The sequence below is a fragment of the Tubulanus polymorphus genome, chromosome 5, assembly GCF_964204645.1.
Source record: "Tubulanus polymorphus chromosome 5, tnTubPoly1.2, whole genome shotgun sequence".
NCBI classification, from domain to species: domain Eukaryota; kingdom Metazoa; phylum Nemertea; class Palaeonemertea; order Tubulaniformes; family Tubulanidae; genus Tubulanus; species Tubulanus polymorphus.
The window spans coordinates 15896484-15968572 of record NC_134029.1 but is presented as its reverse complement, the minus strand read 5'-3'; the positions used below and the strand labels follow the sequence as shown (position 1 = coordinate 15968572).

Genomic DNA, 72089 nt, shown 5'->3' with positions numbered 1-72089 from the left:
ATAAAAAAGCATCTATTATAGAAAGATTTAATAAAACATTGAAAACTAGAATGTGGAAATATTTTACTGCTAATGAAACACATAAATATATCGATGTGTTAGATGATTTAGTGAAAGGTTATAATAATTCTAAACATAGTTCTATAAACATGAAACCAATACAAGCTAGAAAAGAAGATAATTCAGAAATAGTTTGGAATAATTTATATGGAGCATTTGTTACACATGATTTCGGAGAACCTAAATTTAAAATTGGACAACACGTTAGAATATCTAAATATCGAAAAACATTTTATAAAGGTTATACCCCTAATTTTACAGAAGAAATATTCAAGATTAAAAAGATAATATTAACTAAACCATTTGTTTATAAATTAGAAGATCTAAAAGACGAAGAAATATTAGGTTATTTCTATGAACAAGAATTATCACTTGTACCAAATCCAAATGAAATAGAATACAAAATAGAAAAAGTATTGAAAACAAAAACTCTTAAAGGAAAAAAGTATTCTTTGGTGAAATATAAAGGATACGATGATAAATTTAATGAATGGATTTTATCTAGTAAAATTAAAAGACTAAATGAATAAAGATTTATTTATATTTGAACCGCATAATATGTTAGTTACTGGTGTAACCAATTGTGGTAAAACACATTTCATATTAGATTTGTTAGAAACTATTTATAAGAATCATTTTGATAATATAATATTATTTTGTCCTACTTATGAAATGAATAAAACATATAATAGGGATATAGTTGAAATAAAAAAGTTTATTATATTAAATCCTAAAACAGTAAAAGAAAATTTAGATAATTGTATGAAATAGCAATTGATACTTATAAAGGATCAAATACATTATTCATTATAGATGATTGCGAAAATTTACATGATTCAAAAGTGAGAGAAAGTGAGTTATGTTACCTAGCTTTCTCTGGGAGACATTTTGGGATAACAACATGGGTTTTAAATCAAAAATATAATTCAATTGTTAAAGACTTTAGGGAGAATATAAGATTTCTAGTTTTATTCTTTAATAAAGATAGAAAATCTATGCAACAATCATTGGAAGAAAATCAAATTATACCTACTGAATTACATGATGAATATATGAATAAATTAAAGAATAATAAAGGTTCAAAATTATTACTGAGATTACAATTTCCATATGAATATAAATTTATAAAATAACTATTTGTATACCTATGTATTAGATACCCTATTAGATACCCTAATACCTAATACCTGATACCCTATTAGATACCCTAATACCTGATACCCTATAAGATACCCTAATACCTGATACCCTATTAGATACCTTAAATACTTAAAACCCCCTTTTTTTTAAATAAATATTATCTATACAATTTTCAACCAATTTATTTTTATTTTTTCAACTAATATATGAATAAGTTTGAAAATAATAAAGGTTATTTATTATTACTGAGGTTTCAATATAAATTTAAAAAAGAAATATAATTTAAGGTATTTTCAAATAATATGTATTAGATATGTATTAGATACCTTAAATACCTTAAATACTTAAAACCCCCTTTTTTATTTACTATTATTTTATACAATTTTCAACTAATATTATCATTTGAGTTAAGTATAATTAATATCTTAATCACTTTCATCATCACTCTCCAATTCACTATCAGGCCCTAACAATTTATTCAAATGCTCTACCGAATCTACATGAATAGTTGTTTTATTTTCATACTTATTCTTCACTCTTTTTACCGCATCATCAATAGTTGTTTCATTGTTATGCTTATTCATCCAATCAAATTTATCATTATTTTCTACTTTATGTTTCATAGAATCTTTATTATCAATATCTGTAACTATATTTTCATTATTATCTTAATTAGTTTTTGCTCCTAATATTTCATTTACAATGTTTGATCCTAATATTTTATTAGCATCAGTTAAATCTAATTCATCTTTATTAGGTGTTGCTAATAATAAATCTTCATATAATTCTTTACCATTTACTTTTTTATTTGAAACAAATTTTGTAACATATTAAAATGGGTGTTCTATAAATTCTCTTAAACCAACACGTTCTATTACATTAGTGATATGTGTCTTTGTATTCATATGTTTATTCCAATTTGATGGAGCGTTTGAAAATTCACCTTTACAATAATCACAATAATTTCTATTTTCACTAATATTTAATATTATTTCATTATTAGATGTAGAAGGTATTGCATTATTAGATGTAGAAGGTATTGCATTATTAGATGTAGAAGGTATTGCATTATTAGATGTAGAAGGTATTGCATTATTATATGTAGAAGGTATACATTATTAGATGTAGAAGGTATTACATTATTATCAATTACATTACTTCAATTATCAACAACACCACTTTTATTATTATCGATTTCTGTTAGTTTAGTTTTATAAATTTTGAAAATAGGATCAAATATCAAAGCTATATTACAAGGTATTACATAATATAAACCATCATTATTTTCATGTGAATCGATGTATGGAATATGTTTATATACTTTACCTCCTTCCATTTATTATATAAATTTTTATTAAAGTTAAAATTTTAATACATAACACTATTTAATTGAGAATTTACAATATTTAATTGCGCGTCAGATATAATATAAATGTGCATTTTAAAATTTTTGTCTCCTCTTTTCTTTTTCATGAATAATTGTATTCCATCTTTAGTGTTCTGTAATTCTTTTCCAGAACCATGTAATGAATTATCCTCTGTTGTTCTAAAATCTAACCATAATGCATATTTATTACCGGTATAATAATCAATTTGATTAATATTACAATTTTCAGATGATTTTACTTTTTAATTCATAAAATGTTTTCTAATTTCTGGCCATTGATCTATCATTCTCATACCTTGACAAAATATTTTATTTGCTATTCCTTCGATAGTTATTTCTACTTTTGTTATTTCAGGATTATAATAATTATCAACATTTATTGCGCCATTAGTATATGTTGCAATGGTAAAAAATATTAATAAAATATAATATACCTTTAATAGATCTTCTTGGGAAGTTAATATTCTCATTAATAATTTCATCATTTGCATTAATAGTTACAGTTTTAAATTTATCAATATAATCATATAATAATGAAAATCCTTGATTGTTTTTAGTTTGAATTATACTTGAAATATTTTCATCAGTTACTGTATCATATTCTAAACATATATTCGATAATTTATAACCCATATCTTTATTAACGCTAGATATTACAATTTCATTAACAGGAGCAAATGTTATTTCGAATATAACGTCTTCTTGAATTGCGTATTTATATAAAGGCGCATTATTATTTATCAATTCAAAGTCTAATGGAATTTTATATTTGCTTCCATATATACTTTTTATCAATTTATCTATAGCATTAGTTAATATTGCATTATGCGCTTCTGATCTTAATTTATTTTGGTTTTCTGATTGGATTCCTTGAAATATCCTATTATTTCTATTTTCTTTAGTTAACCATAAATCTTTATAATGCATAAATAAATTATAATCATCTAATGAGAAAACTGTTTCTGGACCGATCTTTATTGTTAATTTTTTAATCAAATATTTTCCAACATTATCGACAACATAATTATTATTATTACCGGTTACTTTTATATCGGCTGATAAATAAATACTATTTGGAACATAAAAAGTATTTTGTGTTAATCGAGGGATTCTAAAATAAAAAGTTTCATCGGGATTAATATTAGAAGGGTTATGAGTAATTATATGATGTGATCTTTCTGCTTTAATAGCATTTGATATTCTATGATTCTTAGAAGGATTGATATAACTCCCACTCATTTATTTAACAAAAAAATTAATTATTTATTTTTTATCATGTTTACTTGATATTTTTTGATATCATATTCACTAACCCAAAAATAATTGCACTTACAACTGTAATTAAAAATAAAATAATATGTTCAGCAGCAAAGTTAATAATGTTTCCTGCAGATTTCAATATAAAACCAACAATTGATGCAATAACTCCTGGCAATGCTGCAGCAGATTTTTTAGATAGTTCCCATAAATATTTTGCTAATTTCTTTAAACCATCTTTAACTTTATCTTGTATAGAATTATTATCATTCGGGGGTTTATCCGGTTTATTGGGAGTAGGAGTATATTTCAATGAATTTGATATAACTAAACCAATTGTTGTGAATACCATAGTTACAGCTGTTAGAATTGAAAGAATTGTTATTTCTTCTAACTTAAATAATAATCTTATTCTATCTTTCAATGATATTTTAGAATCTGGTTTTATCAACAAATCTTTAAAAATAACTTTTAATCTTTTAATATTATAATCATATGATTTTAATAATAATTTAATTTCTTCTTTCTGTAATTCTATGTTATATTCTAAATCATCTTTTTCTTTTTCTAAATATGCATTTCTTTTTTTAAATTCAATTTCTTCAATAACTTTATTATCTCTATCTAATTTTAATTGTTCTATTTCTTTAATTTTATCAGTTCTATCTTTTTCTAAAGTTCTAATTTTAAAATCTCTTATACTTTTATCATTCGCAATTTTATCAGATGCAAGTCTTATACTTTTAATTTCTCTAATTGCTTCAACAGAAAATATATTATTTAAATCTTCTAATTCTTGATCTGTTGCATCAATTAATCCATTCGGTAAAAGTTTTTCAGTTTGAACTCCTCTTGAATTAGGTTTACTAGTTTTGGAAGTTATATTCTGTTCAGTTCAGTTGTTTCTGTTTCTGATTTCTTTTTGATTATTTCAAATAATTCATTAATTCTTTGTTTAAATACTCTTCTATTTTTATCAGTTAATTCTTGTTTTGTAACATCAGTTATTACATTACTATTACTTATTCTTTTAATTCTATCTGGTTCTAATTTTCCCAAAGTTTTTTCCGCTAATATTTTGTCTTGATTTCTATAAGAGATATTAATATAATAATCATCTTTCAATTTATAATAATATTCACCATCTAAAAGTTTTAAATTTTCTACTAAACGGCCAGCATCTTTATCATTTATATTATATCCGGATATTTCAAATACAGGTTGGAATTTAAACATAGATTCATGATATTCTAAATTTTTCTTTAATAAACCTGGATTTTCATTTTCAGTATATATTCTCGATTTAGCTCCTCTAAGATATTCATCTGTTGATGGGGCTTTAGAACCACTATCTGCTAAATTAGAATTACGCGCTGATGAATTATCATCATCAATATTAGTTTCATTAAGATTAGCACCTGCATCATTATAATCATCATCAATATATCCTTCATTATTATTCCCCATGCCTTCCAATGGAATATCTTCTCCACCTTCTGCCATTTACATAATAAAAAATTAAAATTTAAAATATAATATTCCTCCGATTACAATTCCTATACAAGTTCTTCAAATTGGAATCTTCAAATAATACTTTGAATTGTTTCTGCGCATCGAATGAAGTGTTATCATTTCCAACTATTGGCGATCTTGTTTCAACTTGCGCACCTAAAATACATATCAAATAAGTTCTAATAGATTGATTTATTCTTTGTATTCCAGCTTTAGTAAAACCTTCACTATTTTCTAAAATGAAATAAACCCAACCATTATTATTATCAATTTTATAATTATGATAAGCTCCAATTCTATGCATATAATCAATTCTTTTTATTTCATACTCTTCACCAACACCTTGCAATTTACCATGCGCTCTAAAATCGGAATTAATGTTTATATTAAATTCATTACATATTGTATAAAACTTAGATAGATTAATATTATTGTCCAATTCTTTAAAATATTTAGACCCGGGTAAAGGACATTCAAATTCATTTAATATTATTCTGATTTGAAAATATGTGTGAAATCTAAATATTGTGTGAATTAATTTTAAATCAGAATACTTCAAATTTTCATCTAAGTTATTTAAATGATCTTTCCAACTTATTCCGCAGTTGTTGCACAATAAACAGCAAAATCTAATTGGTTCTGCCAATATTTCATATTAGATTTTACTTTATATATATGATATTCATATCGAGTAAAAGTAACTTCATATGTATTAAATATATTTTCCATTTTAAAACTACATTTTTATATGTAATATTTTTTTTAAAATCTATTGCAGGAATATTATATTTAATTTATTTATTATATTGGAAAGCTTTTGGAAACCCCATTTATATAATTAAAAAATTAATAATAAACTAATTCTTTTAATAATTTATCTTGTTCTTCAACTGTTATATGACCATTTAAACTTATTATATAATCTAGTGTATTCTTTAATTTATTAATTTCTTTTATATTAGTTTTAATTCTTTCTTTATTACTTTTTATATTTAATTTTGAACTTATACCAGTTAAAACACTTGAACTTAATCCTAATACGCCAATTGATATAGCTAAAGGTGTTAATGGGCTGAATATTGCTAGAAATGTTATTACAGAACTAATTGTAACCGATACACTTATAATCAAATAATATATAATTTTACTTTTTAAATATTTTTTCTTTTTAACTTTTAAATCACTTTCAAATTCTAATATTTGTTTTTCTAAATATATTTTTAATTTAGTTTTATTTATATCATGAGGAATAATATCAATATTATCATCCATTTATTTAGCAAAAAAATTACTAATTAGTAAACTTATAAGCAACAAATATAACATTAACTGTTCCGCCTAAAATCCATATTATTTCATATTTCTGTTGTTCTTTACTTGGGGTATAATAATCTGATATTGTAGGTTTATGTAGATGTAATTTTTCTTTATTGGTTACTGCGTTATATAAACTCATTGCATCATCAACTGATTGAAAATGTGAAATCTTCTCATCATATAATTCTTTATTGATGTAATCCATATAGTTTTGTCTTTTTTCTCTATATTCTTCTGCTGCTTTATTATATTTCTCTAATGCTAAGTTATGTCTTTTTTGTTCTGTTAATGATCCATTTTTATCAATATGTTTAAATAAATAACCGCCACCAGTAAATGCTAAAGCGTTAACAATTGCCGATCCTATAATAGTTATAACTGCAGACGCCATTTATTTAGTAAAATAATTATGTATTTATATGGGAGGAATATATTTTTGTTTTTCCAAATAATCAATAGTTAAATTAGATAAAGTAACTGCTAATGTTAATTTTAGAATATCATTTATATCAAATCTATCAACATTAACACTTCCCATTTTGAATACTTTTTTTAATACCATTGAATAACCAACAGTTCCAACTGATAGTAATGATCCATCATATAATCCAGTTATTATCCACTTATTATCACACATTTATTTATCAAAAAAATTACTATCATCAAAATATTTAGTTAACTTATTTATGATTAATTCAATATTTATTTCATTACTAGTTTCATTTGTATATATTTCAATTATTATTTTTTTAATATCATCGATGATAAAATCTTCATCTAATTCATAAAATCTTAAAGATTCTCTAATTAAATTAGTAATCTTTTCTACATTTAAAGTTTCTTTATCTATTGTTGTTTCATACTCAAATTTTGTTTCATTAGAAAATGCAGTATTTTTAATATGTATAATTACATCAGTAATGTTAAATTTCATTTCTTTCTCACATTTAAAATCAAATCCAAAACATATGCTCGGCCCAACAGTTATATTCATTTATATAGTGAAAAAATTACTCTCTACATCTTATAACTAATTCATAAATTACAGGAAAGTTATTCAAATCAATTAAGTATCCATTATGATTTCTAATTTCTAATCTAAAATTATTAAAATGTGGAATGCATGGTTTGAAATCACATTCTGTTAAATTATGATTTATTTGAGTTCCAAATTGTTTGACATTTTTTAATGGTAAAATATTTAGTATACTAGAACTACAAATTGTTTCTTTAGTTGCTTCGAAAGTTTTTGTAGGCTCGATTAAATTGCAATAAATATAAAAGTGTGTAAAAGGTATTATATTTGAGCTGCCTTCTGCGTTTCCAGTAACTGTAAGCGGTTTAATTCCTAACATTTTAGCCAGTGGTTTGTTTACCATAAATTTATGTTGTTCATTAGATATCTTTATTCTAATTTTATTAGTACTATCAATTTTATTAAATTTAATTTCAAATACAGAAGTGCCCCCGATTTTCAACCGAGCTCTTCTATTAATTTCCTGCGCTAATGATTCTAAATTATATAATCCTGGTTTTAAAAATATATGAAACCATTTATCTTTATTTCTCATATAAATCATAAACCCTCTATGTTCAAAAGTTGTATCCGATATATTATAAAAAGAATTACATAAACTTATATTAACTAATTTTAAATCAACACAATTCTTGAATTCTCTATCTAATTGTACTAGTAAACTATGTGATTTATAATTTGTAAGTCTTCTAGAATCAACAAATATTCTGTATTCTTTTAATTCTACCATTTATTTTACATATTTTCTTATTCGAAATCTATTTCATGGTGTCCGTTTTCATTCTTACCTTTGTATACGAAATAGAAATCTCCAGAACATAATTCTTCTAGGTCTTCACTTGATAATCTATGAAATCTATCGGGTAAATATGTTGTGAATTTATATTTATTTCCTTTTAATCCTTCATATTCTAAGTGTATAACTAATTTATCTCCATATTTGTTAGTAACTGTATCAATATTTGTAATTAGATATTTCTTATGGATTATTAATTCTTTTAACTTCTTAAATTTATAATCTACTGATTTGACGTTTTGAAGTATCTTTTATTCTATCTAAAATAATTTGTTGTTCTCACTGTTTGCTTGTTTACTCTCCATTTATAATACATATTTTTATTAAAATTTGATTAACACGTTAGACTTCTTTTCATTATCTCGTTCTCTTTTGTTTCTTCTCTTTTAAATTTTAAGTATTCATCAAAATTGCAACCATAAGCAACTGTATGAATTCCATCATCTAAAATATATCTTTTTTCATCAAATGGGTTTAGACTTATCTTTTCAATTTCTTCAATAAACATTTCATGATCTTCAGATCTTAAACATCTCATTTTATGTTTTCTAACTTCTTCATTGAAAATACAATTGATGTAATCTTTGAAATGAATATTCTTTTCTACTACACTTTTGGTTATTCCTTTTAACTTTTTAGCTTCATGTTCTTTAGTTTTATATGAATACATTTTAGATCTAATACCGATGAATTCAATCATTTCTTCACCACCTAATTCATCTTTTAATTTACCAGGAACTTTTTTATTATCATTGCTAAACAATTCATGATTTTTAGGATAATTACTGAAATCAAAATGATGTTTTAATGTTTTTAAATCATCTGTTATGTTATTAGTTTTTATCTTTAATATGTAACTGTCAGTATCAAAATATAAGATTTCTATATGTTTTTCTCCAAAATGTGGTTGTAAACCATTATAATAGAATTCATACATTAGTAATTTTGATAATTCTAAAACTGATGCTCCAACATAGATTGGTTTATTAAATTTCATTGATGTTCTTCTCATTTTAACTGCGGCTAAATTTTCATCAAATATTCTGTTACCTAAAAACTTAGGATATGATTGTAAATGCCTTATCCTTTTGCCATTACTTACTAACTCAATATCATTTCTATTTCTAATATTTTCACAAGTCTTACCATAGAATGCATTATTCATTAACTTGAAGAAATCTTTCTCGAAATCAGTTTTAGCTTCAGTTCTCTGTTTGGTGTTAAAATATATATATTTTTCTAACCACTTAGATTGACTAAATGAAATATAACTATGTACTTTTTTTAGGATCATTCCTTGTTTTAGATAAAACTTTAACATTCTATAATGTACTACATAATTATATTTATCTTCTTGAGTTACCATTAACTTTTCTGTATGAATATGATTTTCGGGTTTAATTCTTTTTTGATAACTTGATAATTCTTCATGAGTTACAGTTTTATGTTCTGGACAGTATGCTAGATTTCTAAGTTTAAATTTAATATGTTCAGGATATTCTAAATCTACAATAAAGAAGTAACCAGTAACTGAATCATCTGCAATATCTAGGATTCTTTTCTTCCAATCAAATTTATCATTATTTTCATGTTGTGAAACTTCACTTATTTCAAATACTCCATAAGGTTGTGGTTCCATCATTGCCCAACCATACAAATTATTTGCATCTATATATAATAACTTATATCCAGGGTTATCATTTACATTGAAATATCTATCCCCTAATACACCTGAAACTCATCCTCTTATAGATTTTTCAAATAATAATAATTGATCTATATTTGTTAACAAATCCATTTTTATATCTGTAAATTTTAATCCACAATCCCATGTTAATCCTGGACTTGAATAACAATGACAAGGATCAATGTTAAAATATTTTAGGTTTACATCTCTAAAACCTTTCAAATATATCGGTTAATAATAATACATCTGATTTTAAATATAAATCTACTAATTGCCCATGATTTTTCATTCCAAAATGATTCCAAATATTCAATGTTCTATTATAGACTTCATCTTTAACATATTCATTTTTTAATTCATCATAGAATTGTTCTTTTAATAATTCAGTTATATTGAAATCATTATGTGATTTATAAAATGAATATGGAATCGCGCCTTTATATCTCATTAATTGAAAATCATCATTATTTGGGTAGTGTTGTTTTAATATTTTTAATTCATCATCAACTAATGATTTTGATAAGTTATCTAATGAACTATTTAAAAATCTATATGAATCTATAAATCTTAAACACCCAAATTGGAATGATATACAATTCTCAGATGTTCTAGCTAACATTTTAAATTTATAAGTTGGTATTTTATCTTTTGATCTATTTGAATTTAATCTTTCTATTTCATTATTGATTTCTTCTATTTTATGGCATAGCTGTTTGATAGATAAATGTGCATCCTGATAGATTATGAAATATAACTGGTACAAAGTTAATTTTCTTAGCTTGTAAGTTACAATTCTCATGCGCAGCGCCTCTAAACTTTCCGTTCAAATCATCATGGTCTCTTACTTTTTTATCTTTATAATTAAATATCTTTTCACAATAATAACATTTAACTGCAAACGCAAATGCTTCTTTATCTTCTTCTGTCATTATAATTTCTATATTTTTATTTAACTTTTCATTAAATTTTATTTCATATTCAATTAATAAGTCACAAAAATGATTAATAACATTTTCATTTCTATAATGATAATATTCACTTTTGATTAGTTCTGGATAATCAGATTTAATATATAACCCGAAAGCAGCAGCTGATTGATGAATCTTTTTAATAGTATTTGTTATTGGTGGTTCATCTGAAAAATCATTTTCATTAGAATTTAATTTCTTTCTTTTATGATATATTTCTTTTCTATCTTGATCGGTTAGTTCTTTATTTAATGATTTAAAATCTCCATATATGACAAATGGAACATTATTTTTGTAATCATATTTTTGAATTCTAATATTTTATCATTTTCATTTGGTAAAACTAATTTACAATAATCATGATTTTCACATAATTGTTTATGATTTAATAATGCACTTTCAGTTCTGAATTTATGTAAACATTTTCTACATAGGTATATTTTATTATCAAAATCATTTTCTGATTTAAAAAATAAATCGATTTGTTTAATCCACATATAATGATTTTCATAATATAGTATATCTATAACACCATTTTAATCATAATCTTTTGATAGATATAAAGGTTCTAATGTATAATGTTTTATATTGTTACCTTTTGTATTTGGTAATTTGATTAAATCAAATACATTTATTAGGGTTTCTGACTTTCGTCGAAAACCCTTTTGTAATTCTGTTGATTGTTATTATTATTATTTACATATTTTCCACTTTTTTTCGCACATAAAATTCATCTTCTATCAGATTCGACAACTAACTGCGTCTAATTGAAATGTAGAATTCTGATAGTAATATAATACGCATTCGCTCCGCGTAGATTATACCTATGCACTCTCCGTCCTATTTTAAACTTAAAATTACTTACTGAAAGATAACACCGGATGAGAGTAGCAATCGCGACTCGCCCTGTGGGGTACTCCCACTAACGATAAAAACAGCATCCTGTCCTGTGGCATGGTGGATAAGGTGTTTGACTCCCAACTGAGAGGTCGAGGGTTCGAATCCTAGTGAAACCATGCGTAATCACAGTACAGCGCCGGCGCAACAATTGTTTTATTAATGAAACAACATGGTGGATGGTTGAAATCATTTTCGGCTTAAATTTATCGCGAGTTTTAGGACTTTAATGAATTTCACGAAACCATGATTTCTAAAATGAGTCAATTGATTAATTCTATTCGTAAATCAATTTACGTTGGCTACATTTCCTGAAGATTTCGGGGTCAAATCAACGTGATATGGACAGAAATTGTAGGAATTTCCACACGGAATTTTACTTCCGCGTTCAGTTGACGACTCGTATCGATGACAACGACAGCGGAGTTTATGTATTCATAGAACTATAACGGATATTCCGTTATAGTTCTATGATGTATTTTAAGGTGAGAATCCGTTAACCAGGGAATGTATTAAATGATTTCTTTAATAATATGAGTATGGTGGCAAATGAGTAGGCCTACTCGGTGAAGCAATGATCATTGTTGGCGACTTACTTAATGCCTAGCTTTTTTGGGGTATGCGACTAGAATAGATTTAGGCCCTAAATATAATGGGTAGAGCCAGTCAGTGGAATGCCTTAATAGCAGCTAGTTATGGCCTGGTTTACACTGAATGTGCATGACAATTTATTTTGATTACTTTCTTTCCAGCTATTATTCGTGGAATGAACTGGGCACTACGATCTTCAATTCCTTTGCGGATTCTTGCAGGAATATTAAACCACAGTGCGCAAATGTATGTTTAAAATTAGGCTTTTTCAACATTGACAGCCAAACACGTAACTTAACAGGCTAACTTAAGCGCAACTGTCTCAGATGCTGTAAGTACTTGACGTTTTGCGTAATTGTTTTTTTGTAATGCAATATTTGGATTAGTAATCAGTCGTGCTAACGTATATGCAGAATTGGATTCATTGTAATTATGGGATGATAATTCATGGGCGTCACGAGTCCTGCAACATACCCTTGATATGAAGCTTTTTTAATGTTAATCATTGACTTGTTTTGGAGTAAACTGAATAGCCCTTAAAATACCAATGCCACGTGGCTTGGTGTCTATGCTCTACGAGACTGTAGTAATAGATTTTCACAACAAACTCATGATTTCAAATGGTCTCCTAAGATATCTATATATTATTTCGCTCCTTACCTAAGTAAGGTAACGTGGGGTGACTTGGCCATTGGGGTGATTTGGCCACCATAATCAATAAAAAATTAAGAAGGCACGACCCAAAAAATCAAACTGTGCTTATTATTTTCTTTGTGATATAGTTTTATTGTCATGATCGTACTGTATTATAAATTGATAATTGTCAAGAAGTCACATGACCAGTCATGTGACTTGAAGATATTCAAAATGGCGGACTGCAAACTCACGCTGTGAAGTCAAGGAATTAAGGTAGGAAAAACTTGTAATCATGAGCACTGGAACTGAATTGTTATGTGTCATTATAATTAGTTAGTTAGTGACGTATAATTTAGAAATTGAATCTTCTGCAAGGTATTTTATACTTTAATGTAATCAAGAAATTACTTGTTTTGGGGTGACTTGGTCACGGTGGCCATGTCACCCCACGCTTGTACCTATATAACAAGTGGTCTATGTATAAACTCTTGGATAATAACTGATGTGCTAAACCTTATAAGCTGATAAGGTGCAATCATCGGTAGGTCTACTGGGATCTAGCCTACTGTATACTATCACAAATTTGTTTTTGTAGTACAATACCTGGTAACAGGTAAACAGGTAACCCCCCCCCCAAATTTGATTTCACAGCAAAATTCAATAAAAATACTTCTATATTCTTATGTTGAAAAACTTGAATAGTTTTCAAAAATTTCACATTTTCCATGGCGTTTTTCACAATATTCACCTTGGATAATCTGTGACTTTTACCAAGCTACGTGCATAGAAATGACATTATTCTGTGACTTTTAGCTACCAACATGCATAAAAATCACATTATCGTAGTTTTGATAATTTCTATAAAGAAATCTAGTTTGTAATGGTGAAATATCTACGTACCCTAAGTAGTATTGTAAAAACTATTATCTGTTTTAATTTAGGTTTTATACTTAAGTTTGATAGAAAACTGATCTGGGGGGGGGGGGGGATTTTTCCCATGTCGGATTTTTACCGGGGGGATATTTACCGGTGGGATTATTACCTACATTCAAAATACCTTATTATCTAAGTATTTTTCGTCTTTATTTTCAGGGATGCCACGAGATTATGTTAAAAAAGTTGGTGGGCGCCCATACAATTGCTATGATGCTGGTGATATGCAGGCGGCCATTCAAGCCTGCGAAGATGGTCTCTCAAAAAAGAAAGCAGCAGAATTATTCCATGTTAGTCGTACTTCTTTACGTAGACATCTGGAGGCATACAGACGTGGCGAAGAAATAAAAAAACCAGGAGGACAGACAGTTCTCACAGCGGAAGAAGAGGAGTTGGTTGTTCATTCGTTGCAAATCCTCAGCGATTGGGGCTTTGGTTTAGATCGCAATGATATAAGATTGATCGTGAGAGATTTTATAAGAGGCCTAGGAAGAAAAAACCAATTTAAAGGCGATCTACCAGGGTTGGATTGGATGAGACTATTTGAAGAGCGCCATAAGTCTAAAATATCGCGTCGGATTGCACAGAATTTCCCTCTCAATCGTGCCGAAGCATGTTCTCAGAAAATAGTGGATGATTTCTTTATGAAATTAGAAAAACTGTTAGATGAAAACCAGCTGCTGCATAGTCCAGGTCATATCTTCAATATGGATGAAACAGGCTTTCAAACTGACATTGGCTCGAAAAAAGTCCTATGTCGACGAGGTGATAAAAACCCACACGTAACGGTTGGTTCTAGTACCAAAACTATGTACACAGTTGTTGAATGTTGTTCTGCTGATGGTAATTTTCTAGCACCTTATGTTGTCTACAAAGCAAAGAACTTGTATGAGTCTTGGTGCACTGGTGGGCCTGAGCGAGCGAGATATAACGTATCAGACTCTGGATGGATGGAAACTCCTCAATTTTCTGAATGGTTTAAGAAAGTTTTTCTAGAAGAGACCAAAACCATACCTGGAAAAAAGTTACTGTTATATGATGGACACAATTCTCACATCAATTTGGATGTGCTGAACCTGGCTATGCAGAATGATGTGATCATCTTTTGCATACCAGCGCACACTAGTAGTATTCTTCAACCACTTGATGTAGGGGTATATAAGGCGCTAAAACAAAGTTGGCGGAAGGTTCTAAATGAACACTACGTATCAACTAGGTTTAAATCTGTAGATAAAGCTACATTCCCTTCCCTCCTGAATAAAGTCCACCAATCTAGTTGTATGTCGCGAATGAATGCAATCAACGCATTTGAGAAATGTGGAATATACCCGCTTGATAAAACCAAGATAGGCGATGAACTACTCAAGACATCTTGCGCTTTGCCTGAAACTCCCACTGAAACTGTAACTAACGACAACGAGATAACCAGAACTGATGCCTCAAGATCCCGTGAGAATATATCCGTTCAACCGAGAGACCTTCTACGCTCGAGTACACAATTCAGAGAAGGCCCAAGTACAATCACTGTAACTGCTGAAGTCCATAGTAAGCCACCTGGTAGCAACGTCATCACCCCTCGTCCGGAAAGATCGCAAAACTCTGATGTCCTCAGTCCAAAATCTAGTCTTGAGAAGGCATTGCTTGATCATTTCAAGTATTCTGCTCCTGAGCCTCCGAAGAAGAGAAAAAGACTAGACAGGAAATTTGCTGAATGTCTCACAGTAAATGACGTTGTTGAGCGGCTCGAACAGGAAGAACAAAAGAAAGAACAGAAGAGAGCTAAAAAAAAGAAACCAAACTCAAAAATAAGAAAAAAAGTGAACGGAAACAAGGAAAATGTGTCTGATTCTGAAGATGGTAATGAAGAAGAACCGGAAATTGATGATGATAGTGATGACGACATCGGTCAACTGGAAAATGATAGCGATATGATTGGCCAAATGGAGAACATGATAGCTAGAGAGTATGAAATTGGAAAATTTGTTATTGCAGTCTATAATCAAAAGTGGTATGTCACGACAGTGTTGAAATCAAGTCCAGCAATTTCTCCAACTGTATTCTTAAAGTATAAACGATGGCATGGGGTGAATAGGTTCTCGTCACCACCTAAGGATGATATTCTGGAAACCTGTAAGGAAGATATTCTCTGTTCCATCTCTGAGTCAGATATCATCAATGTTGGTTCACGATTTGTAGGTGTGACATCAGAAAAGCTGGCCCTCATAGAGAAATGTTTTTCGAAATGGTGTGATGAGTATGGTGAATAATATTGTTCTACGTACTTGTGTTTTATCGTTATATAGCAATTAGTTGCCGTTATTCATGTTTTGTTGATCGTTAGAATTTTACTAAAATTTGATTGTTTAGTGTTCTTGAATAAGATTGTCTATGAATAGATTTGAATAAATTCTGGCATAACACACAACTGTACTTATGTGAAAAGTTGATAATGCATGTATATAGCATAGATTTATGAGGTATTCTGTCAGATATAAAAAAATATAGCAAGGTTCTGTTTGAAAGATTACATTCCATCAGCCTTCATTACTTTTATTCAAGAGAGAGTCATTTTCAGTTCAGACTATGGTTTTTATAGAGCATGGGATTTAACCCTGTAACGTCAGAGTTATCAAGGTTTCCTGAAGTTATTATGCTAGAATGAAAACACCACAAACATTACACCCTATTTGTAGCGTTTTTATTCTAGCATACCGTTGTATTATATCGGAAAACAGGATTTTCTGCATGTGACTGTCTAATCAAGGGATCCAGAAACAGACCCATTTACTACCCAAGCCTACTAGTCATTAACAACAATGAATTTAGTCGCAGCATGATCTTGTTCAGTATAATGGTCAGTGGTCCACAAGTAACCTATGATTGCAGAAGTAATTGCGGAACACTTCTACTAAGCTTATAGGAGATCTCTGCAATCGCAAAACCATCCTTTTTATCTTTTGACCAAGGTACCGGTGGGTAAAAACATTTTACACCGGTCAGAATAAAACTTCTCCTGAGGGTAGGGCCATGGGTTGTCATATACATGTATTATAGCTAATATGACCAATTCACCCCATGCACTGACCAAGTCACCCATGTTGTATGGGGTGACTTGGTCACACAATAATTCCCGTTTACTCCTGATTATACAAATCATCCATAGCACTTTGGCTAACTAATGACAGGTACAAGATAACCTATGGTCCATACTATCAAACATAATAATTGGGGGAATGATTATGCAATCAAGTGATTAAGAATATCTGATTTTAAAGACATATGGCCAAGTCACCCCACGTTACCTTAATTCTTACATTTGATTGCTTAATTACAGATGGAAAGAGGTCAGATGGCATGAAAATCGACTGTGGCTGACTAATTGGCACGAGTAACCAAAATGCTTCAATCATCAGGGGTAGACAAATTAGCCGAAGATCATCAGTTGATTTTGCTGTAATTATTTGCCTGGATATATCCTTCATTTCAAAATCTGTCTTCAGTAGAATTTCTTTCAATAAAATATTTTGAAGATTGAATTTGAATTGATCTTAAAACCAGAGAACGCATTCAGAAAATTAGAAAATCCTTGACTCATAATCAAATTCTGTGAAGTCAGTTAAGGTCTTTTTGGTCGAATCAAGCCGAGGGCTCAGGTGACTAAAAACTCAATTCCTCACTGTCTTATAATGCCGAGTACGACGGAGTTTACACACTGAAACACGTTGGGCTGTGTAAGTGTAATTTGGATAAGTCCACAATATAATGACCGCCCTGCCCCGCTGCATCTGAGACGTCAACAAGTTAGACTGTATTGCTTCGATGACAAACTGACTCCTACGCAAGATGACCATCCAATTCAAATGTAAATAGAAAAAGTCCTTAGAACCTGTCTTTGCTGACTGGGAATAAGATATTTCTCAGCGCGAAGGGGGCGGGGTGCAGCGCCACCAGGTCCCGCTCCGTGAGGATCGCCACATCACAGGTTACTGTGAATAAATGGGATTCGACCATTCATAAGTTCAAAATGTACTTTCTTGTTTTGTAAAACAAGTTTATTCATGTCGTTATATAAAGCATTTTGTTTGAAACATTCTTTAATAATGTTTGTTGAGTTTAAAGCCAATTGTCGTTGTGTAATTCGATACTGGTCACTGAAATCAAAGTTTTAGTTTCTGTTCACATGTTTCGACTTATAAATATCCAACTTGTATGTTCTATCTTTTAATACAGGCCATGTGATTAATTGCGTATCACTCCATTAGTTTAAAAAGAGAGCACGTATTTCGATATTGTTAAATAATTAACTACATTTTTTTCTGTCACACGTTGATTTTTACCCATCACTTATAAAATTCAAATGTACGTGATGTATTCTGTAAGCTATGTAAGCTTGTTCTTAAAAATACACTATGAATTTTCAATTTGTACTGACCATAATAGTTTTCGTAAATAAAATTTATATTTTAATTAAATAATTTCAAAATCTTTTCTTTGCCCTCTGCAACAGAAAGTTACTAAGGACTATTACATATTCAGATGTACGTTGATAATTGATTTCAATCCTCCCTTCAAATAATTATATGAACATTATTTCGGAAGATGCAGGTGGCGCACAATCATAATACATACAACTCATCAAGCTGACGAGTCGTTTCCGTAACCAATGTTACAGACGGGTAACCAATCTACTCGACTCCGCAGACAACTAAACGACCCGAGTAACCCCCAATTTGACTATAACTATAAATTATGTTATGTTAAACCGCATTGGTGTGACTTGACACGTCAAATGCGTATCCCGTATTGATATATTTCTATTATCCACTTTTCAAACTATGAATAGCACGCCTGCTCAGAAAACCCGTTATCGCTGCTTTGCAGCTATATTCTTTATATTATTATCTCTTTCTATTTTTGGGATGTTTTTAATTATAACAGGATACTTATCTATCTTATAATTATTTTCAAATGGTTTATAATGAGTTAATCTAAAACTATGTGTAATATCTTCTGTTGGATGTAAGCAACTTATAATTGCCCATAGAAAACATTTATCATCAAGATTTTGTACATTTATTACAGCATTAGTTTTAAATGGTAGTTTAATATAACTCGATGCTTCAATATCTGGTTCTTTATAATATGATAAATTATTTTCATCAATTGGTTTTGATTTAGTTAACTTATTATATTTTGTGTTATACACATGTAAAGTCATAAATATTATTTCATCAAATATTAAACCTGATCCTTCAAAATATTTCTCTTCTATTTTAGTTTTTACTTCATTATAACATTTATCTAATTTTTCATCTATATGTTGTTTAGATATAATATGTTGTGAATGAGAATTTATATCATATATTGGTTTATCTTCAGATTTTATGAATTTAACTTTAGAAGATATACTAATTTTAGGGTATTCAACATCTGTAATTATTTTTATTATTTCTTTCATATTTTCTAAATGGTTTTTATTTTCTTCTAATTTTTCTCCTTTATGAAATTTAAACTCGATAGCTGCTGGGCCAATATCACTTTTAATTGCTTCGGTTATCTCTATATCTTTTTTATTATCTAATGAATTAATATATTTTCTTACATCTTCCATGTATGGTCTTTTATTGTTTAATTTATTTCTTATTCTTTTAATTGTCTTATGTTTCTTATCATTATCTTCATCAAAATAATCTTCACCTAAAATATCATTATTCATATTTCTAATATGGCTTTAAGATTTTAAATGTTCATTATAATATCTTTTATCACTGAATGATTGATTACATGTATCACATTTGTATGTTTCTTTTTCATTCTTTAATTCATCTAATTTAATTTCTAATATATCATCTTTATATTCTAATTTCAATTTATTCTCTAAATGTGTTTTAGTTTTATTGTGTCTTGCTTTTTGGGATTTATCTATATTGATTTTACATGTTGAACAGTAGTACTTATTTGCTTCCATTTTAATACTAAAATTTTTATTAAAATTGATTTTAGAAGTTATTCATTTATATTTTATTCATATATATGAATATTTTAAGAGTAATAGGGGTTTAGTTGTTTCATATCAAAGGTTGAACGGGGCGAGTGAGTAAAAAATAAAAAATAAATTCGAGTGTGCGAGAATTTTTTTTAAATTTTTTACTCACTCGACCGTTCGACCTTTGGTATGAAACAACTAAACCCCTATTACTAATGTTTGCGGGAAGCGCCTACAAATAAGTTATAATAAGATTAATTAATCGATGCATGAAAAACAATTAAATCACAAGGTGACTAACACCCGTCTTTCAACCAATCTGCGCGATACCAATTAATTAAATCATTACACGCATTGGGTTCCTAGTATTTGAAATCATGTGATACAATAGTTGTTCTTTAGACTTGGCCACTTTCATTTCAGAAAACCGCGTACTAGACCAGTGGTCACCGAGGCATTAACCATTCCTTCAAGTTTTGAAAATTCGATGGTAACGCGGATTCTTCGCCTTTAAAAACTGTTTCGTTAATAGTTTTCTTTATATGAAAAGTGTTCATAGGAATTGAAATTTGGAGTGATATCAGTCACAGCTGTAACCCTTTTTCATTGTCAGTTCTTTTTTGGAATTCAAGTAGATTAGTGAAAATATCAATGATGAAGTTCACTTATTATATCAAGTACCGTTTTTACTGTCGCATGCGAGTCGAAACAAAAAGCTCTATCCAACTGCATATCTTCGGGTATAAACTGTGATATCCTTCAGTATGTTATGAATATCTTAAAAATTTGTGTTCTAGTATAATACCCGAAGGTTTAACTATCGGACACATAAAAGATTCGCCATAATCAAAGTTTTTAAGAAAATCGTTCTTCGAGAAAGAAAGATCTTTAAAAGAGCGATTGGCGTCAAACTATAATCCATAATGGACTGTTGTGAATTTATTGAATAGTCCACCTGAGAAATTTAAAGATTTCGAAGCGAAATTTATTCATATAAATCAAAAATGCATGAATAACTTGACGTTATTTGCGGGTCTCATGAAACACTTTCGTGCGCTCTTTTTAAATCTAAAATAGCATAAATACATGCGTGTTTCGTTATAAACAAGGTTAAATTCCAAACGCACATGAAATATGGAGCCTGTATCACACGATATACACATCTTGAATTTTCTCTAACTACGTAGGCCCTTTCTAAATGGGAATTGTTCAGTTTTTTAACGGCCGACATTCAGAGGCACCTAAAAAAGGGTTGTATAGCACTTGAGATTTCAGTGTAGGGCACATCGCACATCGACTCGGCTCGCGGTCGGTGGTTAAATGGGAACACATCTGGTTGTTACTAGTTTAACAGTTGACGAATTCAGAAAACTTTTTTCAAATGTCTTTGATAACTTTTTAAACATAGTATTCTTCTTAATTACATTTCGCTGATTCCATAGATATTTTTTCATGAAAATTGCTCCAGTTATAACGGATTTAAACATACATGTAAAATGATTATTTTCAAAATATTCAATTTTCTCCGATTTTGAAGAAATTCTGACACAATATCATCTCCACTCGACACATGATTTTACTTTGGCGCCTTTGAAGGGAGTGTCACTTGTTGTTGAGTTCATATTTAGTCAAACAAGAAGATATGCCTGATTCCTTTTTAGAATTTAGATTTCGAAGGATATCATAAAATTGCTAGAAAGGGACAGCAAGTAAGACGAGTGTCGACAGCAGGATAGGAGAAGCTTCGGAACGATAGGGATTCATATACAATAGGGATTAGGAAAATCATTCTTTGTTCAAGGTAAATAAAATATATCATCTTCAATATTATCATCCGGTATTTCAATTTTTTCATTCGGATTTGTGCACGGACACGTTCTCTCGCCAGGGCCTTACTCAAGTATTTTATAGATAACGATTAAAGAGAGGATTGTGACCGGTGTATCAATATATTCTCGCCCACCCTTTAAAAAAACAACGTGATTTCAATTGAAGATGACACGTAGCCTCATATCAAATGATATGAACGCAACAGAGCCTATTCATTCTCTTTACGAGGATGGGTCTCCACATTCATAGGATACGACACGAGATTCGTGGGTACGAATGATGAATACAACTGATAAAGCGCCAATTTCACTGATTCTTGCACATAAAGGTGTTTTAGAGTAATCTAGTTAACAGGTGTGTTTTGGGAGTATTTTGAATTTAAATTCAAATCGGGGTTCATGACGAATATTGAGCATTCTAGGGCTGGAGCAAGAAACGTGTGGGATCGTCCGCCAATGGTATCGCCAAAGAAATAATAAGGAGCCAGTCCGTGGTGGCTATTGAAAGCGACGATCGCATGTGAATGCATTGATTGAATGACATCTCAAAAGTCAGATTATATAAAATTGAACATGATATATGGATAGGTTATTCCATATATACTGGTAAGAATGATGCCCAATATGTGATATAAATGTTCAATTAAAAAGTAGAAACCGAATCCATAATTCAGTCTGGTATTGTGCATGTTATAACATCAAACACTCAAATTTAATCCTTTGTTAGATTGGTAGCCAGTGTGTAGATGAGCAAGAATAGTGGTCCCTAATTTTAATGTGGACTGTTCAACAGGTTGGAGTTTGTGTAGAGATGAATGAGTTTAAAATGGAGTGGAATTTAGATAATAGTGATCCACAGCTAGATTTTCGTAGTAACTGAAAAATGTTTCGTAGTATTTAGAAATGTTCTTAATGTTGTTTCCGTATGCGTGGGGGTTACGTTAAAGCCGTCAGACAAGAACGTACTAGTAGTAAGAATTACGAAAGTTCTTGTTTGATGCTTTCATCTACCAACGCCAACCATAAATCAGTCTATAAACAACAATTCTTTCTCGGTTCTTCTGCTGTGGGATCTGGCAAACATTCAGAAAATCTTTATATAAAACTTTTAAATAGTTGGAACCATATTTGGTTGGGTCGGAACAATGGAGTGTATTTATAATGAGGCTCGTGAAGGGATCACGCTGATACTCGATGATATTCCCGGCTACTTCCGTAAAAGGAAAAACCGGAAGTTTAGGAAGATGTGGTTGTTTTGCTTATCCTGTATTAAAATAGAATTAGTTAAATTGTAGATAAAATAATTAGTATAAGTATTTCAAATAATTTAAGAATTGATAATCAATCACAATGTATTCCGAATCGTAGTTAATTATAATAATTAAAAAAGAAACAATGAATTTGTACTGTAATTAGAAAAGAAAACAAAGTTTTGAAAAGATAATTAATTTGAGCAATCTAGATGTTGTTTAAGAACAAATTGTTAATAATCGCTAATGTTTTAGAAAAATTAATTTGTGTTAAATGTTAAAACTAGCTGTCTGAAGTTTCTGTTGTCTGTATGCGCTCGTTGGTAATTCACAGACAATAGCTGCTCTCTCAACAACGACTAGCAAGGAGTGAGTAAATCACAACGCGTCATGACAGGAGGGTTGGAAGGAAAAAGTTAGTTTAGCAAATCAGTTTTGAAAATAATTTTAGATCAGCGAATCATTAAGGCCAAATTCTATATGACCAAAACAGTCATGACAGTAAGGTTGCTGCTCCTTGCCAAAAGTCGAGTGGGAGAGTCGGTATTTTAAGAATGCCGATTCTTTCTATAAAAGGGACCCGCATCTTGAGAGAGCAGTCAATCGGGAGAATCTGTACCTTAGTAAGACGAGTGTCGACAGCAGGACAGGAGAAGCTTCGGAACGATAGGGATTCATATAATAGGGATTAGGAAAATCATTCTCAGGTTCAAGGTAAATAAAATATATTATCTTCAATATTATCATCCGGTATTTCAGTTTATTCATTCGGATTTGTGCACGGACACGTTCTCTCGCCAGGGCCTGACTCAAGTATTTTAATAGATAACGATTAAAGAGAGGATTGTGACCGGTGTATCAATAGTGTTTGAATGTCTATTACTCAATCTTTTTATTGATCATAAAAAATTGTGGTAAAATATTTGACTCTAGGGTTGGTTTTAGATTGTATCTCTCCACGCCAGAGGTAATCACGGATATTGGACTACACAAAATTCCTTTTGTACTGCTCAACTTTTTAAATCCCTGGAAAAGCTCGCCACGGATATATCTCAGTAATGATTGATTTTCCCACAAATTCTCCCCTTCGAAAAACCTAAACAACCAATGTACGCTTGCTCTAAGTTTGCCAATGCACTATTGTTACCTTTTCTAGCTATTTGCACTAGCTGTTTGTCGCAAATAGATTGCATCCTCTATTACAGGAGTAAAGGATACAGCTCTGGGACCCGTTTCTCAAAAGATAGTTTAAATTAATTTTCAATTCGCTGCTTTTGAGTAAACAAGTACAAAGTTATTTTAGCAATGAAAATTTAATTGTCATTATAAATGTTAACTATCCACTGGTAAACTTACTAACTTTTGGCAACTGACCTTATATCGTGGAATGGTCTCAGGTGGCCTGCTGATCCACTCTTTATTTATACTACTAAAGAAATATACAGTTTAAGACGTAGAAAGTATATGAACATATTATTTATCTTTATATCGCGATAATTCGTGTACGTATGATTGAAAAACGATATTCTATCGAATCTCATGGTACTTATGATTATTGTGTATATAATCAATAATTAGCAACCCTCCACGGATACGAAGCAGCCTAAGTTTACATCCTACCAAAATTATCCTCGAAACTCTCAGCATTATTTCAAGGGTCGGTCTTAGAAAATACATGAAGGACGTGTTCACAGGTTAACGAGGCCAAAAATCTTCCCCAAAATTTCAAATTTTTACAAGCAAAGATAATATACTTCATGCTTTTGGTGCAGAAAAAAATACATGTCCACAAAATGCAAATTGTGTTTTCAAAGTAAACAATTGAGTGTGGAATTGTTTCGAATTCAAGGTTTTCCCATTAACACTCCGGTATTTTTCATTAAGATAAGTCAAACTATTGTTGTGATGGCCAGTTGAATACTTCATCATTATATTGAAAGATATGTTATACTTAATGCATCTTTTCTTAGGCCTTACAGCTTTCTCTATTGGTTAGCGTTGTGATCACTCAAAATTAACCATAAGTTTGAATTCTCACTGATCTTTGATTAGCTTTGATCTGTGGTCAGTGGACAGCAGCTACGAAACATTCAAAACTACTACATTATAATTCCATCTATTCATGTATATATAATATGATATGATATCTTCTTTGTTCAGTTTAAAAGTCTTGATCGTAAAAGTTTGACAAGTCTCGCATGTTGGTACCGATACGCACGTTCACGCGAGTGAAATGTGCACGTTACAGGCTCAAATGCGCACGTTACAATTACAAATGGAAACGTTGTTCGTTCAAAACCCTACGTAAAAATCTTATGCATTTTAGCGGAATTTCAATGTTAGCTCGCTACCTACAACAAAAATCGGACAAGACTTTTTCAAGCGACAAATTTAGATGTAAGAGCTAGTAGTACTAACGAAGGATTCACTAAACATATAAATTACTTATGGGGGTTCTGGTTAGCACTGGTAACTGGTCTGTACAGGTCAAGCATTGGTCAGTTAAACAATTTTTAGATTAATGCCCACATCATATCTAGTTATTTGACACCAAACAACTTAATTGTTTGCAAACAAATAATTTACTATATGGTCAGTACTGGTCATGCATTGGTCAGTTAAAAGACCATGGTCCACGCCACATTTGATACCAAACATGATTGGATTGTGTCGTTTCGAAAATTTATCTGTTGGGCAATTTGTGGTCAGCCCTGGTTCGTTAGGTTCTTATTTTGCGGGCATTTTATCTCGAACCACCGAAAGACCGAATCACTAATTAATTCACCAGATCGTTAATTGCCGCTGAAAATGAAGATTAGTGTTTAACTAATAGTCCTTGTCTGAACAAAATGTCTCTGGTATGGGTCCTATGGAATCATGTCCTTAACTGTACACCGTACTGTATCTTTGTACTGTATCTTTTTATGTTCACTACTACCGTAATTGACTATGATGTTTTAATAGCCGAAAGTCTTTGATTTATGTGAAATTTACATACAGCGCCACCCGTTGATAGTAAAACTAACCCGAGCAATACGGGTGTTAAATAGATACGCTAGCAAACCGGCATTCTCATAATGGTATATTTCCTTTTAGAAATATACCTTGTTTCGAGCTCTTTTGGACTAAGTTTATTTTCGGAGCTATCCCCATTTCCCCACTGTCGCGCACGGTCTCGTTGTCGCAAGTAGCAAGCACGGTAATCCCCGGAAGTTTCCACCGCTGAACTTGAAACGTGAGTTGAACGTGAGAGTTGTTTTGTATGCTTTACGACGTGATTCCTCCTCGGTATTGGTCGCCTTCATCAGTTCAGCGCGCGGTAGTACGTTGAATTTAGGGATATTAATTACGAATTCGTAGTTTATTCGATAAGCTTACCTAAGGCCTATTTATGAACCAGCAAAATCGAAATAGATTAGCTATTTAGATTATATATAGCCGATTAGTGTCAATTAGCATAACCGGGTATGTTGGTTGATAGTTAGTTACCTCTAATCGTTGGTGGTAAGCTTTTTATAATCGGATGGGCTTGTACTAGTCAGTAACCTGTCTGTGGTTTAGTTTCACGATCGGATATTTTCACAAACCACAGTCAGGAATGGGAAGGTCGTTTTTGTATGAAATCTTCGTCAGCCAATTTGACTGACGAGTAATTTGCCTGGCATTTCATTGTCTCTTAAGATATCCGTCTAATTTTTGTTGTAATCGACGCACAACAGATTCGTAGTTTGTCTGATACCTATAACACCTCACCTGACGATCTTAATCCATGTGCAAATCGGCCGTAAAGTGAGAGTAAATTTCCGTCGAGTCAACAGCTGCCATTTTGAAAATTACTGGAGGTGCTGGCACCTGTGGACTGAGGCCAGGACAACAGCACAAACTAACGAAGCGAAACGACGAAATTGAAAAATATTAAGAAATCAACACTTATTCACATTTTTCTTTTACCAGAAATTATTATATAATTATCTATTAAGGAAAACACGAATATTTGAAATATAGGTTGGAAAACCATCAAAAATAAAAATTGTCGTTTCGTCTTGGAAGTTTTATATAAATCCTTGTAGGTCCCCTTGTCTTATCATGCCACATGTGCAATACAGAGAAATGGCGGCCAATGGCGAAATTTGTGGAGAAATTAATTAATTTCTCAAAATAATGTTGATTAATCACTCGAAACATACATAAAATTGGATTATTTCGAAAGGTACCTGTGTTAGTTTGTGAATTAAGCCATTAATTGTGGACTGAAGTGAATAGAAAGTATATTTTTGAAGTGTTACTTTTTTCAACCGTGTTTTGGCCCTTGTCATCCCTAACGTTGGTATAAGCCATCCGATTATAAAAAGCTTACCACCAACGATTAGGTAACTAACTAGGCTTGTACCAACGTTAGGGATGACAAGGACCAAAACACGGTTGAAAAAAGTAACACTTCAAAAATATACTTTCTATTCACTTCAGTCCACAATTAATGGCTTAATTCACAAACTAACACAGGTACCTTTCGAAATAATCCAATTTTATGTATGTTTCGAGTGATTAATCAACATTATTTTGAGAAATTGATTAATTTCTCCACAAATTTCGCCATTGGCCGCCATTTCTCTGTATTGCACATGTGGCATGATAAGACAAGGGGACCTACAAGGATTTATATAAAACTTTCAAGACGAAACGACAATTTTTATTTTTGATGGTTTTCCAACTTTTATTACAAATCTTTGTGTTTTCCATAACAAATAATGAAATATAAAATTTCTGGTAAAAGAAAAATGTAAATAAGTACTGATTTCTTAATTTTTTTAAATTTCGTCGTTTCGCTTCGTTAGTTTGTGCTGTTGTCCTGGCCTCAGTCCATAGGTGCCAGCACCTCCAGTAATTTTCAAAATGGCAGCTGTTGACTGGACGGAAATTTACTCTCACTTTACGGCCGATTTGCACATGGATTAAGATCGTCAGGTGAGGTGTTATAGGTATCAGACAAACTACGAATCTGTTGTGCGTCGATTACAACAAAAATTAGACAGATATCTTAAGAGACAATGAAATGCCAGGAAAATTACTCGTCAGTCAAATTGGCTGACGAAGATTTCATACAAAAATGACCTTCCCATTCCTGACTGTGGTTTGTGAAAATATCCGATCGTGAAACTAAACCACAGACAGGTTACTGACTAGTTGGTTGATAAAAACGCCAGGTAGAAATTATTCAATTATGGTCTACTCAGCAGCGACTTCTACCGAGAACACCATATCAGTTGGATTAGATAATCGGCATACTTGCTCGCCGAGCGAGTATGCTGAGTATGCTAATCGATTATGATAACCAATGTTCATAAAAATGACGGATTATGACATAATCCATGCTCATAAAAACGTTTTGCATACTTGAATATACTAATCGAGTGTTCATAAAAAGGCCTCTAGCTAGTGTCTGTCACACGTCCGCGGTACCCGACTCGGCGGCAACGTAGACTGGTTCCCGGTCTCTACCCCATTCAAAGGGTGACGGAACTATTCAAGAGCTACAGCCCGGTATATAGGCCTAATTGTTGCCTGGTGCAAGGGCTGCTTCACAGGGGCTCGTATCAGAGTTGTAGGTAATGTAAAAACGATAATCTGTTAATCCAATGTATAGTATATATAAAATAACAACAAGGGGGCTAACGACGCTCACAAACTACAATCAACTTCAGTCGCTTACTATTTCGTTATTTCTCATCCAATTTTGATAATCCGGGCATGATATGAAAGCTAATAGCTTGCTACTTCTAACGAAACTAATTCCGTTAACTTCCAACGTTTTAAATTTCGAAATCGGCAAAAACCGGCGTCATAGCATTTTCGGTCCAGGCGATTTCGGCCCTAATTTCGCGTTCAAAGACATAATTCACGAACTATTCATCGGAAGTTAACGGGATTAGTTTCGTTAGAAGCAGGAAGCTATTAGCTTTCATATCATGCCCGGATTATCAAAATTGGATGAGAAATAACGAAATAGTAAGCGACTGAAGTTGATTGTAGTTTGTGAGCGTCGTTAGCCCCCTTGTTATATTATATATACCATATACATTGGATTAACAGATTATCGTTTTTACATTACCTACAACTCTGATACGAGCCCCTGTGGCCTCCTTGGGGTCGAATTAACCCAGGCCTCGAAATTAACGGTGGCAGCGGCGGCATTTGCCACTGGCTACACAACCACTGCTGCCGGTTAGTCTCCTTACCGGCGGCAATGAAATGCCGTTGGTGAATTTATTTCTATTATTGCCATAGGGGATATAAATGACCCACGGCACACCTGGTTCCCAATATAGGTCAGCCGTCAATCACCCGCAGTTCTTGACGCTGCATTATAAAATATAATTTAGCGCTGCCACTTGACCTAGGCTATTCATCTTATCTAACTTCAGTCAGAGCTCCATCGATCCAGATTTACTGATAAACAATGCCCAGAATACATCTATAAGAAATACGGGCGGCGTCAGCAGTGAGCCGCGCGTGTGTCTGTCTATATAGGTTTCAATAATTGCATGCATAGAATAGTCACGGCAATGAATAAACACATTGGCTTGGCGACTATTGTGCTTAGTGTTTTTCAGCCTCTTACATCCTCAATTAAGACAAAGGCTAAAAACTGCCATCGGCTTAAATTCAGTATTGCATTATCCCCTTCAAATTAAGTTTGGAATGGCTTACCTTTTATTAATTTTATGATTTATTACTAGGCCTACCCCTAATTTGTATCACATCTAACTAAAATAAGTATCTATGTTGTTCTGGATTCTCTCACTCTTTCTATTTAATCAATAACTGACATTGTAAGTACCCCTAGCATGACTTTAATTAGTTTTTAGTTTGTAACTCTTTTATTCTACCTCTAAGCATTTTTTGCCGTGGGTTTTTCAATTTACGGAGGCAAATTGGGATTCTAAAATGCTGATGGTCTTTGGTAAAATGCTCTTGCTCCAGGTCCGATTTTCCCAAATTTGAGGCCTGTAACCCCTTCCCTTAAGACCCCAAGGCAATTTGTGTAATGTTTCAATCAGAGCATCTACGAAACAGCCAATGCGCATGCGCGAACCTAGGCGGGAACTGAAAAATCTAAGTAATAACGTAAAATTGGGATTCGAACACATAAGCTCAAGAGTACGAGTGTAGCATTCTAACCACTGTACCAACCCAGCGGCTGGAAATCCACCCAAATTTTTGACCACTTACCTATAGCCTTACCCTTAAACCCTTCCCTGTTATAATACATAACGGAACCTAACCCTAAGGACCCTCTTGACCCTAACCCCTGACCCTCTTAACCCTGGACCTTATGGTCTAACCCTTCAGTGATTCAAAGGGCAGCCATTTTGTTTCTTCCAATATCACTTCCGTTTCGTGGATGCTCTAAAACATTACCCAAATTGCATGCTGATGGATTTGTTGAAACTAGAATATATACCTAAGATTCTGGACGGATATTAATTTAGTATAAAGATGATCGTTACTCAACAATTATACAGCTATCTTTGAAGGAGAATCGATCCCATTAGTTAGGTGTTACCAGATTAGAATGACATGTAATAGATCCTTAATCGCTCGATGAAAATACATTTGTAATGAGGAAGATATTTCATGAATAATACTCCGAAATTTCATCATATTGCATAAGCGTAAAATCATACATCCAGGCAGGCAAATTCATGTACTGAAATTTGTATTTATAGTTTGAAAATTGTTTTGGCTGAACTTGAAAATTGATGAGAAAACGCAAAAATACAGTTGTGTCTCTTAATCGAGGCCAGATATCAAAATGTTTTAGTAATTAATTGAATAGGGCTCGGTGAGAATCCTAACTTTTGTAACATTTTGAGTCAACTAGTCTATACCAATTAAAATGGTATTCATACCCTGTGATATAGGCAGTCTTGTCCACTGAATAAATCCTTTGTTCACAATCAGTAGGATCGTTGTCATTGCATTTTACTATTTTTAGAGCCTTCATTATGCCTTAAAACATGGAAACAAATCAAGCGGACCGCTTGGAGCCATTGAAATCAGACTTTTGAACTGTTATTGTTTTGTTGTGTTGTGAAATCTGGGATTTCTGTACATAGGCCTATATTCTGAATTTAGCAAAAAAAAACATAGGCTAACTGAACGCAAATTGCTGAAAGAATAGTAAAAAATGCAGGGCATTAATTTTGTGATAATTTTCTGAGGCTGAATTCTGATAAATCGAATTGTAGCCGTATACACACTCTTTATAAATAATCCAACAGGGTTTAAAGTTTATATTCATTTCGGGTTTAACGATTCCAGTATTTTAGATTTTTGTTATGAGGGTCCTAGGAAGTAGAATAGTGCCCGAAAACTGAAGTGAGCCCAGAAACAGTAAAACAGTGTCTTGCGTATCAGCTTGCTAGACATCTAGATTTGTTAGTTAGGGCAGATGACCTTTAGCCTACAGATGTTACTGAAAATATCTCTGTAACGCTGCGCTATTAGGAAAAGCTTTAGCTTTAAATTCCATTGATATATTTTACCAATTTCATATTGTTGTCATTTTCAATGTTGAATATCCAATCTGAAGACGTTGAACAGTTTTACACCCTCATTTTCTTCAATGTATGGCTGTTTACCGTATATGCGCTAGTTAAAATATTCAACCTACTGAATGATCCATTGTCTATTTCAGTTCATCTAGGTAGGCCTATCAGAATGTATGTTCATAGGTTCTACCGGCAGCCAGCTATGAGTTCTGGAAGGCTAGATCTAATGCAGAATAAGATATCTGAAGTGACAGTCAGTAATTCTGTGAGAATACATAATACAGAACTGTGTTTCTATATTGAAACTATTGTTCAAGGTATATATACCCTTCACCTCTGAATTTTTCGATTGAAAGTTTTAAGTCATAATCACCATTACCATTTATGTGCATTGGAAGTGATGAAAATAGCCCATCGGCAGTTTAACATCAACGATTTTTATGAACCCCTTCCTGGAAAAAATCCTGATGCACGTCTCTTGTAGTTTTTCACAGGAGATAATGGCTGCCCGAGGCTCTACAAAACTAAGTTTATCGAGGATAGAAAAATGTTCTTTTCCTTTTGGGAATTATGTATCATTTGTATCTATAAAAGTTTCAAGTACATATGGATGTTTAGAAAATGTCCCTGCAGTTCTTTAAGTTCTCCGTTATGTAACATAAGTTATGTTTTTTTTTTTTTGTAGAAATTCCAGTTAGCGATATGAATTTGATAATGTGGATGTTGTCCATTCCTTTTCAAGAATCTAACCTTGCACAACACAGTTTTATTAGAAGGAAAGATGGAATGAGATCAATTGTTGTTGAAATTGGTCCAAGGTCTAATCTGTCGTGTTAATGCTTATTCAGTTTGATAATTTCAGTAACAACATTTTAAGTATTTTTTTTTACTTCAGGTTAAATTTCTCGACTCCTTTTTCAACGAACGCGGTGTCTATATTTCATTCAGTTGGTCTTAAGTATGTTAACAGAGTAGAGTTTTCAACCAGATATAATTTGGCAAGTGAAACATTGCATATAAGCAATGATTTGGAGTGTGCTATTGTGTCGGTGATTCATGATAGAATGACAGAATGTCGATATTTTACACCTATCGAATGCTTTGAAACGTATGTTTCAAAGGAACGTGTATATGAAGTTAATGTCATCGGAGAAGGGCGTAAAGCTCTAGAAAAAGCCAATGCTGAAATGGGTAATCATTCAATTTTCAAGAGGACAAGGGTCCTTGGACCTGGATTTTTAAATGTTTGTGATTTTTTCGTATTATTTTAAACTAGGTTTGGCATTGGATGCTTGGGATTTGGATTACTACTGCGATATGTTCATGAAAAAGTTGAAGAGGAATCCAACAAATGTTGAATGTTTTGACCTTGCTCAATCTAATAGGTTTGTTGCTTAAAGCTTTTTATCCTAAACTCCCTAGTATGTCTCGCTAAGCACACCCAGATAAAAACCTGATAATTTCCAAACATAGATTTTTATGGACTGGCAATTGGTGTTTTTACCATCTTTAAATTAATACAAAACTATGTACCAAATAGCATCGCTGTGGAGAAGAATTGGGCCTTGAAATTTTGTGTGGTAGTCAATCATTGTATAAGGGACTGTTTATTAAGTACATACACAAGCCCTAGGTAGGGCCTCAACGGCAAGAGCGTACGATCTGTGTACGAAGCTAGGTAGCTATTTACACAAAGCGTACGCACTTAATAAATGGAAGTGCACTAATTTCTACTGTATAATCTCGTAGTAGCCTGGTTACTTGATCCAGGTAGTAGTTCAGCCATGAGTCTGGAACAAAATGATGAATTCATTGCCCTTTTTTTTAGCCCAATTGGGACTTAAGTCCCCGCGGCCTATTTGCGTTCACTTTTTGTCTGTCGTCCGTTCCTTCGTCCGTCTGTAGACCGAATCCAGTTATTTTAGGAAGTTTTGAAGACGCTTCAATGTAATGTCTTGATATTTGGGTTACACATGTATCTAACCTAGACACATCTTCAGCCTAAAAACTGGCCCTATCAGAATCAAGATGGCCGACTGGCAGTCATTGTTGTTCGCCAAAATCAGCACTTTTTACACATTTACGAATTTTTTGAGGTAAATTTGAAGACGCTCTGATCAATTACCTTGATCTTTCGATTATATTTGAATCTACCAAGGGCCCATCAGCATAAGAAAAATTGGGTCCATCTGACTCAAGATGGCTGTCCTATGACCTTTTTAGTGCCCAAAAATGACAAATTTGGCCAGAATTCTAGGTCCTGTAGCTTCCTACTGGTTTGCCATTTCTCATTGTAATTTGTGATGGGTATTCTTTGTAAAGGGATGTTTTATAGCCGAGACAGGTATTTTTGATCCGCCAATTATGATGCAATTGGTGGCCATCTTGGTGTCATTAGTACTTATTTGTAGGTGGGAAAAAGTTTTTCGACATTATATTGATACCTAAGCATATTTTGCTACAACAATGAATTAGAAAGTTGTAGCGTATAACGTGTTCTATGATTGGGGTGAGTTTCAAGTTCATTGTTTTTTGTATATGGCCACCAGGGGGCGTTGAATAATACAATATCTTAGTATTTCTATATTATATTTGTACCAATACATATTTTGTTACCGCAATCAATTGCAAAGTTGTAGCTCATGACATCTTCCATGATTATGGTGAGTTTTAAGGACATTAGTTAATGTATATGGTCACCAGGGAGCGTTGAATAGTAGAATAACCTGGTATTTCCTTATTATATTGGTACCTAGGCATATTTTGTTACCATCATCAATTGCAAAGTTGTAGTTCATGACATGTTCTATGAATATGGTGAGTTACAAGGTTATTGGGTTTTGAATATGGTCACCAGGGGGCGTTGAATAGTAGAATAACTTAGTATTTCCATATTAAATTGTCAACGAGGCATTGTTTGTTATCACAATCAATTACAAAATCGTAGCTGCTGACATGTTTTATGATTGTATTGAGTTTCAAGGTCATTGGTTTTTGTATATGGTCACCAGACGGCGTTGAATATTGAAATTGTTAGATTGTTGAGCATTTGAAACCACTTCCCAAGTGGGCATGGCGTCCCTGGACCCCTAGTTTATATGGCCACCAGGGGGCGTTGAATAATACAATTACTTAGTATTTATATAATATTCGTACTTATGCATATTTTGTTACCACAATCAATTGCAAAGTTGTAGCTCATGACATGGTCTATGATTGTGGTGAGTTTCAAGATCATTGGTTTTTGTATATGGTCACCAGGGGGCGTTAAATATTGAAATTGTTAAGATTGTTGAGCATTTGAAACCACTTCCCAGGTGGGCATGGCGTCTCTGGGCCCCTGGTTAAAAGGATGCATCCTAGTAAATTCCTCCAAGAGGGTCCTCGCAAGCTTTATGGCGCGATAGTGAAAGTCTCACATAATATAATTCATTTATACTATAGTAAACAGACCAGTAGACAAGAGTTGTTTGTTAATGTTTTATACTAAACGATCAATCTTTGCATTGTGTATGTAAGGTAGGAGGTCATCGGCAACATAGTCCGGTGTGCATACCCAAGGTAGGACCTTAAAAAAAGGTCCTATTTTTTGCGTATGTTCTTAATGAACGGTCCCTAAACTAATGCAACGGGTATAAACGGATGTGAACATATTCATAGGGCAGACAAAATTTCAGCCAATCGGTAAGCTGGAATTCTTATAATAGACTCGCTGTATCAAAACAATTTTACAGTGCAGCTTCATTATGCTGCACAATGGCCCAGTAAGTAGAACACAAGACTTGCAGCTGACAGGTCAGGAGTTCGAGTCCCGCATAGCTCCTTTTATATTTTGTTCACCTCCAGTAGTTCCTGGTCTCCACGGGTACAGGTCATCAAAGCTCATATGGTCTCCACGGACATGGACACATAGATTTTAAATGGCCCGACTAAATTCCATTGCCAATAAATTGAACAGTTTGAAGTTCTGGGCCAAAAGAAATCACCCGTGGTTTCCACGGAGATTTCTCTAGTAATGGATTAATTAGATTGATATGGCATAATGAATTTCAGTGAACATAGCAGACATTGGTTTTTCAAGGGTAGAATGGTAGTTGACGGTAAAGAAGATGAGCTGTCTTTGTTTCAAATGGTTATGAGCACTCAGAGAGCAAGCAATCAGAACAATTTGATCAAATTCTCTGATAACAGCAGGTAGGGTAGTCTTGTCGTCCAATTAACGATTTAATACATGAGCAATAACATGCAGTTAACCCTCTCCTGTATTAAAACCGTCACTGCGACCGTTAGAAAACAATCACTTTGTTCTAGATGGTCACTCCGACTGCATTTTAAGGCTCGACAGAGCCTTAACAGATCGTGACTACTGCAGCGACTATTATTATTTGCACCATCAACTGTGCAGTTCAACAAGTTGAGTCATCGCTTTATCGCTTTTCTAGTAATCAATAAATGCTCCCTATTGTGCATACTGATCACACCGCTTAGAGGGTATGTATCAGAGATGAGAATTCCCCGCGGATCCGCAGTTTCCCGCGGATTTCGGTATTGAAAAATATCAATTTTCCAAATAGTCCAAAAAGGCGCTCGCGAGTGCTGATGGCTACGCCCTCAGCTGGTTCGCGTGTGTAACTCAACAAAAAAAGAAACCGCGGATTTTATAGGTCGGCGTTCTCATCTCTGATGTATGTTCCAATTGTCACCTATTTTTCCTTTGCCGTTTGAAAGAAATACAAATTTTTTGCGTTACTTTTACACAAATATTTCCTTTGATTGAACAGAACAGGTTGAATTCGATAATCACAATTACGGGATTGTGCTCAGGACATCAGTTTGGACATATGATTTCAATGCAGATTTTTTTTTGCTTCCAAAGTAACAGACTCAATTGTTAATGCAGAAAACCTGTTATACCTGCTGTGTAGCTATATTTTAGTTCTTGATGTAGTTGTATTGAAGGAAAAAATGTTGCAGTTTTATACCCTGAATGTGCTTCACAATCATCACGATTTATCGAAAGGGCGCTCAGCAGACACATTGTATTCACAGCAGAAACTCATAACTTCCCTACAGGTATTCATTATCTCTCTCAACATATGTATTTTATTCATGAATACCTGAATGTAGAATTCCCTGGTTCCTTACAGGTGTTGCACCATTTCCTGGAGCTAATACTGGAACTGGCGGTCGTATTCGTGATGTACAAGCAACTGGTATTGGTGCACATGTAGTAGCTGGAACTGCTGGATACAGCTTTGGAAACCTTCACATACCTGGTAAAGTATTTAGTTTCACTATCGTTTGGTCTTTTTTAGCCCATTCTGGCATAGCACCAGACAACAATTATCTCATCTTTCATCCGTCACTCATTTTCTATAAATGGAATTGAATTAAAGTTGAAGTTGAGATTGACAGAGCAATCGTCGTGAGTGTTAATCAAAGACGATTCTACTACGTGTCTTTTAATGAGATTGCTGTCAGGAAAAATAATATTTGCTCCAAGGAAATCAAAATATGTCCAGGTTACAATGAATACAGCTCACGCTTGTCCAAATTTAATCTCTTGGGGCGCTGTACAGGTTGCGCTTTTTTTGAATCGCTACTTGTCCTACAATCATTATCCGATCTTGACGAAATTTGGACTTTGGGCCAAGTGCTAAAAATCTAGCCATTCTCCTAATTTTACCTTTAGGGGGCGCTGTACAACTGTCACAGGGTGGGATTTCTCCGATCGTTGGACGATTATAATTCTTGTGATTCCTACTCCGCAACTGAGATTTATGAACCAATTTGACCGGGGAGACTGCTACCAACAGACAACTACCAACTGCCGTGGCAGTTGACCAGCCGTTTCTTCTCTCGAGTTACCGATCGCATAAGTTAATCTAAATAAGATTAAGTTTTTTGTATATATACAGGAAACTTTATTTCAAAAACACAGAATATCCTGCCTACATGGCAGAATTCTAAAGACTGACAACCTCCAGTATCTATTTAACTTATATACGTTTTATCTCGATACTAAAACAACGGTATCTCACAACATCTTCTCTAAATTGTCCTCGAAACAATAAAGTAACTTACATATTATATATCACACTTATTGATCAGCTCTTTGGACTTATTTATAACTCTATTTTCAAACATTAGATAGATATTTACATTACAATATTCTGATAGGAGACCACTTTCTAACCTACTCAATTAGCATACAGAAATGGCGGGAAATTTGATTTCATAAAGGAATTTCAACAATTCCATTAAACACATCTAATTTCAATGACAAGGCCTACAAATACAGCATCAACATTAATTATATGATATCTACGTAAAACAACTTACCTAAATAAGATTAAGTTTTTTGCATACGTACAGGAAACTTTATTTCAAAAACACAGAATATCCTGTCTACATGGCAGAATTCTAGAGACTGACAACACCTCCAGGAATTCAACTGTGATTTCACAAACACCCAAAGAGTGCGCCAGCTTACAGTAAATAATTCTCACTCTATCACACTCTCATCTTGATGAATGAAGCCTTGACACAAAAGACATGGACACATTTTTTTTACACAAGCCCCTCCCCTTTTTAGCCCACTTTGGACTTTAGTCCCAGCAGGCTATTGCGTTCACTTTTCGTCCGCCCGTTCGTCCGTCTGGCCGTAGACTTTGGGAAGTTTTGAAGACGCTTCAAGGTAATGTCTTGATATTTGGGTTATACATGTATCTACCCTAGACACATCTTCAGCCCAAAAACCGGCCCTGTCAGAATCAAGATGGCCGACTGGCAGCCATTGTTGTTCGTCAAAATCAGCACTTTTTACACGTTTTTGAACTTTTTGAGGGAAAGCTTGAAGACGCTTTGATCAATAACCTTGATCTTTTATGTATATTTGACCCCTCCCAGGGCCCATCAGCATAACACAAATTGGGTCGACCGGACTCAAGATGGTTGTCCTAGGACCTTTTAAGTGCCCATAAATGTCAATTTTGGCCCGAATTCTGAGTCCTGTAGCTTCCTACTGGTTTGCCATTTCTCATTGCAATTGCTGATGTGTATTCTTTGGAAAGGGATGTTAAATACCTGAGACAGGTATTTTTTGATCAGCCAATTATGATGCAATTGGTGGCCATCTTGGTGTCATTAGTACTCATTCGTAGGTGGGAATAAGTTTTTCGACATTATATTGATACCTAAGCATATTTTGTTACAACAATGAATTAGAAGGTTGTAGCTTATAATGTAACGTGTTCTATGTTTGTGGTGAGTTTCAAGTTCATTGGTTTTTTAATATGGCCACCAGGGGGCGCTGAATAATACGATATCTTAGTATTTCTAAATTATATTTGTACCAATAAATATTTTGTCACCACGAGCAATTGCAAAGTTGTAGCTCATGACATCGTCTATGATTGTGTTGAGTTTTTAGGAAATAAGTTTTCTACATGGTCACCAGGGGGCGTTGAATAGTAGGATTACCTAGTATTTCCTTATTATATTGGTACCTAGGCATATTTTGTTACCATGATCAATTGCAAAGTTGTTGTTCATGACAGGTTCTTTGATTGTGATGAGTGACAAGGTTATTGGGTTTTGAATATGGTCACCAGGGGGCGTTGAATAGTAGAATTACTTAGTATTTCCATATTAAATTGGTAACGAGGCATATTTTTTTATCACAATCAACTATAAAATCGTAGCTGCTGACATGTTCTATGATTGTGGTTAGTTTCAAGGTCATTGGTTCTTGTATATGGTCACCAGGGGGCGTCGAATATTGAAATTGTTTGATTGTTGAGCATTTGAAACCACTTCCCAAGTATGCATGGTGTCCCTGGACCCCTAATTTTTTTTTTTTCCTTAAAAGTTGAATCTTTCCTTATAGCAGAATTTTCATCTCTTTCGGATCATCCAATAAAGAGGCATCCAATAAAACAACTTCAAGATATACATATGCATTAAAACCCTTATTTTTTTATTAATTATCAACCATTTTGAATCATATTTATCAGTGACGAGAGTAGCAAAGGATTTGATGAAATCTCTAGCCGCTTCCATGAGGGTTTCGATTCATCTCTGCCAATCTGGAACTCTCATTCACTGTTCCACCTGACAACACAAAATCCCCGTTCGTGAAACGAGCAGGCACTTGACGTATTCGATTCGATCGACGAGGCGGCTGTTCTTTAACTCTGTCATCAGAGGCGTTGTCTGCTCCAACGCCATGATCCTCCACAGCAACGTCTACAGGTAATTCACGACCGTCTGATTCCGCGATCTCGGCCTGTTCCTTCTCAATCCTGTACTGTTCCAGTTGATTAGGCACATCGGCCTCCAAGAATTGTCTCTGCTTTCTCATCAGGCACAGCTATCAAAAGGTCCATTTCCTCAATTCTGTCGAAAGAGTCATCGGAATACGACTCATCCTGTTCCAATCCACCTCCGTTCGCCCTGCGTTTATCTGACTGACCAATCTTTTTGCCTTTTTCCGATTCTTTATGTTCCGTAGTCTCTCGAAGGGGACAAGCCAAGGGAAACAGCATATTACGATGTAGCGTTCTTTGTTTGCTGGTCTTTCTACTCTCGACGGTGTAAACAGGAAAATCATCGTCCGATAATTTGCCATGAGATGAGGGTCCAACGTTTTTAATCAAAACCAAGTCCTGCATTTGAAGTACCCCACCCCTAATCTTTGCGTCGTAATACCATCCCGATCTGTCAACAGCATTCTCCATTCGTTGTCGAGCAGTCTTCCACGCATGAGCGATTTCCTCTTGTAACTGTTCCCCAAACTTCTTACGACATCTCAGCTTATCCACTCTGAAAATACTGTCCAGTGGAAGATGAGGCTCTCTTCAAAGAGTAGCTGATACGGCCATAACCCTGTCGTAGCGTGCGGTGTGCAGTTGTGCTGCCAAACGACCGTCTGAAGAGAGTCCTTCGACTTAGTTTTCTGATGTGGTTCAAGTAGAACCAAGCATCGTAAAAGCGTTCCATTCATTTTTTCTACACACCCATTTCCTTGAGGGTGGTACCGGGTCGTACGGCTTCTTTCAATCTTTAGCCGTTGGCACAATTCTTTCACTATCTGACTTTAGAAATTTCGTCCTTGATCACTATATATCTTTGGTATGCCATATCTTAAAATGAAATTGTCGTAAATAGCTTTGGCAGTTGTATTAGCTAATTGGTTTTTCGTTGCCACCACCACTGAAAATTTTGAAAATGGTCAGTGAGTACCAGTAGATTCTCACATCCACATGCCCGCTCATATTGCAAAGATGAGCGTATCACCAGTGGATTAGGAAATAACGACAAGAAAAGGCATATAAGATATAACGTTCTGTATTGTGTGAAAACTAGGTTATGAATGAGACATTACAAACTAACACGTGTATACTATCAAAAAACCCAGACACCATGTGTTATATATCAATAACAAGTCAACTAAAGTTCAGCAGTAACGATGCAGTTAATGTTACATTTCAACGTGCATTTCAACGCAATGGTTTGGTGAGTATATCCGCTACCGTGTCCAAGGTATTACAGTATTCAATCATTGTTGTTCCATCAGTAACCACATCGCGTATGAAATGGTGTCGTAAGTCAATATGTTTTGTCCTGCAATAACCTACAGGATTCTTAGATAACGCTATTGCACCATGGTTATCCTCCGCAATTACAGTGGGTGACTCTTGTTTCGCGCCAGGATCATATGATAATCTTCGCAACCAGATAGTTTCTTGCGTCGCACTACTAAAACTCATATACTCGCTTTCCGTTGTAGACAACGCATCAGTTGGTTGACCCTTACTTAACCAACTAATTGCCCTGCTGGCTAACATTAATACATTTCCAGTAACTGACCTTCTATCATCCAGGTCACTGCCCCAGTTAGCATCCCAGTATCCTTGTTAAGTGGCGTCATCATTTTGTTTGTACACAAGCGCTAAATCCATTGTGCCTTCCAGGTAACTAAACACTCCTTTAGCCGCAGTCAGATGAGATTCTGACGGCTCACCGCAGTATTTAGAAATTTAGCTCAAAGCTTGACATATCTGGTCGTGTAGCAATAGCTGCATATAGCTGCAAACTTCCGACCATTGATTGATACATAATCTCATCACAGGTTTGCTCACGCCATCAGATTTCACTGATTTTATATTTATATCCATTGGCGTAGACACAGGATTACAAGCACTTAATCCGAATTTGTTGAGCATATGTTGAATATACTGCTGTTGATGCAGCATTATCGCTCCATTTTCTGCACAAAACTTATTCCCAGAATGAAATGGAGTTAACCCATATCTTTCATTTCGAATTTTGTCGAAAGATTACCTTTCGACCTAATCAACGCACACAGAACTTGAGCAACGATAATCGAATCGTCGACATACACTGCAATAATAATAATATATCCTGACACTTTCAATTTCACATACACGCATGGATCAGCAGCGTTCTGCTTGTATCCTTACTATTCGATGTACGATTTGAATTCCGTATTCCAACATTTCGGAGATTGCTTCAAACCGTACAGTGATTTTTGGTTTACCTTTGTCAGCGGTATGAGGTTGCCATTGAACCAATTCGTGTAAAATTGTATGTTTTTTATGTGAGCATTTTTTTCATTGGTACCCGAGTACTGAGTCAGAATTCTCCAAGGTCACCTGTATCATCTCTCAATGGAGGAATGGACTCTACATGAGCTGAAGTGCAGAATGCTTGGACTACCTCAGCCTCCACGGGATGGCTAAAAATGTCAGCATCTTTCATGCTCTTCCCTGGCTTATAGATGATTTCTAACTGGTACACCGACAGTGCCTGCAGTCAACGGTGACTGATGGCATCTAATTTCACAGCTCGCCGTACACGGGTCAGAGGATTATTGTCAGTCTCCACGGTACAGAAATGTCCATATAAATAATCATGGAATTCATTGGTGACAGCCCATTTGAGGGTGAGAAACTCCAGCTTATGAATTGGGTATCTTGCCTCAGACTCCTTGAGAGACCGACTCATGAAACCAATCACCCAATGCTCACTGTTCTGTTCTTGATAAAGGAGGGCTCCGGGACCCGTTGTTGAAGCGTCCGTGTGAAGTATGAAAGGACTTTAGTAATCTTCGAAACCTAGAACAGGAGGATTCATTAACGATTCTTTTAATGAATTGAAAGCTACCTCTTCTTTATCACCCCATACGAGTCGATCATCGACTTTTTTATTTCGATGGCAACCCTTCGGGATTCCCTTCAAATGATCTGTGAGAGGTTTTGCACTCCGAGAGAAATCAGGTACAAATCACCGATAGAACCCTGCGAATCCCAGAAAAGGCTGCAATTCCCTCACGGTCTCCGGTCGTTTCCATTCGCGAATCATTCTTATCTTGGAAGGATCTATCTCTATACCTTTATTTGATATCTTGTGACCTAAAAAAAGAACCTCGGGTCTCATGAAGATACATTTAGAGGGCTTAGCTTTCAAACCAGCTCTCTCCAGGCAAGCGAATACCTCCACTAACCTTTCGATGTGTTGTTTCGCTCCCTTGGAGAATACAATTATATCATCTATGTAGACAATACATGTCCGTAGATTTAATTCCCCAAGGACTCGTTCCATCAGTCGTTGAAATGAAGCAGTTGCGCCGGTAAGCCCGAACGGCATTTTTTCAACCTTGTAGAATCTGAATCCTGGTCCTGCATTGAATGCCGTTTTCTCACGATCCCTTTCGGCCATCTCTAGTTGCCAATATCCCAATAGATTTTAAGTGGATCAACGTGAACTGATCACATTCCGCGAGGTTGTTAAATACCTCGTCGATACGAGGCAGACTGTATCGATCGGGTATGGTCTTTTTGTTAAGTTCGTGATAGTCAATGCAGAAACGGAGTTCCCCATTCTTTTCGCGAAGCAAGACTACTGGACTAACCGAATGGCGAATTACCCCTGCTTGTAACATTAAACGGATATGCTCCTGCACTTCATTCACCATTCCAGGTGGTATACGCCGATATCTCTGGTTTATAGGTGTGTCGTCCGTGAGACGAATGCGATGCTCGTAAACTTTAGTCATTCCCAGATCCAAGTCTTAGACAGCAAAAATCTTTTCCATTTTAGTAAAAGTTCACGGAGCATTCCTTTTTCCCTTTACGTTTGAACGCCTGTGAGATCGATGCTCTTTAGAAACTCGTCATCCGAGACTTCATCGATTCTGTTTTCGTTGACCCCACTTATAATAATAATAATTTATTTTCTTATAAAGCCCAAGTCTAAAACATAATCATTGTGCTTGACATTAAAAAAGAAAACATACATAAAATAGAGACACATGTAAAAAAAATTTACATATTAAGTGGAATACTTGACTAGAAGTTATGACAAACATGTTCGATTAAAAAGAAAAGTTTTGAGACTAGTTTTAAAAGATTGAACAGTAGGACTAGTTTTAACGTGACTAGGAAGCCCATTCCATAATGCTGGCGCCGCACACCTAAAAGCCCTCTCACCAAATTTCCGATTTGACTGAGGTATGACTAGATTATTGGTTACTGAATTGGATCTAAGTTGTCGTGATTGAGTGTAAACAGTTAAAAGAGATTTTAAATACTGAGGGGCAGTATCATTAAGGCATTTATAGACAGTTAAAAGAATTTTGAACTCTGATGGAACAGCAATTGGCAGCCAATGTAGATCCATTAGAATAGGTGTAATATGTTCAGACTTTCTAGTTCTTGTTATAATCCTTGCAGCATTATTTTGAATTAGTTGTAGGCGATTAACTAGTGTGTTATTGGATCCAACAAGTAATGAGTTTGCGTAGTCCAAACGAGATGTGACCAGAGAATTTACAGCAGTTTTACATGATTTATCATCAAGTAGGTTACGTATCTTACCAATAGTATATAAGTGAAAATTCGCAGCTTTACATACATTACTAACATGGTCAACGAGTGACAAAGAATCATCAAATAAAACACCTAAATTACGAATACATTGAGATGGATAGATCTTTGCACCATCTATAGTAAGAAAAATATCATTAGGCAGAAGACTCTTAAAATGCGGAGTTCCAAGTATGATAAATTCTGTCTTTTCACGGTTAGCTTTGAGTTTGTTTATGGTTAGCCAATTGAAAATGAAAGTGACTAGTTTATTTAACATATTGAGTGTACTTGAAATTTCAACGAAGCATTTAGGATTGACAAACTTATAAAGCTGTTGGTCATCAGCATATATATGATACAGAGTAGAAAGCTGACGGATAATCTCTCCAATAGGTAATATATATAACGTAAAAAGTAGTGCAAAAGCACTAGTGTAAAAAGCACTTGCATCTGGAATGGTAGAACAGTTTGCGACTTCATTAACAGAAATTAACCTACACAACTAAGACTTACTTGGAATCGTTACCCCTTTGCTGCTTGAATTCCGCACTCTTATCGCAACGCGGCAACATCGAGTCTCAGAAAGATAGGGGACAGTAGGAATGATAGTCAGGCTTCCTGGAACCCTCACATCCGTAGCATCTGACATCACGAGACTATTTATCACTGAATTACGGACAATGACATGAAGAGTTACTTCCGAATTGGGCGGAATAAAAGAGGATTGCGTGGTTCAAACCGAAGGATCAGAGCCTTTGTCCCTATACACAAACTGGTTCCGCAAACGCCGTAAAATGTTGGTTCCAATTAATACCGGCACATTGTTATAATATTCTGTGGGCGGGGCTTCGAGAGCTAAAATTTTCATACTTTTACCGTCAATTTCTATATCCAATTCAGTATACCCTTCAAATGGTAAATTTTCCACGGAGACAGTTTTCTCTGAAATATGAATTTATTTGACCAGGCATTCATTTTGGCATTAAAAGTTTATGATACTGTATTATCAACACGCTTAAAAGATGGATCTTTTCTAAAGAACTCATCTTAAGAATCTGCTGAGTCGATTGAGTGAATTTACAGATAAGAATGTATTATGATTTTGAATAGATTTAAGGAGTTAATCTTTCTATTGAAATATTTGAATACATATATTGTAGTGTAGATTCAATCAATAAATTATGATTTGGTTTGGTCTGGGTGGCAGGCCGATGTTGATTTATGGTTTTATGGATTACAAATTCTATACTGATAAACAATTTTATACCTGCAACATGTGAGTAAATATCAAACCTATTCGACTAGTTATGTGTGTTTCCAAATAAACGGAACAGTCACTCTTAGTTATTAGAAAAATAATGTTCATTTCATTATAGACATTCATTACCTTTTTGAAAATTCTATAATAATATTTGTTCCGTCCTAATTTCAATTACTCTATGAACCAATGATATGCTTTGTTAATATGATGTAATGAAATAAATTTGAATTTGAATTTTACTTGAATATGAGAATCAAGCATAACTTGTGTTCTTTCCACCTGTCTTACATGTCTCTTGACAACAGTTCCAGAGCTTCAATTACAATCAAATCCAAATTGGCTAAAGATTACATAGGACTAAATGAAATGAACTGTTAGTCATGCAAACCTATTCCAGTGTTATGTCGATCATGTCGAATCACTTTGCTTGACTTGAAAGAATCAGATCTCCTATCATATGATGCAACATCGGTCGAAGTGAGTTCTTGGTGTTGACTGACCTTGACCAGCATTTAATTTCATTGGATTCCGCATTAACCCATTTGAACTGCAAAATATTCATAGAACATGAAAACCTATATTGTAAACAGTACATGTATACAGTATTCAAACTTTCACCGATGTTGGATATTTGAATGAACGTTAGGCTTATTTCAATATTCTAAAGCAGGAAATAATACGCCCAAACAATATGCCCTATCCCCATTGGTATAATGCGTACAGCTGTACCGTACACTTATCAGTCAAGGAGAAATCGGTATACCAAACCAACGTACAGCAAAATGTACAGGCCTACATCATGATTTTTGGTATACAAGCTGTGACCACATGAAGGTTTTGGATCTAGGCTTGAATATAAATGTCAGCAGGTCACAAGGCCTTAGCAAAATTTAATCGCAGGGCTCAAATCAATTAGCCTTTCTGCATGTGAATACTTCACCGTATTGTTTTAATGATATCGATTGAATAATGCATAGACTGACTTAAGGCTAGTCCTGGCCAAATCATATCCATATGATAATGGCACCAATTATAGTAACATCGGTGTAGGGCCATGTGAGTACGTTGACGCTCTGACTTGCAATATTGGGTTTCGATACCAAATGAAAAAAAAAATCCAGCAGTAGTCCAGCAGACCAACTGAGCCACAGAACGCAACTGCAAGGTTGATGATAGTAAATTTACATATAGCCTCACCTAACCCAAACCCTATTCTTTCACGCATGTGCATACGTAGATTATAATATAGGAACTCACGTATGGCGTATGTAGGGAACTCACATACGGTTAACCTGTGGAGATCACCGTACAGTCATGTACGGGTAACAACTTTGTACTTAAAATGGTATTGACTACTATAATAGGCCCACGATCAAGATCAACAAGATAGACAAATAAATACTGGTAGGCTTTCTTAGTTTCAACCACACTTCACAACCTAACCAACTGACCAACCGGTATATTTTTGTCCCAGTACGCACCAAACGGCACATGCCTAACACTTTTTGTCAACCGTGTGTTCCGTAGTAAACTATCGATAATCACCTGATACTTTTCTGTTGTTTCTTTTCTCTCTGAAGCTGAATTGTCTGAATGTAGTCGAACGTTATTCTAGACCGGCGACTCAGCGACCTAAAAGAGGAATGCTTCGAGAATATCAGGTCTGAGTCCAAGACTTAACATTTGTTCGTTGTTACCTCTTTTATATTGTTGTTAATTAATCATTCACTAAAAATCAGCTCTATGAATTATCAAAGCTATTCTTTAATCATTTCAATCCAAAAACGAGAGAAAATTAACTTCCTTGATAGTTTTTTTTTTCAAAGAAAATCACTTCAGTTCGCTTCTTAAGATATTCAAGCGCTATTGAAATTTTTGTATAGATCGAACTCTCCGTAGCTGAACTATATTGCGGTTATTCGATGGCAATACGATCCCAACGTGTATGAATTCTCCATGCAAAATGTAAACGAAACACCAAAACTTATCCTTTCCCGATTTTGTTTTGTTAAACCAGGACTCAACACACAAATACGTACACAGTACAACACATGACAACAATACGACTGATTTATCACAGGACAACACAATCCACAAACGAATATACACCACTGACTCTAGAGTGGCGTTATATCGATTCGATATGGCTGATATATATTTGATATTTTCATTCCAATCAAACTCCAGAATACGCAATTCATCCCGTACTCACAATTTCTTTCCCACAATGATCCCCGAAAACTATTCAGGTCGCTAAATTTACGATCGTATTAACGACACAGGAGATCATGATATTCTTTGGCTGGTTGGTGTCGGCAATCATTCCTTGTTGGGTCCCATACCGGGTGCCAAATGTCACAGCGTTGGATCTCTCCGATCGTCGGACGATTACCATTCGTTGTGATTCCCACTCAGCAACTGAGATTTAAGAACCAATTTGCAAGGGAGACTGCTGCCATCAGACAACTACCAACTGCCGTGGCGGTTGATCAGCCGTTTCTTCTCTCAGGAACTGATCGCTTAAGTTAATCTAAATAAGAAAAAGTTACAGGAACAGTAAACTTTATTTCAAAAACACAGAATATCCTGCCTACATGGCAGAATTCTAAAGACTGACAACCTCCAGTATCTATTTAACTTATATACATTTTATTATCTCACAACATCTTCACTAAATTGTCCTCGAAACAATAAAGTAACTTACATATTATATATCACACTTATTAATCAGCTTTTTCGACTAATTTATAACACTATTTTCAAACATTAGATAAATATTTACATTACAATATTCTGATGAGACAATTTGAAGATTCGACCACTTTCTAACCTACTCGACTAGCATACAGAAATGGTGGGAAATTTGATTTCATAAAGGAATTTCAACAATTCCATTAAACACATCTAATTTCAATGATAAGGCCTACAAATACAGCATCAACATTAATAATATGATATCTACATAAAACAACTTACCTAATTAAGATTAAGTTTTTTGTATACGTACAGGAAACTTTATTTCAAAAACACAGAATATCCCCGTCTACATGGCAGAATTCTAAAGACTGACAACACCTCCAGGAAGTCAACTGTGATTTCACCAACACCCAAAGAGGTGCGCCAGCTTACAGTAAATAAACTTCACTCTATCACACAACTAATACCTGCCCTTAAGTGATATCATCATTAGTAAACAGCTTAATTTCATTAATCAAGTTTGGTTTTGCAGTATAATAGGCCGATTCATAATTAGTCTTTGAAAACCAGCCAGGTGTGGTCTACTAGACCCATTATCCTCAATATGTAATGAAGACATCCTACTGATTACTAATCCATCCAAAAAATTTGTTTATTCATATGGATTAACTTATGAATATTCAATCATTTTGGAGGAACTATTTTCTGGCACACACTGCATACAACTGCAAAACAACTTGCGTCTTGTTTCCTGGATATAATTATTGGATTCAATGAACGTTCAACATAACTGTTGCATGAAATTAAAAATTAATCTTTTACCCGGTATCAATTTTGCCTTCATCTCTGTGTACAATATATTGTATGCCAATTAGGTGCTTGATAGATATCTGAAGTCTGAACAAATTAAATAAGATTGGAAATCATCGAAGCTAGAACAATTGTCATAAAAGTGCCCTTTGTCACTTAAGATAAACACATTATTTTTGCTTTATATCTGAATATAGGATACGATTTGCCTTGGGAAGACTCATCATTTTCATATCCTGATAATTTTGCACGCCCAGTTCAGATTGCTATAGAGGCTAGTAACGGAGCTTCGGATTATGGTAATAAATTTGGTGAACCTCTCTTGGCTGGATTTGCTCGATCTTTTGGGAATTTGTTGCATCAGAGTACTCGCCGAGAATGGATAAAACCAATCATGTTCAGCGGTGGAATTGGCTACATTGAGGATGGACATATTCAGAAAAGTGAACCAATTATAGGTAACATATTTATTGGCCCACTTGGGAATTAAGTACGAGGGGCTATTGCATTCACTTTTCACCCCTTGTCTCTAAAAATATCCATCTGCCTGTCTGTAAGCCTAGACTGATTTGACTTAAGATGCATGGTCTATATATTGGCATTTGCAGCCCGCAAATGGACTGAGATGGAATCAAAGATGACCGACTGGCGGTCATTATTGTTCAGCAAAATCAACACTTATGCATACTTAGATCAATGGGATACCTGCACCACCAGATGACACAACACGTGAAAATCAGTCCATTTTCAATGAAATTTGTACTTGATTCGTAGGGTTCCGAACCCGAAAATTATCAAACATGTCATTTGATAGATATAAGATTCGGTGTATGGTAAACATTTCCCTGAAATTTGATTTAATGATGAGAAAAGCTGACTCAAATTTAATAGAGAAGTAGATGAAATTGAAGTGCGGTAACTCACAAGCGGTCCAGGTGGATTTTCGCTGAATCCTCGCTTGCCTCAGTAATGTGACCAGTATCCCATTGTCTTGAGGCAATGGTATGTATATCGAGTTCTGCTTTACAGGGTTGAATCGCTTCTAAAAAGCATGTACTCCCTATTCAGAAGACTCCTGCGTGGCCTGAAGACTTCGAATAACTGGTTTAAAGAAATTCCTTCAGAAGATTGCCACAGGTCCTGGCTAAATTAGAATAAACCCATATATATATGTGTAAAAGTCAAATTTCTAACCTAAAAAACGGGTAAATTTTATAAATGGGTCCAGAAAATTACGATGTCGGCTGGGATAAAGGGTTGCATATTGACCAACAAGTAAGGGCCCCTTCCCCCTCCTATGATAGTTCTTAGATTGTGTTATTCTATACATATGAAAAGGCATTTGATATGAATGAACCTTTTTTTTACAGGATATGATGTTGTGAAGATTGGTGGTCCTGTATATAGAATTGGAGTTGGTGGAGGTGCAGCAAGCTCTGTATCAGTGCAAGGTGACAATAAATCTGAGCTTGATTTAGGGGCTGTTCAAAGAGGTGATGCAGAAATGGAACAGAAATTAAATCGGGTAATCCGTGCATGTATCGAGCTTGGAGAAAATAATCCTATTAGAAGTATTCACGACCAGGGAGCAGGTGGTAATGGTAAGAATGAATTGCAATATTAGCGTTGTCTGCCTGTCGCCCAGCAGGGGGTCAAGTATAATTATGATTATTTTGATTATAAATGTTCCAAGTGTTAACTTGAGTTATTAGAATGGATTGGCCTTTATAGCCGTATTTAGTCATTCTATGAAATGGTAGCAGGTACATCTACCTATGGGTTTTGTCAATAATTTCTTAATTTTTCTATTCGGATCTGACTGGAAGTGCATATAAGCAAGGGGAAAAAATGGTCTGAGTTATTTGTTCCTGCTGTTTTTAGAAATAGGATTGTACTGTTAATTATATTGAACAGGGAGTGTATTTCGACAAAAATTACCCACCCACAGATTGCATCAAAGCGACTTTTATAGTCTGGCCATAGTGCCCCTTGCATATTAACTCTAGAAACTTTGCCCTGATTCAAGACACCAATGCTACGAAGTACATAGACTACGAGTGGACTAAATGCCCTGGGTATTAAATTGCTGTATTTTAACTTCAGGTATCGATTGCAAGTGAGCTACAAGACCAAATAATCCTTTATTTTCTAATTTACATGTCTGATGCATGTGACACTCATTGATTCTGAAGATTATGTCATCTGTTTCAGGTAATGTTCTCAAAGAGATTTGCGATCCATCTGGGGCCTTGATTCATGTGGAAGCTTTTCAATTTGCTGATCCAACAATTAATGTTCTTGAACTGTGGGGTGCTGAATACCAAGAGAGTAATGCTATTCTAGCCAAACCAGCAGATTCTGAGATTCTGCAGAATATCTGTTTGCGTGAGAAATGTCCTGTGAGCTTTGTTGGAAATATAACAGGAGATGGAAAGGTAAGATTCTCGCAGAATTTGCATTTTATTGGCATGTATTTTGTGTGTTAATTGTATAATTTAGATTCGCTTGGAGTCTGAGTGTATTGAATCTGGTGAATCTAGCGGACAGGGCCAGCTTGCGAAGGAGGAAGTTTGTCCTAATATTAAGTATCCTGTTGATTTAGATTTGGAACTCTGTCTTGGAAAAATGCCTCAAAAGGTATTTCATTATCTGTATTCAGAATGCATAAACATTAAAATTTGCTGGTTTATTTAGGAATTTGGTAGATAAAAGTTGTAATTCTTGTACTGTATATTTCAGTTATTTCACTTGGAACATATTGCTGAAGCAGCTATTCCACTGACACTTCCGGATGATATCGATGTAATGTCAGCTCTCAATAGAGTTCTCAGACTTCCATCTGTCGCGAGTAAAAGATATTTAACAAACAAGGTGCGAACCCTTCTGCAATCATGATTTTTCAAGAAACTGCTTGAGAATAGAAAAAGGATGATGCGTTGTTTAAATTAACTTCAGTCAACCTCGGTTAATCCGTATCACTAGCGACTGAGCTTTTTAGTACGGATTAAGTAATATACGGATAACAGATAATTCATAGCATCCGATGGTTCATTAGATCCACTTGACATCCTTTATACATGAAAAGAAAACATCCCCCTCGTTTCATAGTAGTTTAGAGAGTTTATTCGCTGCTGAAGCCATCATGCATCATGATTATTTTGATTTTAATTAGAATTTTAAAGGGAATGTTTATGAAAAACGGGACTAATTTAATTATACAGAATAAGCACTTAACCCTTTCAATACCACATAGTGTCTCCGCTGCTGTATTATAATTTAGGGGTTTATAGGGGTATATTTGAAACTTCATAGAATAGTTACCAAGGTATCCGACACAGAAAATTTATATAGCATGTTGTTGATAACTTTTGGGCCAACAATGTAGACATAAATAATTTGGATATAAGTGAACTTGAGGTCAAGGTCACATACTCCAAGATGGCCGCCATGAAAAAAATTCACGATAAGTTTCAGATAAACTGCTCTCTCTCCCAGCAAAATGCACTGATCTATTCAATTCCAACTGAAATTGTATGCCATATATCCTTACTTTATGTAATAAAAATTTCAAAGCAATAGAACAACTAAAATATTTAATTTTCCACTCATTTACCATGATATGTTGGAAAACTGGATGTAAGGGGTTTCATTGGGGTATAATTTCAGGCCTCAGAAAATTGTTACCTTTGTATTTGACACTGATACATTGTATACCATGGTGTTGATAACCATTGGGCTTACAAATAAGACAAATTATTTGGATATATGTGACCTTGAGGATGGACAGTTTCTGGTTCTTCATTATTGTTTTTGGTGTCCGTTGCCATGACAACCGTATCAACAAGGTCTAAAAAAATTGTCACTGATTTCATTTTCATCATCAAAATCATAGCCGGCACTATAAACCTATTTTCTGACTAAGTCTCATCATCTGAACTGCTTCTGTCATATTCGTTGTCACTCTCAGTTTGTTCACTACCAAATCCCAAGTCACCAGCATCACTCAGCATCATATACGAGCTGCTGAACCGTTTCATCCAGCAAAATTGTTTTTTCCTGGCTGTTGCCATCTTGGATTTTATGCAGATGGCAGCACCGGCTGATACTGATATATATGTCCTTCTAGAAGAAGGGTTAAGTGATACCGTAGCACATACGGTACGGGTATGCTAGCTTGTCAATTTGTACCGTATGCCATACGGTAGTGGTATTGTAAGGGTTAAACGGTTTAACTGGAGACTGATTAACCGAGGTTGACTGTATATCGATGATTTTTGTTGGTTTTACTATTATACTTATTTACTAACGACCAAAATTGTAGCTGCTGCACTTGGCTAGGGTTATTTTCTAAATCTTTGAAATAAGGAGTAGACCTTTAATGAAATCTTACTGAATTACAAATGCTTAAACTGTACTGTTCTATTCAAGTGATTCTATTTTACTAACATTTACTTTTGATACTGGTTTAAACATTCACCATCATATCAATTTAAGAAAGTCCTTATAAAGAAGTCATTATTTTAAAAAGTCCATTGAATTGATTAACTTATTTTCTCCTCACAATATTTTGATCTCTAAATTTCTCGCTTCACTTGTACCCCCATTATTCTAATCCCGTTAGCTTGTTTTCCTCCATTTGACACTTCTACTCACTCACTCCCTCACTCATTCCTTCATTATCCTTTTGATGTTCTTGCATTTTGTTTTTGTCCGATTACCCCTTAGTTTGTCTGCCTTTGAACCCTCTGGGCTTTGTTTTTAGATTACTTTAATTTCGCACTACATCCCCTTAGTTTGTCGTTTGCCTTCTTTGTTTTCGTCCTTAGTGTTCCAGTTTTTGTTATTTAATTACTTTAATCTCAATCATTTGTCATATTCTTGTATAAATATCCTGGTATTTGATTTTGTTCCCAGTACGCCTGTTGATGGTTAACAGTTGTTAGCCGAAACGTCGCTCCTCAAATACAATCATTCTGATATAGAATTTTTCAATCTTGGCTTCGTTATTGTGGGATATCTCTCGTCATAAAGAATTTTGTTTCTTGTTCCAAATGTAACTAAAACGGACCTAAAACTTTTTTCCCAGCGAGAAGCCTGTAGAAGCACTGTCTAGTTATCCCTTTATTAAAGACTTTAGCGTTTTCAGAAGACCATATTGCCATATTGACTGATTTCTGATAGCAGATGCAAAATGTCTTTCAAAATTTTATGAATATTTCATTGAAACCCGAGCAAATTACTATCGATCCCATGAGCTACAAACAAAACATTTTTTAGGTCAGGACTGATGAATAAGAATAAGATGTACACAAGTACTCTTCTAATTCAGTAAACCAAAGCCATGTTGATATCCCCCTTAATGATTTGCTATCATTCCATCTTTACATTTTTGTTCCCATTAATTGTAATGAGATAAAGGGTAGAAAATTCATGCATATAATGATACATGTATATTAAATTTGACATGTTTTCTCATTTCTATCAGGTTGATCGTTCTGTAAGTGGTCTTGTAGCTCAACAGCAGTGCGTTGGTCCTCTACATACACCGCTCGCTGATGTAGCTGTAACTGCTTTATCACATCTTGAGACTGTGCGTATTAGATACTTGCATACGATACTCTGGTTTGGGTCATTCATGGAAATTACACAGAATACTTTCTTGCAGATTGGTTCAGCTACTTCTATTGGGGAACAGCCCATGAAAGGACTTGTACATGCTTGTGCTGGAGCGAGAATGTCTGTCGCTGAAGCTTTAACTAACATCGTCTTTGCCTACATTACTGACATCAAGGTACATCTTCACTCGTCATCCAAACAATACTTTTAAGGGCCGTACATACCACTTGAATTCCGGGTATTTTTACGGCCCTTTATTCTCCATATGAATGATAAGGGACTGCTTTATCTCCCTAGACTCCGCTAGTCATGGAATATTTAGCCCCAGAAATATTGTTTGAAATACATAACGTGTGTGATGAATAACTATTATCACGCTTTAGTGCTCTGGAATTTGCTTGCCACTGAGATAATTCATTGGTCGAGTAAGGTTTGTTGAAAGCGGCTCTTGTATATTTTGCTATTTTGTTTTTTTAAGGATATTAAATGTAGTGCTAATTGGATGTGGGCGGCCAAATTACCAGGTGAAGGTGCTCTGCTATATGATGCTTGTAAAGCTATGTGTGAAGCTATGTCAGTACTAGGGATTGCAGTGGATGGTGGTAAAGATTCACTTAGTATGGCTGCAAGAGTTAATGGGGAAACAGTAAAATCACCAGGTAACATGAATTATTATCAGGGTTTTCTGCTGCTTTTGCAGAAAACCCTATTGTTAAGTTCGGTGATGCATTCCTGGAAATCTATTAGTCAATTTTTCATTGCAGGGACATTGGTTGTTAGTGCTTATGTCGTGTGCCAGGATATCAGACTTACTGTCACTCCTGATGCTGAAGCACCAAATAACAGAGGTACTATATAATTTCATAAGATGATGATTGTATGTTGTATAATTTCATCAGATGATGATTTTTATGATGTATTTTTGATGTTAATGTGTATGTATTTAGGTATTTTAGTTCATGTGGATTTAGCTGAAGGAAAGCGACGATTAGGTGGCAGTGCTTTAGCTCAATGTTTTAAACAGATAGGAAATAGCTGTCCTGATCTAGATAATCCAGCTTTATTTGTTGAAGCTTTTAATGCTTTACAAAAGCTCATCAAAGGTATTATTTACAATTTGAAATATATGGAGACTCATATGTTAATTCAAATCATCTGACACATACTGGCTGAACATACTAAGTAGTAAAGTTAGTTGAATTTTATTTCAAAAGATAAGAAAATCTGTGCTGGTCATGATATAAGTGATGGTGGATTGGTTACTTGTGTATTAGAGATGGCTTTTGCAGGAAATGTTGGACTGAGATTAGACATCAAACACAGTGATCAAAGTCAGTGAACCAATATGCTAAATGTGATGCTGATACTGCCTTAATTTCCTCATCATTTCATGTTTTTGATATTTACAGAATCAGCAATTGAATATCTGTTCTCAGAAGAATTAGGCTGGGTGTTAGAAGTTAGTAGTGATAATCTGACTGCAGTTCTTCATCAGTTTCATGCTGTGAATGTCCCTTGTCATATCATTGGATACTCTAGTGAACTTCAGCAAAACTCATCGGTATGCACAGATAAAAATCAAGCTAGAATGAAAACCGCGTGAAATCATTGTACAGTATTTAACATTTCCTTTTATAGGTGGAAATTATGATGAATGGTCAACTTGTTTTGAGTGAGAAAATGGTATTGCTGCGTGATATTTGGGAAGAGACTAGTTTTCAATTAGAAAAATTGCAAACGAATCCTTCCTGTGTGGAACAAGAACAATCATCACTAAAGAATAGGATATCTCCGCGATATGTCACAACATTTGATATGAATGAGACTCAGCAAGAAACTTATACAGGTTCTGTTTCAAATTAAAAATGACTACCGTATTTCCGGTGTATAAGTCGAGTTTTTGAGACCAAAAATCATGTCCAAAAAACGTATGTCGACTTATACACCGGCTACACTTTCGAAATCGTTTTAAACGGACGATGTTTAGAGTTCAAGGTCGCCATGATGAAATGGAATATTAATTTATGTTAGGCTACACTCATATACCAATTTGAATTTAGGATGGTGATAAAAATAGTTTCTTATAGTTTGGAAATGTTTCAAAATTAACTAATGTTAAAAATCAAAAAAGAAAGAAAACTGCGTATATTCATTGTACAGTGTTTATATAAGCCGCGATGCTGTGGCAGCGTGCCAATAATCAATACACAGCAGTCTAATACTAGACTACAGGCGCGCGGCACAACTTTTTAAACTGAAAATTTGACCTCGACTTATACACCGGGTCGACTTGTACACCGGAAAATACGGTAATAAAACTTATGTATGTTGTAAAAGGGTTTCAATGAAATAAATTTGTGTTTGCACACCACAATCAAAGTACAAACCATCCCACTTGGAGGGGTGTCAGATCCTCAGCGCATGAATATTTTCTGGAATTGTGATGCCAATAGTGACGCCAAAAACCCCCTTTTAGAGATCCTAGCGCCTTCACTAATTGATCAACCCCCTCTCAGGGTGAAACATTTTACTGACGGGTGCATTAGTTAAATATATATGTGTATGTGTATGTATGTGTACGTGTACGTGTAATTGAATTTAGGATGGTGATAAAAATAGTTTCTTATAGTTTGGAAATGTTTCAAAATTAACTAATGTTAAAAATCAAAAAAGAAAGAAAACTGCGTATATTCATTGTACAGTGTTTATATAAGCCGCGATGCTGTGGCAGCGTGCCAATAATCAATACACAGCAGTCTAATACTAGACTACAGGCGCGCGGCACAACTTTTTAAACTGAAAATTTGACCTCGACTTATACACCGGGTCGACTTGTACACCGGAAAATACGGTAATAAAACTTATGTATGTTGTAAAAGGGTTTCAATGAAATAAATTTGTGTTTGCACACCACAATCAAAGTACAAACCATCCCACTTGGAGGGGTGTCAGATCCTCAGCGCATGAATATTTTCTGGAATTGTGATGCCAATAGTGACGCCAAAAACCCCCTTTTAGAGATCCTAGCGCCTTCACTAATTGATCAACCCCCTCTCAGGGTGAAACATTTTACTGCAAGTGCATTAGTTAAATATATATGTGTATGTGTATGTATGTGTACGTGTACGTGTAATTGAATTTAGGATGGTGATAAAAATAGTTTCTTATAGTTTGGAAATGTTTCAAAATTAACTAATGTTAAAAATCAAAAAAGAAAGAAAACTGCGTATATTCATTGTACAGTGTTTATATAAGCCGCGATGCTGTGGCAGGGTGCCAATAATCAATACACAGCAGTCTAATACTAGACTACAGGCGCGCGGCACAACTTTTTAAACTGAAAATTTGACCTCGACTTATACACCGGGTCGACTTGTACACCGGAAAATACGGTAATAAAACTTATGTATGTTGTAAAAGGGTTTCAATGAAATAAATTTGTGTTTGCACACCACAATCAAAGTACAAACCATCCCACTTGGAGGGGTGTCAGATCCTCAGCGCATGAGTATGTTCTGGAATTGTGATGCCAATAGTGACGCCAAAAACCCCCTTTTAGAGATCCTAGCGCCTTCACTAATTGATCAACCCCCTCTCAGGGTGAAACATTTTACTGACGGGTGCATTAGTTAAATATATATATATGTATGTGTATGTGCACGCGTGTCGTGTATACGTGTACGCGTATACGTATATACGTATATATATATATATATATATATATATATATATGTATATATATATATATATATATATATATATATATATATATATATATATATATATATATTCATACAGAGTTTAAAACCAATTTCAGGTGAAAATAAACCAAAAGTTGCCATTATTCGTGAAGAAGGTAGTAATGGAGACCGAGAAATGGTAGCAGCATTGCATATGGTAGGATTTGAAGTCTGGGATGTTAACATGCAAGATCTTTGTTGTAAAAAGGTGACACTGGTGCAGTTCAGAGGTGTGGTGTTTGTCGGTGGATTTAGTTATGCGGATGTTTTGGGATCAGCGAAAGGTATTTTAGTTACGATTTATGAACATGCGTATGTAAGTTAATACTTGATACATTCTTGCTCTCATTGTCATGGAGTATTTATTGCTAACAGGATGGGCAGGCACTATTCTATATCATCCAGAGGTGCAAGCTGAGTTTGATGCATTTAAACAGAGAGAAGATACATTTAGTCTTGGAGTTTGTAACGGTTGCCAGTTAATGGCGTTATTAGGATGGATAGCTCCTGATGTGATTGAAGGTACTTTTTCCAATTATTTCGATTTTCTGTTCAGTATTTTTTACCCCACTTTGGCCAGTTGCGTTCTGTTTTTGTCTTTCATTCATCTATCCGTTGCATGAAGTTTTCAAATGTCATACACACTGTGTATAACGTGTATTTTATCAATAATTCTTTCGAATAAATTTATTAAACAAGTTGGATAAATTTATTTTACCAGATGAATTAATGTACGGATGACTACATCACTTGGTGTGAACGGGCACCTTGCACCAAGGGTCGGTGGTGGTCTTAAATTCCTTGTTTTGTGCTGGGAAAGTCAGTTGGAGTCTTTAAATTTGAAAGGTTGGCGGACAATGTCCTTGAAAGCCTCCAATTTTTACAGTTAGACCGAAATTATCGCTGAGTTGTATGGCGGTGTGTCGCGCGTTTATTCATTTACTGCAGACGTCAGGGATGAGAATTCCCCGCGGATTTCGGTATTGAAAAATATCAATTTTCCAAATAGTCCAAAAATACTGTAAAAGTATGGGGGGGGGGGGGGGGTGATGATCTCACTCAATTGGTCCGGCGCGATCGGTAATCATACAGTGAAATAAGATTTTTGAATGAAATAAACATGATCCTAGATTTTCATTTAAGTTGTCGGTCTAATTATTAAGTCTTTGAAAAGTCTCGGGTAGGCTGTTGTATCTGTCAATTATTTTAAACTCTCTGGCCAAAACAAATCGATCTGACGTATTTGTTCCTGCCTACCACACTGTCTGAGGCTTCACCGTAGTGCCCAGGACACTTGTTTAAGTCAACAGATCTGCATTATTAAAAGAGTAGTAGAATGAACAATGTAACTTATATGTTTTCATTAATATTATAAAATAAACTGTACCTTTGGTCCTCTAGTTCTTCATGACATAAACAGTAAATGAGCTATCTGGTATCGTGATGAACTAAGATTTTACCTCGAATTTTCTAAGGAGTAATTGGCACTACATAGTGCAATTCCTGAGTGCTAATGGGTTAAGTAACTGATAGCAGTCCCTAAATTCTAAGCTCCGTGCCAACTGGATAGGTTTGGTTCAATAAACTCATATACAAATGTGTCCAATGTTTTTCAGGAGTGGAACGGCAAGGCTTGCTCCTAGATGCTAATGTTTCTGAACGTTTTGAGTCTAGATTTGTGACAGTTAAGGTACACAGCTCACCATCAATAATGTTTAAAGGAATGGATGAATCTGTACTCGGTATATGGGTAGCGCATGGTGAAGGTAGGATTTTTGTCCCACGTTTGTCATTATCTCAATCATCCTTGGTAGTATTGTGTTCCATTAATTATGATTTAATGCTAATAACTCAAATATTGGAACCAATTCTAGGCTGTTCCAGGAGGCTACTATGTCATACTCCTGATATTGAAATGTTCTTTTAATTCTTCATTGTTTCTAGGTCGAATGGTTTTCAAAAATGCGGAGTTAGAACAGAGTATAATACAAAAAAGACTTGTTGCTTTGTCTTATGCTGATGACTATGGTCAGCCTACTGATGTTTATCCTTTCAACCCTAATGGTAGTGTAAATGGTATTACTGGAGTTTGTTCTGAGAATGGACGTCATCTCGGAATGATGCCTCACCCCGAACGATGTGTGTTACCATGGCAATTGGCTTGGATGCCCCCCCATTGGAAAGAAACAATGAAAGTGTCTCCTTGGTTACGAATGTTTAAGAATGCTTATATCTGGTGTTTAGAAACCAAATAAAACTGTCTCATACGATTCCGCTATCACTTGTATCACTTAACTTAACTGTGGAATTGTAGTAACTTTACATTATCCAATGGTGTGATTATCGCAAAAATTATATCTTAAAAAATACCACATAAAGGCTGAGTACTATGGATAATAGGAAACATTGTGTTGTACTAGATGAGGTTGTACTGATTAGATTTTGGACCCTGTAGGTCCAAGGTCAAGGTCACAGGAAGCCATTTTGTATATTTAATTTCCGGGCTCTAACTCATAAACGATTTGAGATAACTCAGTGAAATTCTATGGATGGGTTATCCCAGTGACCGTGGGTAACTTATTGGATTTTGGAACTGTAGGTCAAAGGTCAAGGTCACCAGGAGCTGTTTTGTATTTTTGATTTCCGGGCTCTAACTCATGAACGATTTAAGATAACTTGCTGAAATTTTATGGATGAGTTTCCCTAGGGACCTTCAGTGACTGCTTAGATATCGGGTCCTGTAGGTCTAAGGTCAAGGTCACCAGAAGTTATTTTGCTATTTTCATTTCTGGGCTATAACTCATAAATGGTTTGAGATAACTTGGTGAAATTAAATTGATGGATTGTCCTAGAGCAAATAGATAACTGATTAGATGTTGGGTCCTGTAGGTCAAAGGTCAATGTCACCAGAAGTTGTTTTGGAATTTTCATTTCTGGGCTCAATTCATTGATTGTTTACGATTACTATGAAAAATAATTAATGAAATATAGCTGCAAAGCAGCGATAACGGGTTTTCTGCACAGTCTTAGAATCCTGTTCAACGGTGGATTTCAACAAAGCATTTGATAAGGCTCAACATCAGCTATTACTAAACAGGCTATTAGGAAACAGTATCAATGATAAGTCGCCCAAATGGCTCAGCAGTTATCTCTGAGCGGAAACTTGTAACCGAAATCAACGGAACGCATCATCTTGGAATGAGAAGGTCTAACTAGTGGAGTCACGCAAGGTAGTATCCTAAGTCGTCTTCTGTTTAATGTCCTGACAAATGACATACACAGTAATCCAAAATATACCAGACCGAGTAAATTTCCAAAACGACCTTAACACACTGTTCGACCAAAAAACTTAATGTTCCGACAAAACCACGGGCGACAAAACCAAAATATTGAATTGTCACGGGCGATAAAACCAAAATAATGTATTGTCGCGGACGACAAAAACAAAATATTGAATTGTTGTCGTTTGGCAGGTCGTCCGCTTATTAACTTAATTCCACAGTGGCTTTCATTATGTAAAATACTTAGAATGTGCCCTTTCCGAGCAGCATTGATATCATTCGAGCTAGCAATGTGGGAATGATCTTTTAACTTATCAATGAGGGTAGATGAAACAGAACTATTTTGTCGAGTAAAATTGTAAGTTGGCAGAGGCTCCACAATGTGGAATTTATATGCATCAATTAAAGCCTTCGTTGTGGTTATATTGTTTTTTTGGGCAAAACAGGCAAAAAGATGTTTGCAAAAATATGGTTGTCCAATCATTATAAAAGCTTCACAAGTACATATACCTAGTTTCAAATTGATTAAATGGCAATTACCATCTACGTATGAAAGACAATTTTCAGGAACGATTGTAATAACGTAATTGAATAAGATACGACTGGATATTGAATCTAAATTTCCTATGTACCTTCGGCATTTTTTTGAAATGTCATATGAATGTTCCTCGGATATTGATACTTTATCGGGGAATCTTTCTTCTAAAACATCAAGCTGATTGAATGTATATTGAGTATCACCATTGAAAAAATTATCATTATCTTCTAACCTATTTAAGTTCTTTCGTGAAGAACTCTTCACAACAAACCAATTAGTTTCTTCATCATATTTTAAAATCTCATTATTCTGTAATAAATCAAAGGCTCTTTTGCAACACTTTTCTATCTTTTCAAGGTGACGTATATTCTTAACTCGTTGGTCAAGTTGCTTAAATTGGAGATTGTTCATATTTGTCGCTTTGATCTCATCATTAAAAACATTTTCAAACAGTAATCGTACAAAAGATGATATCAGTTTATTTAGGTGTCCACTTAAGTAGACATCATCTATTTGTTTGAATTTGCGCTCAGTAATATTATCAGTTAATAGCAAAGGGTTATTTCTGTTAGATTGGTCTGACTGATAAATTGATTCAGCATTGAATGCATCAGACCAAATTTGGGAATTAAACCAATTCTTCTTTAGGTAATCAATAAATGTTTTTGTATCTTGCGACATAAGGTCTAAAGAAATATCATTCTCAATAAAACTAATAAATGAATTGGCTATATCAGTTCTAGAGGAAGCATCCCATGATCTCATAATGCATTTGAAACCAGTTTCTAGAGGCTTGCAAAATAACTCTGGCTAGAATTCTGGTTCCATTGCTTCATATTCTAATGAAATCCACTAGCATACCTTAGAATATCGCTTAGCTTAAGACTAAAAATTAGGTACCAGGAAACAGGGAAGAAAAGTGCGTGTACTGTACATCCACAATTGACTTATTTCTCTCTGGTTGAATCAAGTTATTATTGAAATAGCATTCGAATAGCCATTTTATTTTTAAAAATTGTGTCGTTCAGCTATCCTGCTGCAAATTTCGCAGTTGAAGTTTACTGGTGCCATCTGATTTCTCAGTATCTCAAAGAATTTGCACATTCTAAGCCTGAATCTAAAAATAGAAAAAGGTGCATTTTAGTAGGATATAAAAGAATAGTGGCTAATACACCCTGGACTATATAGCCTATGGGGTGGGCCTAGTTTGAAAGCACTGCGGTCCGAGGGAACAGCACTTAATAAATAAATACTGAAATTAAACTTACAAAACACCCAGTACTTGAGATGATGTACTTGACAAGAAGTGTATCCAGCTAAGCAACTTTGTCTATGACTCCTCCTTTTATAGATTCAGTAGTAGTCTAAAAATAAGAATCGGTACATTTTCCTAACAGTTGGTATGTCATTTCTTCAAAAAAAAACTAATTATTATCACGCCACAGCAAATAAATTATTCACAGTTGTTGAATGGTTCGCCCGATTTAGATTAATTGGTTGACGCTAATCAGTATGACCCATACGTAGGGGCCTACTGCATGCCATTGGCGTCAATCCATTCCATTCCACAGTGTCAGTGAATTAAAAAGAAATTTAGTTAGATCCCTTTTGTCCAAAAGCTGCATCATTTATATAACTAGCTGTCAAATTTAATTTACCTCCTTCAGAGAATACCATAGTATAGTCCGTCGCCCATCAACGTGTTGACAAAAGAAAAGTTGCTCCATGTTTTATACATGAACGTTCAAATAAGATATTTTGCGTCTTGCAGGGAATATTGAGCATAGTGTTGGCTTGCACGGTTTGTGAATGGGTTTTCCTCATTATGCTGCCTGTATGCATTAAAAATCCGGATTCAAGCGAATTAATTTGTCCAACAAGTGGCCCTCTAGAAGTATACTCCACACATACTGTCCACGCATGTCTCTGTAAACGAAGGTAGACCTAAAACACGGTTCAGGACTCAGCAGCGGACACCGGCCCGGAAAATATTTCAAAACGTGTATTGTTGGTACCTAGCACGATTTCAGCGTTTTTCGGGAATTCCCTGAAATTTCGGCGTTTTTCAGAAATTCCCTGAAATTTCAGGGATTCAGCTTTTTCTGCGAAGTTCAGGAACCGTTACTATCCTGTCGAACTGTAGATCTCTCCTGTTTTTCTGGAAAAATCGATTAAATATTAATATTCTTTTCTTTCGCAAATCGTCTTGTTACTGGTCTCTCGATCGAACCAATCTGAAATGGAAAAATAGTATCAGTATCTTGAGTAGCGAGCGCAACAGGCTTAACTCGATCTAATTCTCTGTCATTATCGCGAGGTGCTCTACTAAGAAAATCTGCGATAACCATGTCTGAACCCTTGCAATAGGAAAGATCAAATGAATATGGTGAAAGACGTTCGAGTAACTTTTGCATCCTAAAAATCGACCTGTAAATGTATACCAATGACGTATGATCGACATAACATTGAAACGAAATTGATCTCAAAATATTTTTAAATGCAAGAATGTTTAACCATAATCCATACAATTCCAATTCACTGACGGAATAGGATTTAGCCGCTTTAGGAAGAACCTTGGAGTGATATGCAACCAATCTGTCTTTTCCTTTTATCTTCTGATAAAGTGCACCTCCTGTCATGCTTCGACTAGTGTCTGAAAATAGCGAAAAATCACCATTACCTTGAGGAGCACACAAGACTGGTGGATTAGTTAACATATTCTTGATGACTTCAACGTTTTCTTCATGCTGTTCAGTCCAAACGAAAGGCTTGTTCTTCTTTGTTAACGCGTAAAATGGTTCGAGATGTTTCTGTAAACTAGGAAGGTACATAGATAAATAATTCACCGCTCCAACAAATATCCGAACTTCTGTTATGCTAGTAGGAACGGGTCCTGCTAAAGTACGAAACTACGAAATTACGAAATATGAAGCGAAATTACGAAACGAAACTACGAAATTAAGAAAGTAGTGCTAAAATACGAACCGAAATACGAAACGAAATGGTCACATTTCAAACACACGCCCATACTATGGTCAAAGCTCGTTATAACGCTACGGGACTGTAAAAATCTCGGCGGTGCATGTAAATGATCTTTTGAAAGGAAAGGCAAGCGCTTCACGCGACACCGAGCTCGTAACCGCGATAGGATTAACCCGTTCTTGGACACGGGCCGACATATCTGAACCTGTCTAGTAATGTGACCGATATAAGTTACAGTATTTCAGTAATTGGTAATGTGTTTGTTCAAGCTAAAGGTCGAGAGGTCGTGTGAGTAGAAAAATAAATTCGAGCGTGCGAGAATTTAATTTTCTACTCACTCGACCTCTCGACCTTTGTGTTGCAACTGACAACCAAGAATTTTGTTCTCAAGTTCCAAACTGACTTTATTCGACCATATCGCGACCAAGACGAAAAGACGTTTCTACAATATGAAATGAAACTTTGCAAGTTTGTGATTCAGTATACAGACTGATAAATAAAGTTACGAATTATCTTGAATTAAACTTACGGAACAATTGAGCCTTTTTGACAAGATATTGCTAAACCAAAAACCAGCTGCGTTCAAATATGGCTACCACACAATGACGTTAAGAGCTGAAAAAATTATAAGAATGATAGGTGGCAGCACAATACAGACACATGAAGTTATAAACTTCGAACTGAAGTAACCATACAAATTTTAAACTACGAGAGCCGAAACGTGGCGTCAACATTTTGACTTGAACAAACACATTACCAATTACTTTAATATTCATATATATGAATAACGTATAAATGAATAACATATATAAATGAATAACTTCTAAAATCAATTTTAATAAAAACATTTGATATTGAAATGGAAAGTAAACAAATACACAGTGAATTCTTAGATAGAATTAAAGATACTACCAATGTCAAATCTGTATATTATAAATTTAAGAAGTTAGCAGAATTAACAATTCATAAGAAATATTTAATTACAAATATTGATACAGTTTCTAACAAATATGGTAATAAATTAGTTATTCACTTAGAATATGAAGGATTAAAAGGAAATAAATATAAATTCAGAACATATTTACCAGATAGATTTCATAGATTATCTAGTGAAGATTTAGAAGAATTATGTTCTGGTGATTTCTATTTCATATACAAAGGTAAGAATGAAAAAGGACACCATGATATAGATTTCGAATAATATAAAAATATTTTAAATAAATGGTAGAATTAAAAGAATAAAGAATATTTGTTGATTCAAGATGACTTACAAATTATAAATCTCATAATTTATTGATACAACTAGATAGAGAATTTAAGAATTGTGTAGATATAAAATTAGTAAATATAAGTTTATGTAATTCTTTTTATAATATATCGAATAGAACTCTTGAACATAGAGCCTTTTTAGTTTTTGATAAAAATAAAAAAGAATGGTCCTATATATATTTAAAACCAGGGTTATATAATTTAGATACATTATCAAAAGAAATTAATAGAAAAACCCGGCACAAGTTAGGTAGTAATTCCGGGTTTAGTATTAGATTTTTAAAAAATGAGAGTTCTGATAAAATAAAGATAATGTGACAAACATAAATTTATGGTAAAAAACCTATAGCTAAACTGTTAGGAATTCCTCCAGATAGATCTTTTACAAATATTGATGCTACAACAAACTTAATACCTTACACACATTTTCATATTTATTGCAATTTAATTGATCCTACAAGAACATTTGAAGCAACTAAAGATACAACTTGTAATTCTAGTATATCAAATATTTTACCATTAAAAAATGTTAAACAATTTGGAAGCAAATTAATTATAATTTAACAGAATATGATTTTAAGCCTTGTATTCCACATTTCAAGAATTTTAAATTAGAAATAAGAAATCACAATGGATACTTAATTGATTTGAATAACTTTCCTGTGATATATGAATTAGTTATAGGATGTAGAGAATAATTTTTCCACTATATAAAGTAAGAATATAACAGTAGGACCGAGTATATGTTTTGGATTTGATTTTCAACGTGAGATAGAAATGAAATTTGATATTAATGATGTAATAACACATATTAAAATATTGCATTTTTTAATGAAACAACATTTGAATATGAAACAACAATAGGTAAAGAAACTTATAATGTAGAAAAGATTACTGATTTAATTAGAGAATCTTTAAGATTTTATGAATTAGATGAAGATTTCATCATCGATATTTAAAAAATAATAACTGAAATATATGATAATCATAAAAGTAATAATGAAATAAATGTTGAAATAATTATAACTAAGATAACTAAATATTTTGAAGATAGTATTTTTTTTGATTAATAAATGAGTGATAATAAGTGGATAATAAATGGGTTATATAATGGTGCCTTACTATCAGTTGGAACTGTTGGATATACAATGGTATTAAAAAAAGTATTTGAAATGGGAAGTGTTAACTATATGGATTACATCAATAAAGAAATATATAATCAGAAAATTACACATAGAGATTTACAATCAGTTAATGATGCAATGAGTTTATATAACGCAGTAACAAATAAAGAAAAATTGCATCTATATAAACCTAAATTATCAGATTATTATACCCCGAGTAGTGAACAGAAGAAATATGAAATAATTTGGATTTTAGGTGGAACAGTTGTTGTTATATTTGTTGCGTATAAATTTACTAATTAGTAATTTCTTTGCTAAATAAATGGGTGATAAAGTTGATAATAATGATATTATTCCTCACGATATCAGCAAAACTAAATTAGAATTATATTTTGAAAAACAAATATTAGAATTTGAAAATGATTTAAAGATAAAAAGAGAAAAAATATTTAAAATCTAAAATTATATATTATTTTATTATAAATGGTTCAGTTACAATGAGTTCTGTAATAACATTTTTAGCAATATGTTCGCCATTAACACCTTTAGCTATCTCAATTGGTGTGCTATGTTTAAGTTCAAGTTTTTTAACTGGAATAAGTTCAAAATTAAATATAAAAGGTAATAAAGAAAAAGTAAAATCTAATATAAAAGAAATCAATAAATTAAAAAATACACTAGATTATATAATAAGTTTAAAATGGAAATACAACAATTCAAAAGCAGGATAAATTATTAAAAGAATTAATTAATTTTTAATTTTTAGCAATAGCAATAAGCAATAGCTTTAAATAAAGATATTTCATATAGAAATGAAGTTTTAAATTCATTAATTAATGTAGATATTTATGTTACTGAAACTGATAATTTTAATGCAAAGATGGAAAATATATTTCATGTATACTTAATTGATTTTTAAAAATTGAAAGATGAAAAACAATGGTTATTAAAATCTAATATGAAGTATTGGCAGAACCAATTAAATTTTGCAGTGTATTGTGCAACAACAGGTTGTGGAATTAGTTGGAATCATCATTTAAATAATTCTAAATATAAATTAATTCAAAGTTTATTTAGATTTCATACTTATTTTCAAATAAGATTAATATTAATTGAATTAGAGACTCCTTTACCAGGATCTAGATATTTTAAAGAATTAGATAATAATATTAATTTATCAAAGTTTTATAAAATTTGTAATGAATTTAATATAGATATAAATAATTCTGATTTTAGAACAAAAATAGGAACAATAAGATCACTTCCTTGCCCTAAAATGGTTGCAGTATATTGTGCACTTCCCTTACCAATTAATAGTTATTACAATATCTATAATAATAAATTAGGTTATGGTAAAATAGAAACTAAGGATTTAAAAACATTGAATTTTAATAAATTACCGAAATTCTATGATAATTTAAAACAAGAAAACAATAATGGTTGGGTTTATTTTATTTTAGAAAATAGTGAAGGTTTTACTAAAACTGGTATACAAAGAATAAATCAATCAATTAGAACTTATTTGATATGTATTCTAGGATCACAGGTTGAAAAAAGATCCCCAATAATTGGAAATTTAAATACATCATTTGATACACAAAAACAATTCAAAGTATTATTTGAAGATTCAATTCATAATGATGAAAATAGATCGATTCCAGAAAATATAGTTAGGTACCAAAATTATCTATATAAATCTCATGTCTGATTAAATTATTGTATAGGTCCTAATCTATTAATTATTTCTGATGATTTAATATTAAAAATGGGAAATATAATTGGTTATAGTAATCTAATTAAGACTGCAACAATACATAATTAGTTTGTATTAAATGATATAAATAAAAAGGTTATTACTGTATTCGCTGGGTGTGTGTAAAAAGAAACGATGGCTGTAAAGGAAGCTTAATGACGAGTAAAGAAATCACTGGACCTAGAGAAACCGCAGAACATAGTCATTGTAGAGATGTGACAGAAATTGAAGTAACTAAAGCAAGATTTCAAATGAAGAAACGAGCTGAAAATACGAGAGAAATTCCAATTCAAATACATTCAGAAATAATTTCAAGATTTAACAACCCAGGATCCGGTTCCACAGTTCTTGATTAAATCTGACTCAGAGTTAGTTTTTAACTCAGGGTCAGAAACTAACTCTGAGTTAGCTGACTCCGAGTTAGTTTTGCGTTCCACAGTTCTCATTTAACTCAGAGTTTACTAACTCAGAGTCAAAGTCATATCTCCATAGTAACCATCTTAATTCAGAGTTTGAATTGGTAATTCTCAAAATGGCAACGTGCAGCAACGAAAAACAGCTTAAAAAAAGTCCTAACTTTACTTAAGACGAGATGGCCGTTCTCACTGACGTTGTAATGAAAAATGGTGATGTGTTATTTTCAAAGTTGAATAACGATGTCACAAACAAGCTGAAAGCGAAGAAATGGGGAGAGGTGGCTAGTGCAGTAAACAGCCTAGGGCACTGTGTGAGAAAACCAGATGAACTTAAATTCAAATGGAAAAACATGAGCGCTAAAGCAAAGTGTATGAATTCGGAAAGAAGGAAACTAGCACACAAAACTGGAGGGGGCCACCACCGGAAAATTTGATAAAGAACGTCGACGAGACTATGGAGAAAATTATAAGCGCTAACGAAAACAGAGAAGCTTGGGTCGGAATAGATGCAACACTTGACTTAGATCCTCCCATTATCATGTCACTAAGTCCAGAAGGTAATATATATCTTTATTCACTGACAGGGTCAATCATTTTTGTTTTTAACTTTGCTTTCACCCAACAGCATATCGTCAAATGATAGCTTGATGACGTGCTACACTTTGACCTTTGACACACATGCGCAATGGCGTCTAAATATCTTCCTGGAACCGAATCCAAGAAAATATAAGATTATAAAACTTACATGTTACGGCTTGGCAGTTACATCACAGACCAGCGTTGCAAATTACTAATGCACATATAAATCCCATCATTCTGATAATCCAGTTGGTCTCGTGCTGCGATTATTTTCCGCACATTTCGGCTTAAAAACGATAGTTTAGCAGACACCATGTGCAGAAAAAATGGCTCATGTCCGGCTAATTTATGCACCGTCATAGACGTGGACTCGTTAGGTTCGAATCCCAATTTTGAACAACAGTCGGGAGCATTTTAAATTATGATGTATTGATTAATCAATCACTTTTTTCTGTTAAATTTTAGTATCAAAGATTGGGACGTTACCGTCGAACCCGATTACTCTAATGGGGGATGACGGGACCGTATACGAAGTCAACGAATCATTTTGCCATTACCGGCAACTGAAACCAACTTTTCTGAGATGCATGTTCAAGATATAAGCACTTCCGATAATATTGGAACAATTCCAAATACCGGTACGTATAAATCTGGGTAACGAATTAAATGCCAAATAAAAAATAATCTATCATTCGATACGTCATATATAGAACATCCATCACACATGAAAACATCTATATTTTAGAGAAAGCCAAGAAGAGGCGCTATACACAACAGGATCTTCTCAATGAGCAGGTGAACTACATGAAAGTAAAAGCAAAAAAAGTTGAAATGGAAATGCGACTCCTGGAACTAAAAATTAAAAAACTAGAGAAGGAAGAGTAAAGAAGATTGTTTATGTCGTTGTATTATTTATAGATTGTTGCAATTTTAGAGTACAGATCTCGAAATTCAATTAAAAAAGGTGTTTGTTACGTATCGTCTCATGTGTGCTCCATGTAGATCTCCGGGTTCGTTTATTGGCTGCAGCGGTTCCTCCTCGTCATATACAATATCATTGTCATCAAAAACTGGTTCTTTCATGAGAATTGCTAAGTTGTGCAGTATAGCACAGGCTGTTATGACTCGGCATGCCTTGCGTGGATCCAGGCGTAATTCTCCATGTAGACAGTGAAATCTGCGTTTCAGCCAACCAAATGATCTTTCTATGGCGCATCGTGTCCTCTTGTGCGATCTATTGTAATTTTCCTGCGGTTGACCTATAGGATTGCCATACGGAGTTAGCAGATATCGCTTCAA

General features: G+C 34.0%; 3 protein-coding genes and 1 long non-coding RNA gene across 9 annotated transcripts; 3 read left to right on the top strand and 1 right to left on the bottom strand.

The window, feature by feature from the left end:
• Nucleotides 1–13523: 13523 nt before the first annotated feature.
• On the top strand, nt 13524–16547 carry LOC141906021 (uncharacterized). The gene is made up of 2 exons (XM_074795166.1): nt 13524–13557; nt 14377–16547. Exon 2 carries the CDS (start codon nt 14379–14381, stop codon nt 16482–16484), a length of 2106 nt encoding a protein of 701 aa, XP_074651267.1. The 5' UTR covers nt 13524–13557; nt 14377–14378; the 3' UTR covers nt 16485–16547.
• Nucleotides 16548–21977: 5430 nt separating this feature from the next.
• LOC141904953 (phosphoribosylformylglycinamidine synthase-like) lies at nt 21978–61511 on the top strand. 6 transcript variants are annotated; one of them, XM_074793597.1, is made up of 25 exons: nt 21978–22004; nt 31981–32151; nt 32520–32652; nt 32730–33025; nt 33111–33219; nt 35888–36028; nt 36783–36907; nt 36982–37110; nt 49690–49950; nt 50863–51093; nt 51704–51927; nt 51992–52129; nt 52232–52363; nt 54978–55082; nt 55158–55283; nt 55587–55767; nt 55873–55956; nt 56056–56211; nt 56323–56439; nt 56518–56669; nt 56747–56954; nt 58926–59132; nt 59224–59370; nt 60465–60614; nt 60793–61510. In XM_074793597.1, the coding sequence occupies exons 2-25, from the start codon at nt 32004–32006 to the stop codon at nt 61101–61103; spliced, it is 4011 nt and encodes a 1336-aa protein (XP_074649698.1). In that variant the 5' UTR covers nt 21978–22004; nt 31981–32003; the 3' UTR covers nt 61104–61510. The 6 variants fall into 6 exon arrangements, with proteins under 6 accessions (XP_074649698.1, XP_074649694.1, XP_074649695.1 ...); XM_074793593.1 differs by lacking the exon at nt 21978–22004 and adding an exon at nt 23430–23996; XM_074793594.1 differs by lacking the exon at nt 21978–22004 and adding an exon at nt 26497–26517.
• On the bottom strand, nt 46300–48248 carry LOC141904954 (uncharacterized). Its single transcript, XR_012619230.1, has 3 exons — nt 48198–48248; nt 47531–47617; nt 46300–46532 (listed from the first exon to the last, which is right to left on the bottom strand). It is a non-coding gene; the product is annotated as an uncharacterized LOC141904954 (long non-coding RNA).
• A 9713-nt stretch (nt 61512–71224) lies between the features above and the next one.
• Nucleotides 71225–71675, top strand: LOC141906438 (uncharacterized). The gene is made up of 2 exons (XM_074795739.1): nt 71225–71428; nt 71536–71675. The coding sequence occupies exons 1-2, from the start codon at nt 71374–71376 to the stop codon at nt 71673–71675; spliced, it is 195 nt and encodes a 64-aa protein (XP_074651840.1). The 5' UTR covers nt 71225–71373.
• Nucleotides 71676–72089: the final 414 nt, after the last annotated feature.

Excerpts from the sequence above, each read along its gene's own strand:
- LOC141906021 (XM_074795166.1), top strand. The coding sequence starts at position 14,379 with ATGCCACGAGATTATGTTAAAAAAGTTGGTGGGCGCCCATACAATTGC.
- LOC141904953 (XM_074793595.1), top strand. The coding sequence starts at position 32,004 with ATGTATGTTCATAGGTTCTACCGGCAGCCAGCTATGAGTTCTGGAAGG. Across the intron at positions 56,212-56,322 it reads TTTACAAAAGCTCATCAAAG|ATAAGAAAATCTGTGCTGGT; the intron begins GTATTATTTACA and ends TTATTTCAAAAG. Across the intron at positions 60,615-60,792 it reads ATGGGTAGCGCATGGTGAAG|GTCGAATGGTTTTCAAAAAT; the intron begins GTAGGATTTTTG and ends CATTGTTTCTAG.
- LOC141906438 (XM_074795739.1), top strand. The coding sequence starts at position 71,374 with ATGCATGTTCAAGATATAAGCACTTCCGATAATATTGGAACAATTCCA. Across the intron at positions 71,429-71,535 it reads TGGAACAATTCCAAATACCG|AGAAAGCCAAGAAGAGGCGC; the intron begins GTACGTATAAAT and ends TCTATATTTTAG.